At 39.4% G+C, this 72,089-nt stretch overlaps 3 protein-coding genes across 6 annotated transcripts; all 3 read left to right on the top strand.

Moving 5' to 3' along the window:
• The first annotated feature begins 9,275 nt into the window (after positions 1-9,275).
• Positions 9,276-23,451, top strand: LOC121298314 (potassium voltage-gated channel subfamily G member 1-like). Of its 2 annotated transcripts, XM_041225371.1 has the most exons (4): positions 9,276-9,363; positions 20,614-21,422; positions 22,286-22,783; positions 22,906-23,059. In XM_041225371.1, the coding sequence occupies exons 2-4, from the start codon at positions 20,667-20,669 to the stop codon at positions 22,969-22,971; spliced, it is 1,320 nt and encodes a 439-aa protein (XP_041081305.1). In that variant the 5' UTR covers positions 9,276-9,363; positions 20,614-20,666; the 3' UTR covers positions 22,972-23,059. The 2 variants fall into 2 exon arrangements, with proteins under 2 accessions (XP_041081305.1, XP_041081304.1); XM_041225370.1 differs by having other exon boundaries at positions 22,286-23,451.
• Positions 23,452-28,552: 5,101 nt separating this feature from the next.
• On the top strand, positions 28,553-36,240 carry dpm1 (dolichyl-phosphate mannosyltransferase subunit 1, catalytic). Its single transcript, XM_041225614.1, has 9 exons — positions 28,553-28,716; positions 29,043-29,142; positions 29,471-29,504; positions 30,231-30,307; positions 30,413-30,438; positions 33,479-33,574; positions 33,670-33,738; positions 34,759-34,873; positions 35,936-36,240. Exons 1-9 carry the CDS (start codon positions 28,586-28,588, stop codon positions 36,038-36,040), a joined length of 753 nt encoding a protein of 250 aa, XP_041081548.1. The 5' UTR covers positions 28,553-28,585; the 3' UTR covers positions 36,041-36,240.
• A 5,391-nt stretch (positions 36,241-41,631) lies between these two features.
• On the top strand, positions 41,632-59,379 carry LOC121298036 (activity-dependent neuroprotector homeobox protein-like). 3 transcript variants are annotated; one of them, XM_041224771.1, is made up of 4 exons: positions 41,632-42,224; positions 53,959-54,075; positions 54,734-54,826; positions 54,959-59,379. In XM_041224771.1, exons 2-4 carry the CDS (start codon positions 53,968-53,970, stop codon positions 58,346-58,348), a joined length of 3,591 nt encoding a protein of 1,196 aa, XP_041080705.1. In that variant the 5' UTR covers positions 41,632-42,224; positions 53,959-53,967; the 3' UTR covers positions 58,349-59,379. The 3 variants fall into 3 exon arrangements, with proteins under 3 accessions (XP_041080705.1, XP_041080704.1, XP_041080707.1); XM_041224770.1 differs by having other exon boundaries at positions 41,632-42,228; XM_041224773.1 differs by lacking the exon at positions 41,632-42,224 and adding an exon at positions 42,235-42,465.
• Positions 59,380-72,089: the final 12,710 nt, after the last annotated feature.

Genomic DNA, 72,089 nt, shown 5'->3' with positions numbered 1-72,089 from the left:
TCACATCTTTCAGGTCATAAAAACCCCAGGTTTCTTTTAGTGCTCCTGTGCAGAAGCAAGCCTCTTTAGTTCTATATTTGACAGGCATCATGGTGCCTCATCCTGCACACTCTGAAGCTATAACCTTGAGAACAAAACAAAAAGGTACGGTAGGTATTGATTAGTGTGAGCCCTGCCAATTACTGTGAATGTCAAACCTTCCTGAGCTCTAATGCTGTTTCTATATTCTTCCAAGCAGCTTCTCATACAGAGCCAATCTACAGTAAGTTGAGGATGAAAGTCACTGCTTGAAATGCTCTGCAATATGTGTTTGACTCTTCAGTTCACAGTTTCAAGGATCACTTGGTTGTTCAGTCCTGGCTCAGAGAGAGCAATTGTAAACCTTACCCAAAACTGCATAAAGCCTGAAAGTACATTAGCCTCACACACACATATTTTATTTTTTATAAGTTCAAAAGCGATTTTTCTTGACATTTTATTTTAACTAATCTAGAATGCCTAATTGCTTCCTATGTATTGGATAATAATACAAAAATAGAGAGTTTTCATTGATTTAAAAAATGGTTGGTCTTCTGATTGATTTTACAGTATATTTTTATACTGTTTGAATTATTATAGACTGTTCTTTGCAGTCATAGAACCAGATTGTATTGTATGATGTGGTTGCTAGGAGTGGTACAAAGGTAGTCTCACAGCCATTGTCTTGAAGAGGTGGTGATTGACATATCTTCAATGGTATGCACTCACTCTTGATGGCCTTTTATTTCAATCAATCAGCACATTGTTTGCCAGACATGTCTCCCCTGTCATTGCCATTGTTGACCACCACACAATGGTACACCCCTATTTGTAAAGAGTCTGATTGCCCTCTTTTAGCCTTTTTCTAGCAAGACAACCACACCTCTTGTCTCAAATATATATGACACCAGCTCAGACATACCATCTCTGTGCCATGGCAGCTCAGAAAACTGCATCTACACTGACGCCAGCTCAGAAACGAGCTCGCTGATGCCATGAGGGTATAGACATACCATCTTTTGATGTAACAAAACTGACTTGATACTAAAGATAACATTTAGAACAATGTTTAGCATCATGTTTTACATCCAGAACCACAGTGATATCATCTGTAAATGAACAGCTTCAGATTTCAGTCTGGGTTCTTGCTTGTGTCAAGTATACCATTTAGAGAAGGCCAGACTAATGTAGTGGATGTGTTTTCATGCTGTTGTTCTATTTGTGTGTCATGATAATAGAAACAAGGACCTTTCTGGTTTTTTGTCTTGCACAATGCACTCAGCAGCTGATGAAATGTGAGGGCCTTGTAGTCCATTTCCACAACATGTTTTGGGCAACAAATTGAAAAATTCCCGCAGACAGCCTCATTTGATACAGGTTCAAACTGGGTGAAACTTTGTTTTAATTGTTTTTATTAAGTTAACAAATGTTGGTCAGATGTTGTTTTTTTTGTTTGTTTTACTGTTAATTGTTCATATATACAGCTATGGCCAAAAGCTTTGCATCCCTAGAATTTTAGGATTGAGATCATTTTAAAAAAACAACTACATTTAGATCTTTTATTTAACATCGCAAATGTCTACCTGAAGCCATAATCGTAGTACAGTATTTCATGTTAGAGCTGGAAATGTCACATTTTTTTAAATTTTTGTCAGTTTTTCATTAAGTATATGGAAACCTACACAGCAGCATGTAATTCAATATCTTAACATTATTCAGCAGATTTCATTCGACTTTATGAAGCAAAATTAGTTAATTATATAGGGTGATGCAAAACTTTTGGATGACATCACTGGCAAGCTGCTGTAACCAGGAAGAGATTCAGACAGGTTGCAGGTTTAAACGCATTGTTGTGCTTTTTAATAATAAATAATAAAACATTAAACAAAACACAGGAACAAACAGCTGCACGGTTATATAAAAACAAACCTATATATATATATATATATATATATATATATATATATATATATATATATATATATATATATATATATATATATATACACGCGGTTTTAGGCCAAGATGCCAGTTTCACATACACAATACACTCCCTACACCCCAATGATAATTCTCTATATACATAGTATTTACACAGCACCTAAAAACACTAACTTTCACCACGAACACCAACATAAATTCTCACAACGAAATCTAAATTACCACCAGTGAACACCGATTTTATACACCCGTGGCTAGATCCTTAATTAATCATTTAAACATTTATTCAATTGAGGGCCCCTGCCACATTCTCAATTTTGTTTTTACTCCCTCCCTGCCACCCAATATTCGCCAGACAACACACACCCTGACATGCGGCCACAAACCTGCACTATTAATACACACAATACACCCAAACAATAACAATAATAACACCAACAATACAAAAATAATACAAATAAACACAGGAACCAGAGTACTCCGTCACAGACTCCTTCTGAATTATGTAAGACCAGACTCCTAAAATTGGTCACGTACCCATAATTATAAGGGTGCGGTTCAGCCTTCTACACTAATCCTACAAAGAACACCACTGTTGTTATGCAGTATTTCTTACTCACGTCTACTGGAGCCACAATTGTATGTTGCTGGCGTCATATGAGGTACCTTGGCACTAGAATCTAGCGCTATAGTGCCACATTTGCACTCCTGGGTTAGCAGTTAACTGGAGTACTGTATCTGATGTTTTTATAAGTCACATACGAATGTGTTGTATGACACACAACAAAAAAATAAATAAAACATGTATTTTTGATACGAACCATTCACACTGCCTGCGATGTGACGGGCGACACTGAAACGGCACTGAAGCAATGCAAACAAAATAGGATTGGTGTCTCTTTTTGAGATTTTGTCATATTGTTTGTGGTGAATAAAGCAAATAAGAATAATAACATTTTATAATAAGGTGCCGCTTATTAATGTTTTATAAATATATAATAGATGCTTAATAATTATGTTATAGAGTACAATAAGTTGCTAAAAACTGCCCCCTTTATCAAAACATAATTCTGTTTATGGTTATTGAATGGTTATAGACCATCTATAATGCTTTATTGACTAAGCTATAACTTAGTTATTAAGCATTTATTAAATATTTATAAAACATTTATAAAACATTAATAAGCAGTACCTTAATAAAAAGTGTTACCAGAATAATTTTGTAATTAATCCATACTCCATAAGCTAGCAAGAATGTACTGTATTTATTGGAAGTACTCATGACTACAAGGTTGTATTTTACTCACCCAAAATACATTTTACTCACAGAATTGGAGAGTAAATTATTCAATGGCCCAAAACCTTCTCTGCAGTGTTGTCCATATATTTCAGTAGTTTGAAGTTTTGAAGTATGGATGAATTACAAACCCTAATCTCTGTTATTTACATTGCCCAGGATTCAGTTGTCTAACAGTGCTGACACAATGACAAACACACAATTGTAACTGTTAGGAGCTGAAACTTGAACACACTAATGGTACAGTGATTGCTCGGATTAAGAAATGCAATATAGCTTAATGTCATTTGGTGAATGTAGTTTTCTGGTACAGCTGATGAGATCTATTCTTCATTTCCAGGCCCTGAAGAGGATGCCTGACAAATAAAACCAATTGTGAAAGGGAGTATCCGTCATCACAGATAGAAATGGCAATAGAAATCACTCAGACACATCAATGATTGGATCATTTAGTCACATCGGGCTATACAAATTACACAGATTTATTGGCTGCCAAGCAAAATAGTGTACACTGCTCTGTTATTACTCTCTTCAGTAATGTGCCATCTTTACTATAAAGTGATGAATATAAAATCCATCTCCTTTGATTTTTCAGTCATTTGTAATGTACAATGGTCAGACAGGATCCAGCACATAAGCATTGATTCATATACACAAGCTGTTGTTTTAGTTCATAATAGATATTGTTAACTCTTTCAGTACTAAGGGGTTGATTTGATTAACCCTATACCAAGTCAGGACAATATTCCAAGTACTGCTTGACGTGATAATAAATAGAGGCTATATTTTGGTTGCGTATTCTGGTATATGAAATTAAGAATAATCATGCTCAAATACACACATACTAACTTTCTTTTAGGGAAGGAAAATGGTTTATGCACTTGAAAATAACATCACAACAGCCTCAAATTATGATATATTGAAGGTCATGCAAGTGGCTCCAGTCTCACATGTCCTATTGCTCTGACTGTCATTTCCATCATAGTCTATCTTCCTCTCTCTGTCATTTAACACCCTATAATTGAAAGGACTGCTGCAATGCTTTGCTGAAATATAAATATCAAATACATAAAGCAAGACTATGCAAAGACCGAGAATCTATTGTGCATAATAGTTTTGAAAGCTGTTCTTGTATGTACTCTTGGCTGACAATGAATTCTTCTAACATCTGCTACCTTAGGCTTGCAGACGTACTTCATTTTCTTACTACAGATGTACCACAGAGTCCCTCTCCTTCAGTAGGAACACAGTCTCCTGGTATACCTAAAGCACATTCATAACTGATTACTGCACCAAGTGCCATCTCTTTGTAGAGGTGTAATATGGTAGCAGTTTAACAAGGTTATTTCATTCAATGTCATTGTCTACAGCTAGTTATGAGATCATTCACTTAGCCTCATGTATGGGATAGCAAGTGCTCAATGATGTTTTTGATGAATAAAAAATTAAGCTTGTGAACTGACAAAAAGAAAAGAAGAAAGTATATGAGATGCAATTTAAATGAATTTATTAAATGCAATGGATAATCAGATAGTGACAATGTGTGCTTTCCCTCATTGCGCAGTCTCCACGCCTAAAGCCAACCTGAAAGGGGAACATCATTTTTCTTAGGAAAGGAAGGAGCACCTTAGACTCCATGACTCAAGTCTGCCCTGGACTGGAGGGATCACCTTTCTCTTAGTGGTGTAAGGGAGCAGTTCAGTCTCCATGCCTCAGTCCTGCCCTGGACTGGAGGGAGCACCTTTCTCTTAGTGGGGTAAGGGAGTGGTTCAGTCTCCATGCCTCATTCCTGCCCTGGATTGGAGGGGTTACCCTTTCTCTGAGCAGGGTAAGGGAGTCGTTCAGTCTCTATGCCTTAATTCTGCCGTGGATTGGAGGGGATCACCCTTTCTATGAGGGGCATGAGGGAGGGAGCAGTTTAGTCTCCATGCCTTAACCTGTCCTGGTTTTGAGGGGCCAATCCATTAGCAGCTCATCCAATTGCAGCTGCTCTTGAGCTACTCATCACTCTGCTTTATTTCCTGTATTTCGTTTTGTTGAAGGTCTCCTGCTTTCTTACATGACCTTGGATTCGTTCAAGGTGAAGACACAAAGTGGGGATTTAGACAAAGATTCTTCAGGTATTTAATCAAAAGCCATTGAAAGATGTATCATCACTTCTTGCTCACACTGACTGGAGGAGTCACAGGTCATTGTGACCTACGTGCTGCTCATCAATATACTCTTCCTGAAAAAAGCAGGGCAACTGTGAATTACCTCCTAATACAATAATCAGTAAAGGAAAACGGATTGGACAAAAACATAGAAGCACCTGCTGCAATACTGTCACCATGGACAGAAAGATACCAGGAAGCAGCAGGGTTTGTCTCATATCTATAGTGTTGCATGTGTAATGTTCATATTGAGTGCAGTGCACTCACATAAGTTACAATAATGAAACACCTGTATTTTCACACTGTCTGCATCAATGTCTACTTAAAGACTGGCACTGAAATGGGAAATATTAAACATTTTACTTTATACTACAATTTGATCAGAACTAATTCAATTACATTTAAGTCTTCTTATTTGCATAAGAACATTATATCACAAATTCACTAGCATCATGCTAGCTCAAGTCTCTTGTCATGACCTCAATTTAAGCTATAATTAAAATTGTATATGAATTAACCCTAATTTCCTCTATTAGAGTGGTTGTATCTAAAATAATAACTTCATAAATCTTACTCCCAGTCTACCAATATACAGTAGACCTAAAATGCACAGTTTTGAAAGAAACTCGTGTCAAACATGAACATGTCATGCGGTACTACACTAGGTAAACTAGAGTTCAATCTGTCACTGACAAGAAAAAAGAAGTGAAAAGGAGTTATTTTCCAAGTGAAATTATCCAGAAAGTGCAAGACTATCTGAAAACAAGATCTGGTGCAGTACCAGATAGCATGTTTCAAAAGGTAATTGTTACCAATCTATTATGTTGCTGACTATGCTGTGGTCCGTCCAAGGTTCTCCTTGCGTGGGTTTCCTCAGGTTTCTATACTAGTATTATATTGGAGTCCCAGTTGCATTTTACAAACGTTTCTGTATAGGCAGCTCTGTTTATTTTTATGTTGATTTACGGTGGGAATGCTTCCTAACTAAGTTAGTCTTTTGTAACAGAATAATGCTGCATTTGCTTTTATTTCCCATAGGTTCCAGTCAATAGTTTGTGAGTTCCTTTGAGATCTATACAGATTTGTTCTCAACAGCAAAAACACCTGAAATGATGACAAATGATTCAGATTTTTTTTATTTTTTAGACAACCGTGTGACACTGACCGGCTGAAGCATTTATCACACAGAAGCTTTGTCAAAATGTAGAATCATACACTTAATCCCATGGAATCTTTCCAAAGCAAACAAGTTGTCTTACCTGAATTTACCTTGCGAGTGACTACTGCTCTAAAAATATCGTATTGGTGCCCAGGGTTCACTGTGACAAAGGGGATGGATACAAAACTGAAATACTTTCCTCTAGAGAAAACCAATTTATGAATATCAAACAGTTAACAATCAAAAGTAATCGATGCACTGAGAACACTTTATTACTCAAAAGCAAGAAGCAAAAAAATGTGTAGACTTCCAGAAAGCCTTCAAATACAACTTAAAACATGCATGTGCATTTAATTACAACTGGTATTGAACAGGTGAGGCAACACTCACAAAGGTACTGTGGACTGAATGTGGGAATGAGCCACCTTTTGTAATTAAATATTGTTATAGAATGTTCATTAATATATAAGAATAACAATCAATAGCAGGTGAAAAACAAGCTTATCTCAAGAGAAACTAACAAAAAATAAGAGAAAGAAGAAGAAAGGGGAAAAGAGAAGGCAGGAAAGATGAGCGATGAAGAGAGAGAGAGACAGAGAGAGAGAGAGAGAGAGAGAGAGAGAGAGAGAGAGAGAGAGACATGCTTTTCAATGCCAAGAGACTGTAAGATAATGGGATTGGAGTCAGTTGCTCAACACACAGCAGAAAAGGTTGCCATGCCTTGAATCATTTTTCCTTGGATCCCCTCAGTGGATTAGATTTTTTCCAATTTTAGGAAATATAAAAGATCCCTAACCCAATGTACTTGAGATGGTGGGGCAGCTTGCTTCCAGACCATCAAAATCAGGCATCTTACCAACATGGTGGCAAAGGCCAGGGTGACAGATTGCAACTTTGTTAAAAAAGTATCACTGGGCACAACACCAAAGAGAGCGGTAAGTGGGGAAGGATTGATGGGTATCAGAGAATGTCTCGAAAACATGACCAGAACAGAGCCGGCCTGGGACAGGTCCAGTACATGAGTATGAGGCAGGTTACTGTTTGCACCTGTCACAGGTTGATTGACAGTTTGAGCTGGGGGTGTGGTTTAGTCAAGCTATAGCCCAGGATCTCACTTTCCCCACTCATTTGAGGTGAGAGACGGACACTGTCAGGGGTCAACCAAGCCTGGCTGCTGGAAGGGAGATGCTGCTGCAAAGAGCAGGATGGGAGAAGGAACTGCAAGACATTAAGGGAGCAGGCAGGCACTGTATTTAACAGCGGTTTAACTGATGATGGCAGCGATACAATGTCTCGTTGAGGCCATTGAAAAAAAAAAATACATTCTGTGTTATGTGGAGATCACATAATAAGATGATTTATCCCAGGATATGGTAAAATCAAGATCCTGAGATAATTATCTTGTGATCGCGACATAACAAAGATTTTGTTTTTCGATGGCTTCAACTTTGTTATTAAAAAGAAAATAGAAATATTGAACTCTTAAACTAAACCTTCAGCAACTGAAAACATGCATAGTAATAAAACATGCGAGGCTCCAAACAGACACCAGGCTGATTAAATGAGCAATGAATGTTTAATTGAGCCTTGTAAAATAAGTCATAGCAATCAATAATCGATTAATTGTTCCATCTCTCCTTCCCCCTCATTACTGACGCATGATTGTCTGTACTATAAGATCTGAAAAAAGCCTGCAATTAAGTTTCTGCTTACATCTGAAGAAGACACTGCTGGGGTCTTGAAAGCTAGTGTTTGTGTATTACAGTCCAGCAATAATATACCCTCTGCAAATCAGTTATCACAATTGTAATCGCTGATCAGTACTCTGGAAGCCGTAATGAATATAATAAAAATGTCATATGTAATATATAAAAGATGCATCTCCCTGATGGGAGTTTCAGTCACAAAGAGACAGCTAGACAACAGATCTGACAGACTTTGACAGAGGACTGATCTTAGGTGATTGGTTGGCAGGTTCTTCCTTATACAAACTGCTGAAGTCTCAAAATGTTTTCTTTCTATTTATGGTATATTTTAATTGCTAATCAAAATTCGTTTTCTTAATAAACATCTGTTTGATTTTGCTTTGGACAGACCTTACTCATGTTGTACCCCATTGAACATGGTATCATACATAGCCTAATGCATCTTGCTAGATCTCTTTTGCAAAATATGTCTTTAGTAGAAACGTGTACATGACCACATACAACTATGACCAGACGTTATGAATCACCTAGAATTTCAGGATTGAGATTTTTTTTTTTTTTTAAAAAAAGGGTTAATTCGACTTTATGAATCATAATGAGTTAATGATATAGGGTGATGCAAAACTGCTGGTCATAGCTGCACTATGTCTGATGAAAATCATTCACATCCATTTCTGCAAAAGCGTTCATAAACCTGAGCGAGTTAGCCAGCAGCGGCCCAGTTGAATGTGCTTTGAAACTTGAGATAAACATAACCCAGTGTGATTCATGAGTGTCAGCTCTGACTGATTATTACCATTTTAGCGGGAATTCTCAGTTTGCCCGCCTCGGGTTGCTATGGATTTATCGCAAACGCATTTAGAGTAATAGCACATACCGGTGATGTCAGAACGCGAAGTCTGCTTGATTATCCGGTAGCCTGTTGCCTGTGATCATCAACTTCACACTTGCATCTTAGAAACCTTTGCTCAGCTGCACAGCAAACCTGAGTGGAAGTACATACAGTGCTTCAGGCAGGAGCTCTGCCAGTGCTGCCGGTAATTCCAGCTCAGAAACATCTCCGGATACATGGAAGTGCAGTTTTGTTTAGTAAGTGGATGTGTTTATTTTAATTGTTGAACATTTCTTACATATTTTGCATAATTATAACAATTGATATATAGTTCACATTTTAGTTTGGTTATTTTTCAGATAGCACTGTTTTGTTTTACTTCACTGGCATGCATTATATATTTGTGTTACACAATACAATAAACGCGGTGTTCTTACGATATGTCATGGTTTTCAATCAATGTACAGTTTAGATTAAAATTGCTTTAAATTGTTAGTAAACATATAGTCATGTTAATATTACTAGATAAATATTATATTTTACATTTTAAAGGTCTCTACTACTCTAGGCGAGGTGAATTTCTAAATATTGTTCAAGCAAGAGCAACAGTTTTTATAAACTCGGCAGAGAAAATTGAAGTGTGTGTGTGTGTGTGTGTGTGTGTGTGTGTGTGTGTATACACACGCCAATGTTGTGTTTTAATTTATTTCTAACCTTTAAAATGATAAGTCCTCCTTCGTACAACACTGAGGCTGTAACCTTGTTGTGAAATTGCTGTACTTTATTTGTGTGGTCTATGTTTCACTCACGAAGATGCGAGTCATGAGTTTGAAATGATAACTAATCTAAAGAACCGGCAGATGTAAATCAGTGTTGCGTATCGTGTATGTGTTATATTTTTAATGTAACGATCACCAGTTATACAGTATAAAAAATATAGATACAGAGACACGCGTAGACCTAAGTGTTAAAATAAATCACATTCCTAGAACAAGTTGCAGGTGAGAATTTAATTGTACAGCTTGGCAATTACTATTGCACTGCAATATTTGACTTGTTAAAATATAACTACATTTAAATGATATATTATAGTGTTTATATTTTATAATCTCATTGGACATTACAAGCTCGTTCTATAGGTGTGCAATGTAAAATAATGTCAACAAAAACAATTTAAAAATAAATAAATGTATAAAACAGGTGAATCTTTTTTCATGTGATTAACATTCTTAAATACAGCTAGGGCCAAAAGTTTTGAATCACCTTATATTTTATGATTGAGATATAATTAAAAAAAAAAAAAAAGAAATGAACATAATTTAGATATTTTATTTAACACCATGTAATCAAAGAAGCTACTGAGTTATATTGCAAAAGTCTACCAAACACCATAATAGTAGACCAGTATTTCATGTTAGATTTTGAAATGTTAAATTTTTCCATTTTTGTCAGCTTTTTGTTAAGTACAAGGAAATCTACAATGCGGTTAGTTCATTCTTGATGAGGACCTGGACCTGTATTCGGTTGGGTCACTGTTTGCCCTGATCACAGCCTTGACACAATGTGGCGCAGACTCCACAAGGTGCTTGAGGGAATCCTTCTGATGCAATTGGTGCTGAGCGGTAGGCAGAGGATCGTGAGGAGGAAAGTTAGTCAACCTCATCCCAAGCATGCTCAGTTGGATTGAGATCTGGGGAGTGGTCTGACGTCTCTCTCATGCTCAGCTGGATTGAGATCTGGGGAGTGGTCTGACGTCTCTCTCATGCTCAGCTGGATTGAGATCTGGGGAGTGGTCTGACGTCTCTCTCATGCTCAGCTGGATTGAGATCTGGGGAGTGGTCTGACGTCTCTCTCATGCTCAGTTGGATTGAGATCTGGGGAGTGGTCTGACGTCTCTCTCATGCTCAGCTGGATTGAGATCTGGGGAGTGGTCTGACGTCTCTCTCATGCTCAGTTGGATTGAGATCTGGGGAGTGGTCTGACGTCTCTCTCATGCTCAGCTGGATTGAGATCTGGGGAGTGGTCTGACGTCTCTCTCATGCTCAGCTGGATTGAGATCTGGGGAGTGGTCTGACGTCTCTCTCATGCTCAGCTGGATTGAGATCTGGGGAGTGGTCTGACGTCTCTCTCATGCTCAGCTGGATTGAGATCTGGGGAGTGGTCTGACGTCTCTCTCATGCTCAGCTGGATTGAGATCTGGGGAGTGGTCTGACGTCTCTCTCATGCTCAGCTGGATTGAGATCTGGGGAGTGGTCTGACGTCTCTCTCATGCTCAGCTGGATTGAGATCTGGGGAATTGTCTGACGTCTCTCATGCTCAGCTGGATTGAGATCTGGGGAGTGGTCTGACGTCTCTCTCATGCTCAGCTGGATTGAGATCTGGGGAGTGGTCTGACGTCTCTCTCATGCTCAGCTGGATTGAGATCTGGGGAGTGGTCTGACGTCTCTCTCATGCTCAGCTGGATTGAGATCTGGGGAGTGGTCTGACGTCTCTCTCATGCTCAGCTGGATTGAGATCTGGGGAGTGGTCTGACGTCTCTCTCATGCTCAGTTGGATTGAGATCTGGGGAGTGGTCTGACGTCTCTCTCATGCTCAGCTGGATTGAGATCTAGGGAATGGTCTGACGTCTCTCTCATGCTCAACTGGATTGAGATCTGGGGAGTGGTCTGACGTCTCTCTCATGCTCAGCTGGATTGAGATCTGGGGAGTGGTCTGACGTCTCTCTCATGCTCTTTAAACCAACACCAGGGTATAGGTGCAGCATTGTTGGATGGACTTGCAGTATTATTAGGCTGTGCTGAGTAGTCAAGGGACCCAGTGTATACCAGGAGAACATGCACCACACAGGGGATATCAGTCAGGTATAGAGGTCCTAATAAAAAACACACGCTGAGTGTGTGAGTAGAGTGACAATAGAAGCGTGCCTGTTTCTTTTACAGTGTGAAGTAGTGACAACCAGCTTCCAGGGGAGCACAAAACTCCTTTCTATTAGGACTACATGTGGGGAATGTAAACAAACTGGACCGTCAGCAATGTATTTCCAGTTAAGCAGTTTGGCCAGTAGAAGACAGGTATGGAAATACAGTGTAAAATGAAACATGTCTGTGGGACACTGCTTGTTGACTTGTTTTTATCATCAAAGTGGTATGCTTTAAATGCTCAAACAGATGTTCTGTGATGCAGAGGAAGTGATGATATTTTCTGATATTTATGTTGTCGGTATTATTGTTTTAGTTTTTTCTCTCTAAACATTGATAGAATGCAAAGATAAGGGTTTCTCTTCTTTAAAAAAAAGTTTCCAATTGTGTAGTGCAGTGTACTCTTTAAGATAAAACGCCAATACAAGTATGTATCAACAATGTTATCTAAACATGTCATTCTGGTATACTAGTTTAAGTTAAATGTTTAGCAAGAATCTTATTAAATTAAAATTACTAGTAGTTTACACAGAAAGTCCTGTATTTAAGTTTGCTGTATACAAACTTGAGTTCTATCTTAACTTAAAGTGGTTAAGACTGCCCAAAACTCTATTACTTGTATAACATATTGCTGTATTAAGATTCAACTAAATTACTAAAATAAGGACTTTTTTAAAGAGTGTTTTTTGAAGGGTGTTTATATACATTCTCTTAGGTGAAACAGCACTTTGGAAAAGATTAATACGCTCCTAACCTTGTCTAAAACAGTTTAAATGTGTTTTACGAGAGGTCAACTTGATTAATTAATCAAATTGGGGCATTTAAAAAACTAGCAAAACCTTCCTTAAAAAAAGCCCTAAAGTTTTGTGAATAGGGCCCATTATAAAATATATTTTTGAGCATTCCTGTAAGGGTTCTGTCTAGAGTCGGAAGTCCTTTTGTGTTTGGGTTCCATAAAGACCTAGGGTTGTTATTTTCTGTTTCATTTCCTAAATCTATAAACTTGAGAATTAAACACGTTTAAATGTTTAAACATTATCATATTGGGAATGTGTGTAACTATTCAGAAAATCCTTCATAAGAAGATCTCCATCACTTAATAAATTACTGCAACATTGTGTACAGTATTGTATATGGAAAATACTGTACAGAAACATTGAATATGAAATACACTGGCTTTCACTGTACACTATTAACACCCCTATACAGAACCATTCTTAAATACTGTATCACAGGCTCGAAATGCATTAGTAGATTCATTAATGGAGCCTCGGCTTTACCTACGCTTGGTTCTAAATGGATCTGAATAGAAGACCCTCATTAATTATCTTTTCTTATTATTTTATTTTAACTACCAATTATAGATAAAGCATTATAGTTTCTGGTTTTAGGTTTTAACTGACCAACACTGATTAAACACCCCGGAAATGATAAAGAATGAAACTGGTGTTCATCCTATAATCGCAGGAAGAGATCCCTGCTTCTTTTGTCTTCATAAAGCACGTTCATGGTGCAGCTTACTGTATTTTGTTGAGGTACAACCCGCACTGTGATTGCCATCTGTGCTGTTATTTGATTTGAGCAGTTCTCACAGCTCCAGAACACAATTGTGTGCAATATCAAAAAGAACCAGTCGATACACTTTTCAGACAAAAGAAAACTGAAACTGAAAATTATTTTAAAAATTAACAGAGGAAAAAGGAAAAAATAAACACTTGTAAACAGAATCCCTAAATATAATAAGTAACCATCGATCCAATATTTACATCCAGGAGTTCAACAGCGGATTTGGCAAGTTGTTAGCCCCCCTGGAGGACAAAGGCTGGCCCTGCGGCTGTCCTCTTGCACTCACTGGCACCTGGCCAGCAGGGCGGCGCTGTAGAGTGGTGTTTTCTGCAATTTAAAGTTTACATTACAGTACAACATCACATATCTGACCCCCTGTGGACTGGAGTATAGGCAGATATGTGAAAAGTCGGATTTGCGAACATGATATTGCCAACAGCCGAAAAGCAGTTCAGTTTGTATATTGCTTCGGCTATTTTAAACAAATGGTCTGTAAGCATTGCATTTATGAAGCTTGCTTTGTTTAATTCAAATGCATTTAAAAGTTACAACAACATGCTGCCAATATCTGCAAGTATGCACTCCATCACATAAACACATTGCACAAAAAAAAAGCTTTCTCGACTGGTGTATTGAAACGCCACTGCTACACACAGCTGACTGACACACGAACAAAGCCCGTCTCTCTTAAAGCGGATTGATTTTTAACTAGTCCTTGCAGACCCCCTTTCTCCTGGGATCCCCGTCTTGTTGCCACCTTTCCTTCACAATCTGGGAATGATGGAAATGAACATTCTGGAAACAGTAGTGGAGGTAGCCGTATATATCTCATACTTTAGACTATATCTAGAGAACCAATTGTGAATAGACTTGGTTAGGACATTCTCTATCCTGAGTTACTGAGAGCATCAGAATATGAGATTATAATAACATGCCTGTCTGTATGTCTTCATGTATGGATTTGATACATGTGTACCTGTCACACTTGTATTTATACATGTACATACTGTGGATGTAGGTCATTGCTATTAATTTTTTCCTGATAGTTTTAATTGTGCATAAAGCAGTGGTGCTTTACTTGTTTATGCAACCCTGCTGCAGTCACTACTACAGTGGCTTTCGAAAGTATTGACCCCCCTTGGCATTTTTCCTTACAACCGGGAATTAAAATTGATTTTTTGGGGGTTTGTATCATTTGATTTACATAATATGCCTACCACTTTGAAGATGCAAAATATTTTTTATTGTGAAACAAACAAGAAATAAGACAAAAAAAACAGAAAACTTGAGTGTGCATAAGTACTCACCCCCCCCCCCCCCCAAAGTCAATACTTTGTAGAGCCACCTTTTGCAGCAATTACAGCTGAAAGTCTCTTGGGGTATGTATCTATAAGCTTGGCACATCTAGCCACTGGGATTTTTGCCCATTCTTCAAGGCAAAACTGCTCCAGCTCCTTCAAGTTGGATGGGTTCCGCTGGTGTACAGCAATCTTTAAGTCATACCACAGATTCTCAATTGGATTGAGGTCTGGGCTTTGACTAGGCCATTCCAAGACATTTAAATGTTTCCCCTTAAACCACTCGAGTGTTGCTTTAGCAGTATGCTTAGGGTCATTGTCCTGCTGGAAGGTGAACCTCCGTCCCAGTCTCAAATCTCTGGAAGACTGAAACAGGTTTCCCTCAAGAATTTCCCTGTATTTAGCGCCATCCATCATTCCTTCAATTCTCACCAGTTTCCCAGTCCCTGCCGATGAAAAACATCCCCACAGCATGATGCTGCCACCACCATGCTTCACTGTAGGGATGGTGTTCTCAGGGTGATGAGAGGTGTTGGGTTTGCGCCAGACATAACGTTTTCCTTGTTGGCCAAAAAGCTCAATTTTAGTCTCATCTGACCAGAGTACCTTCTTCCATATGTTTGGGGAGTCTCCCACGTGCCTTTTGGCGAACACCAAACGTATTTGCTTATTTTTTTCTTTAAGCAATGGCTTTTTTCTGGCCACTCTTCCGTAAAGCCCAGCTCTGTGGAGTGTACGGCTTAAAGTGGTCCTATGGACAGATACTCCAATCTCCGCTGTGGCGCTTTGCAGCTCCTTCAGGGTTATCTTTGGTCTCTTTGTTGCCTCTCTCATTAATGCCCTCCTTGCCTGGTCCATGAGTTTTGGTGGGCGGCCCTCTCTTGCCAGGTTTGTTGTGGTGCCATATTCTTTCCATTTTTTAATAATGGCTTTAATGGTGCTCCGTGGGATGTTCAAAGTTTCGGATATTTTTTTATAACCCAACCCTGATCTGTACTTCTCCACAGCTTTGTCCCTGACCTGTTTGGAGAGCTCCTTGGTCTTCATGGTGTCGCTTGCTTGGTGGTGCCCCTTGCTTAATGGTGTTGCAGACTCTGGGGCCTTTCAGAACAGGTGTATATATACTGAGATCATGTGACAGATCATGTGACACTTAGACTGCACACAGGTGGACTTTATTTAACTAATTATGTGACTTCTGAAGGTAATTGGTTGCACCAGATCTTATTTAGAGGCTTAATAGCAAAAGGGGTGAATACATATACACGCACCACTTTTCCGTTATTTATTTTTTAGAATTCAACTTTTAGAAGTTATTTTTTTCATTTCACTTCACCAATTTGGACTATTTTGTGTATGTCCATTACATGAAATCCAATTAAAAATCCATTTTAATTCCAGGATGTAAGGCAACAAAATAGGAAAAATGCCAAGGGGGGGGTCAATACTTTCGCAAGCCACTGTACAGAACCATTAAAGAAGCTGACTTCATATTTTCAGCGTTGTGGAAAATCAAACTGTTCCTCTACTTTGACCTGTGACTTGGTTGCCGTATTAAGGTGGCTCTGTTTTGACAGACTTAACTCCTCGAGATAGTGGCTTCAGTTTCTTAGTTCCATTCACGTCTCTCCATGTCAACGAGGCAGACCGTGCACTTTACGGTTGTTTACAGCAGTATTCACTTGTTTTCTCAATAGGAGCTCATTTCCATGGCACTGTGTGACACTGTGCTGGCATGGCACTCACACACTTTGCTTAACCTGACACATCGTCCCCACCACATGTTTTACATTCCTTTCTGTGCCATGCCTTGTCAGCACCGTTCCTTCTCGGCATCCTGTCCTATCGGATACTGGCACGCTGTTACCGTGGAGACAGCATCGGTTGGGGACAGGGCTACAATTACTCTCAGAAAGCAATGTTGGCGGATTACAAATAAACAAGTATACAAATATATCTATAATCCCTAGGAAGGATGAGGAAATTAAATCATTAAAGTGAGTATGTGAGGGAAAACAACCTAAAGTAGTGGCTACACCCTAGCAATTAGAAGTATTAAAGGGTTTGAACAAATCTCACAAGAGAAACGCTGGAATAGACAAAAAATTCAGTACAGTGCTGAGAGAAAAACAAAGTGAGACATTCTGAGACAAGAAAGCTGCAGTGAAGCGCTGTCACGCACGTTTAATCACACAGTTCAGTAGACAAACAAAAAAACACATTAATAAAATAAACAGGCACAAGGGCCAAAACAAAAGGTATATACAAAAACTCACAGATATAAACAGGGCAGCAACACACAGCACCATGTACCTTCACCAACACTAACATTAACTCGCTAACGCCCGTGATTCCCCTTCTTATACACCTGTGGCTGGAGCCTCATTACCCACTAATCATTCAGTTATGGCCCCAAACACATTCCCACTTGTTTTCTCCACAGACACGCACACACACACGCACACACACACGCACACACACACACATACACACACGAACATGCACACACACGCATGAACGCACACACGCACACACACTCACATGCACTAACCCGCGCGGGCACACACACAATCCCCTTACAAGACATACAATTACAAATGAATGAATGATTTTACCAAACCAGGCTTTTCAAATATGATAAATAGGCTGAGTCCTGTATTCAAGAAGATGCTGAGAAGGGAAGCTAAGATTTTCTCTGGCTTAAATACTATAAACCTATGCTTTCTAGAATACAAGGCAACTAAGGGATTTAATCAACTTTAACTACTTCAAACTCGGGATACAGAAGGTAAGACTAGGGGTATAAAGCCACTAATACACCCATAACTGACTTTTTTACTCAGGGAAATAAATCTGTTGAATTAAGTGTGAAGGTTGCAGACACTCAAACACAGGGGTCGTCCAAGAAGCAATTAGGATGTACCCTGAGGGACAGCAATGTTAAAAAGATTGAGCTTCTCTGGGGAAAAATAATGTTTTCACATTGCCAGTAATTCTTTTGTTGTATATGATGAACAATTCAGCCCTGGGAAAAGCCGGTAGTGGTGTCTAATTGTTTTTCATTTGATTGCCTAGTTGCACAGCATTGATTACGCAGATTCGACTTCATGCTATGGCCCGAGGGCTCTGTATTTTACAAGTGCAAGCATTCTCAAGGTCACTTTCACAAAGTTTTGGTATTTCATCCTAAAGTAATTGCAGCTAACAAAATAATGTCATCAATCTTACCTGTTTTGCACTTCTGTTAGGTCTCAAATGTGCAGTTTTGAAAGAAGCACATGTTTTAACACACATGTATTTTGATTTTAAAACATGATGTCTGATACTATTTAGTTAAAGAAAGCTATGCCTTTGTAGCAGGGAGAGATCTGTGCTGACTCTGCTGGCGTGTTTGCAGTACTGCAGGAAGGGGGCGGCAGCCTTCCAACAACTGCCTGTGAGTCATGGCAGTGACACGGGGAGGTGGGAAGGTAGGTGTGTGGACTTTCCCCCTCTCTGAGTGGCTGAGAGGCAAGTCTTGGCAGATTGCTAGCCCTATAAAAAAATGCTCTGCTGTTTCCTCAGGTCTGCCCACGTAGACGCGCCGAGAGTGAGGAGGCTCTGATTCAGGACCAGGAGTCAGCCGGGAGAAAAGAAAGAGGTTCACAGCGAGACAGAGAGAGCAGGGAACCCTTGGGCAGACCCCGGCGTATTGTAAAAGAGCAGGCTAGTTAGCCAACAGAGTAGGACGGTGATCCGGGTAGTGCGGGTAGCGGCGACCGGGATAACGCTGCCGAGAGCAGCACCTTTTATTTGTAGTTTTATTACTGTTTTATTTTCCCTTGTTCTTTTCACCTTCTGTTGTCATTATTATTTCTTTGAGCACCTGCAAGGCGCCGGTATTGTGTACCATCGCTTGGTATGCCCGTGGTTCTGTTTACCATCGTTGGTAAATCAGACCACGGACCCACAGCGCCATCTGCGGGACTTAAGAAAAACAGCACCCTGAAATAAAACTGCCAAATTCACCTGTCTGTCTCCTGTGTCAGTGAATTACCCAGCACCCTTCCACAGCCTTATTCTCAGGTTATCTGTTTATCTCAGTGAAAGCATGTTACTGGCAGAAGGCATGTCAGTTAATCGTGGAAGCAGCTGGTTGGTTAATGACAGGAAAGATGCCATTGATGGGTGGGGACAATTTCAGTCACTCGGCCAAATGACCAAACAAGTACAATTGAAAGCAAGGCTTGCAAACAGAGACTTCTTTAGCCAAGTGTAGTACCATATGTCACGTTTTAAAATAAAAGTTTACTATAACTGGACTTTTGAGACCTATGTAATGAAAGAAAGATCACAGCCTGTAAGAGTTGTGGAATTATTTTATTAGCTACAGTCACTTCAGCTTCAAATTATACAACTATAAGAAGTGGACACATGTTTCAGTACTGCAGTGGTTTTCATTTAACAAAACTACAGCTAAGATGTTGATTTGAGCTACCTGTTCCCCACCAGGATAAGCCACCAAGCATTTGTGGTTGTCCCAGGATTACCCCGAAAATAAAGCTGGTGAAGCAATTAAAGGGCTGTAACATTAAAATGAAAATGTAAGACTAAAGAACAACGTGGTCGGCAAGGGTGTCCTCGGCTCACCGTGCACCAGCGACCCCTGTAGTCTGGCCGGGCACTTGCGGACTTGCCTGTTAGCTGCCTGGGAGCTGCGTTGTCCTCCAACACTGTAGCTCCTGGATGGTGAATCCGAAGTGTGTAAAGAAGCGATCAGCTGACAGCACACGCTTCGGAGGACAGTGTTGGTTCGTCTTCGCCGCTCCCGAGTCAGTGCGGGGGTGGTAGCAGTGAGCTGAGTCTAAATAATAATTGGGCATTTCAAATTGGGAGAAAATAACTAAAATAATTGGCAAAGACTACATTTTTAAAAAAGAAAAATAAAGAAAAATAAACAGGAGAAAAAAGAAATGTGTTAACCAGACTGGTACCATTCAGTGAGCGAAAATTGTAAAGGGTACTTTAGCTGAAAACTCCCTACAGAAGGTGTACAGTTTCAAAAAAGGGTTGAAAACCCCTGTCGTAGGGTATTTGTACTGATGTCACCTATTAGATTATACCTAAAAGCCTGGAATCAGCTTGCCTATCTGACATATTGCTTACATGCACTAGGAGTGTTGCAGGGGGACAGGTTAAGGGCTACACTTAAGTGAGAACAGAAAAGTGTCTTTATAGAAGTAAAAGGTATCTAGTTCACAGCTGTGTATTGTCAGCAATGCAAAAAGAAACTTGATCCATTGTAGCTGTGTACTAGATGGTGCTGGCGCTTCTATAAAGATAAGCTGGGTCTAGCCTGTATAACATCAATAACACGATGTGATTGGGTAGTGTTGGCAATGAGACTCAGAGACCAGAATGCTGCAGTTCAAGAGCTTGCACGCATTTCTTTACACAAACTACAAAAACAACAAACACACAAAACCACCGCACCGTTCCTTCACCATAACGATTCTAAACTAACATCCATGATCACCCTTTTTATACACCTGTGGCTAATCATTCAATTCACGGCTCCAGCCACATTCCCACGTGATTTTGCAGGGAGGAATTTAACCCTCTCTCTGCCACCTAATATTCCCCACACACCTGTGCACCGGTAGGGCTTTCACACTGCCACACACGAACACACGCGAAACAAGTTTAACTGAAAGTATGACTCTACATTTCTGCCTTCATTCAACAGGATGCACTCTTTTAGCTGACATCGTCCTCCAGTGATGTGAAAACTGGATCAAGATGACTCTGCTGACAGGAGACGGTTCGGACTATGACTACAACGCTCTCAGCTGTGCCTCGGACACCTCCATCAACCAACGTCCCTTCACGGAGAGCAAGGCCGTCAAGGGAACGTTTTACCAAAGAGCACAGCTGATCTCCCCAGGGAAGGACATCTACAGCACAGTACATCCTGGAGACCGGAAGCATCACGCCATCATAAACGTAGGAGGGATCAAGTATCTTCTGCCATGGACCACCTTAGAAGACTTCCCTCTGACCCGACTTGGACAGCTCAAGTTCTGCACCAACTTTGATGAGATCATGAGCCTGTGCGATGACTACGATGTGACCTGCAACGAGTTCTTCTTCGACCGGAACCCAGGAGCCTTTCGGACCATCATGACCTTCTTGAGGGTAGGAAAGCTGAGGATGCTCCGCGAGGTGTGCGCCCTGTCATTCCAAGAAGAGCTGCTCTACTGGGGGATTGAGGAGGAAAGTATGGACTGGTGCTGCAAGAGGAAGTACCTCCAGAAAATTGAGGAGTTCAACGAGATGTACAAGAAGGAGGAGTTGACAGAGACCGATGAACCATGCGAGGTCCCACCAGCGACCAGACTCGGGCACTGCATGGGGAAACTCCGAGACATGGTGGAGAGGCCACAGTCTGGGCTGCCTGGAAAAATCTTTGCCTGTCTGTCTGTGCTGTTTGTGACAATCACTGCAGTTAACCTGTCCATAAGCACCATGCCAGCTCTGAGAGAAGAAGAAGAGAATGTAAGTTTGCAATGGCAATCTCTTGTCTCGTTTGACAGACCTCGATTGACCTTATCTTGGACTGCCTTGGAGCATGCTAATAGGGGCTGTGATACCAGACATATATCGTCTACATTTTACTAGTATTTTCATTTCACTTATCATGTGTGTTCTGTATGATTCACCAGTGTTGTTTCTGTTATTTACCATGCTTACTAACTATTCCAGCAAAAGGTGCTGTTATTTACCATGCTTACTAACTATTCCAGCAAAAGGTGCTCCTAAAAAGACTGCTCAAGGCTGATGTTCTTAAGTGAGGTAACAAATATACAGAAAATGATCATTGATTTGAACAGTAGAAACAAGAATGGAAAAAAAAAGTCAGTAAGAGAAATGTAAAAAAATAAAAAAACAGACAAAGCTACAAAAAAGTCAAAGATTTTTTCAAAATGTCCGCTCTAGTAAACTGGATTTTGAGATCTGTTCTCTAAATCAAAAAAAAAAAAAAAAAAAAACTGTACCACATCATAGATTGTTATCAGTGTGTTGCATGTTGACAATGTGGGCAATAATCCTTACACTAGCAGTGCACTAGAGCATCCATTTCGAAAAGAGCTTTGAAACAGACTTAAAAGTATAAAAAGTATAAAAAGTTATCAGGATGTTAACAACGAAAAGAAGAATGACAAGTACGTTATTTAAACAGTTGTAGCAACACGTGGGGATGTATAACTCTATATTTGTGGGAACTCCTCTACTTACTCTTGATTCCTTGACAAGACCATTATGCCAACCAGATTACCAGCCAGCACTGATCATGCTAAATCCACACAATGAAAACATGCTTCCAATTTAAAGCAATGTTGTTTTGCCTCTCTTTTCAGGGCGAGTGTTCACAGATGTGCTACAACATTTTCATTGTGGAGAGCGTCTGCGTGGCTTGGTTTTCCTTAGAATTCACTCTGCGCTTCATCCAGGCACGGAGCAAATTTGATTTCCTGAAAACACCCCTAAACCTCATTGACATCTTTGCCATCCTACCCTATTACATCACCTTGTTGGTTGACATCTCCTCAGCAGACGATAAAAAGCCGGGGTCTGGCAATAATTACCTGGACAAGGTCGGCCTAGTGCTGCGTATCCTTCGGGCCTTGAGAATCTTATACGTGATGAGACTTGCTAGACACTCCCTGGGCCTTCAGACGCTAGGACTCACAGCGAGACGTTGTACCAGAGAGTTTGGCCTACTACTGCTCTTCCTGTGTGTGGCTATAACGCTTTATTCCCCTCTGTTATACCTCATTGAAAATGAAATGTCAGGCTCTCAAGACTTCACAAGCATACCTGCCTGTTACTGGTGGGCCGTGATCACCATGACAACGGTAGGCTATGGAGATATGGTTCCAAGGAGCATTCCCGGCCAGGTGGTGGCGCTAAGCAGCATTTTGAGTGGAATTCTACTGATGGCCTTCCCTGTGACTTCCATCTTCCACACTTTCTCCAGGTCCTACATAGAGCTGAAGCAAAAACAGCAGAGGGATATGCGCAGACGAACGAATTTCCTTTTTAAGACCAAGTCCCAGCTCAGCAACATTTCTCTTGAGAGTGACATTCTGTTCCAAAGTGTGTCTTCTGAAATGAGGGATAATGACTAAGAACAAGAACTGTACATTTATTTACTTTATTTATTTATTTTTTTTACATTAAATTACAGTCAAGCCTCTAATATCCTAAATAATGTAAACCAGGCAGTTTCGAGCTATCACTGTGAGCGACTAGGGTGAATTATTGACCACTTTATTAAATGGCCATTTAAAATTCTCAAAACTGAAGAAGCAACTGATAGTTGATCAATGTTTTTATTTTAAAACTTGCTCATAGCACAAAACAATCACTATTGTTTTTTTTTTGTTTGTTTGTTTGTTTTCAGCCAATGAACCTGTATGCGCTAACACCTAGCACTTATAATGGGTCAGCTGCTGACTCTCATTGAATGTGTGATTTGTAAATAATAAAATACCATTTCCCAAAAAAAGGTTTTTGCTCCCGGCATTGATTTTACAGCAGCCCCCCCTTTTACTCACATCTTAAATTGTTTCTTAAACTTAAGTGCAGATTGAGGATTCAGAAATTGCTACATCACAGTTCTGCTTAAACAATATTCATTAATTCTATTTTATACCACTCATGTAGCTACATTTCCATTATAAAAAAAATCAGTGACATACTGCAACACAAGTACATTGTGTTGCTAAGCATGCTGGGTATCACTTAAAACAAACTATTTTACAAAACATTAATATTCATGTTGATATGGGTAAAATCATGGCCTTGTGTTGTTCAGGGGGAGTCGTGCGGTCAGGGAAGCCTGGCTTTGCCTCCTGGCTGTGCGAAGTCACTGGTCTTGAAAAATCTGAAGATTGTGGAGAGTTTCCAAGAAAGCACAGCTTGAAAAACCAAACAGACTGCTGCAATCCAATAAGAAGATAGGCTTTTAAGAGATAAGACCATGTTTATTAATCATGGATGACACTCCCTTAAGGGGTTAAAAATGAGCACTCTAATTATTTTGAAATGTCTTTGAACTGTTATCAAGATGGGGGTTGTGAGAAAGCGAGAATGACAAGGGTATGCTATGTTTTAATTTACAACCTTCCCACTGATGCCCAATAACCACATTAGTATTGCAACAGTGTCCTGGGTTGCAAGGTATATTATCTGGTGCTGCTGTATTGATTTAATTCAAAGGCATGAGGAGAAGTCTCTCGTTACTCGAGAAGGATTTTCCCGGTGGATTCATTAACAAGCAGCGGAAAGAAGTGTTTGAATTTACATACAAGACGGTAAGCGAGTCAGATTATCAAAAGTTCTGTGATCCAAATAAACAGGGTGTGTTTTGACACTGATAATATACCAGAACATCATTATGAAAGTAACACACATACCCTCCTGGAAAGTATAAATAACATCTTTTGAATCAACTTTCCTCTTAACGATATTGCATGTCCTGTACATGCAGAGTTGTGACCAGGGTGGACTGTATTCAGTTAGTGCAGCCTTATTCTTTCCTATACATCAATCTAGTAAATCAGTTATACTCAAAGTAATGTCTCAAGACTGCAGTGTCGGGTGTTAATCTTTGATGTACATTACTACTGCTCATTAAAATGTATAGAAACTGTTCTACTAATAAAATTAACATTAGTGGAATTTTTCAGCCATTCATTTTTATTAGGAGACCTTAATAAAAGACCATTAGTCATATAATGTATATAACTAACCAGATAAAACAGTCACTCTCACTCATAATAGATCCTTGACTCCATCACTGACTGTATACTTTTATAACCTACCTGATGCACCCTTTACATATATACCTCCATCTGCCACCTCCAGATCTATTACTGATAGCTAAAGGTAATCTGCAGTAAGCTAGGCTGAAAGCATGCCAAATTTTATAAAGCTGATGAAAAATAATGGTGAATACATGGTGTTGGAAAACATGGATTGCGAATTGATTAGGGGTTTGCTACGCATGTGGACTAGCAGAGCTATACTGGTGTTCTTTTCTGAAAAGAGACTAATATTGCAGATAGCAGACTGTTTGGTTCAAATTGCATGTACTGCTAACCACTGATAGAGACGATGCGTCTACAAACTGCCCAACAATGACTGCAAGCTAACGAGATAATAATGCTGTGGACTAGAAGGGAACAGGCGCTAGACTTCAGAGAAATCAAAAGAGATAATCCCACTGGCATCAAAGGGGGTCGCAAGGAGATAACAAAAGGCAGATGTATGGACCTTTTGTCTCCAGGAGTGTGAAGAATGCACTGAGTTCAGAGGTTGTCACACTAGACCACACACACAGACACACACACATTAACACTCACACAATAAATTAAATTACCTTGACCATTGGTTAATGTCAGAGAAAGGGGAGGTGGACCATCTATACAGAAGGGTATTTAATGTCACGCAAGCATTGTAATTTTGAGTTCTGTATGTCCTGTACCTGGGACCAGACTCCCTGCATATTTCAATAAACCTGGCAACTGATTGAAGAAAAGGACTCTGTGCATTTTCTTGAATCTACTTACTCACCATCTATTTTTTAAGTACTTCACATGGTAAAACACAGGCAAGCATCTTAAACAGTCTGACACTAAAGGGTTGAGTTGATCAGTAGGAGGCTGTGTGGTCCAGTGGTTAAAGAACAGGGTTTGTAACCAAAAGGTCCCCGCTTCAAATATCGACTCAGCCACTGTGTGACACTGAGTATGTCACTTGAGCTCCGTCTTTCAGGTGAGACTTTGTTGTGAGTGACTCTGCAGCTGATGCATTGTTCACACACTCTAGTCTCTGTAAGTCACCTTGGATAAAGGCATCTGCCAAATAAATAATAGTAATAATCAATCTATATCCAGACTAGATAAGTCACAGCTCATTTCATAGAACATTTTACAACACCAGGGTACACACATGGATTGCAACAGCACTTTTCTGGGGTTATTCCCGGGATAACCACAGGTGGCTGATGCAGTTCAGGGTGATTCCCCTGTGCTGTAAAATGCTCTAATAAAATCCAGCTGTGGTACAGGCTGATCAAATCAATTCTTTGTCCGGCTTAATGTTCTACTCAAGCAGACTATGTCAGAGTATCAGAAGTATTTAGTTATTACATAGATAACTAACTAATTTAAAAGTTTTCTATACACACAAAAACAGGAAGTGCTCTTTTGAAGTATCTGTGCCAGCAGGAATGAAATAGAATCTGATACAGATTTAGCATCAAAGTATGTGTCTCAGAAGTTTTTGTTTTAGTACTCCCTATGAAATGAAACTGCCTTTAGGGTACGGAAACAGTGGGTTGCCTGGTTTCCAATGAATGGTAAACTATGGAGGCAGGTAGACAAGGTCTTAAATTCTCAACTGAAGTATAACAAGGTTTTTTTTTCATGGGAGCATATGAACGTGTGTATAAAATACACTCGCTTTTGAGACCGCATGGGATCTCTTCTTCATGTGAGAATTGAAAACTAAGTTAAACAAAGGCACTGACATCTAAGAAGAACTTTCTTTACCACATCTGATGAAGAGACTTTTTATGATCTCGATTGCTGTACATTTTGTATGTGGGACTAGCATGGGTATTGTACACACAAACTGAAATGTAAGCACAGCACTGTATCTGGAGCCTTGTATGTAGCAAACCCTCACCGAGGTGAGGAATCCTATTTCACCATTCAATGTGACACAGCACCTTCAATACAAAACCCTACAAGTTTCTCAAGCACCATCACAGCTCTACTCTGAAGCTTTATTGTCACAGTTCTTGGCTCAGACGCTGGAAAGATATTCTAAAATTGGTCTCCTCGCTGTTTAATTAACAGAATGTGAAGGTGCCAGCTAAGCATACACTACCGCAGTGTCACTGTGGAGACTTCACAGTTTAAATTGTGAGATATTTAAGCAGTGCACTAAGACATTAGCCTTCAGCTTTAGTTTACTGTTTCACTGTTTGACCAAAGAATTAATTGCTTCCTAAGTTATAGATGATGTACTGCAAACACACTGCTTTATTAGGACCTGTTGGATTTGGCATCTTCCTGAATTAGCAATTCAAATTAGATTGATCATGTGATGTGACATGTGATCCCTGCAGCACTATAAGGCTGCAGGAGCAGCACAATTGCAAACAGTCTACTAGCCGAAGACCTAACAGCATTCGAAAGATACATCCTAGTGGGTGCATGTGGAGCTGGTGCCATAGTAGAAAAGGCAGTCATGTAGGTAAGCTTGATAAGTCTGAATTCATTGATGACTGAATGGAATAGCATCCCTCAAGACACCTTCCAGCACCTTGTGGAGTCGATGCCATGCTGTGTCAAGGCTGTCAAACGGTTGCCCAACCCAGTGCTAGGTACAGGTCCCAGTAAGGTGGCCAAGCACTGTATATATGCATGTAGTTTTTTATTTAGTGTTTTTTATTTTATTTAAGTGAGGGACGGGCGCTGGCGCAGATAGACACCATTTACCTCTCTGCAAGCACACCACAATCCAGACCTGAACCCCTTTGGCCATTCAGTTCCTGGCCTCTTAAGTTTGACATAGTGGACAATGCTACTGCTTCTGTGTGCTGTCTGTATGAGTTCCACAAGGGTGACTTCCCATAACACTGTCGACAGGGTGAAAGTCTATGGGCAACCAGGAGGGAACTGATTTCAACATGAGTCTTAAATTACACCTGACCATTCCTCAGTCATTACTGCCTTTACTTTCTTCAAGGCGGATGTGGGTCCCTGTGCACGTTGAGGGTCCTGTGCAGGGACAGGTGCAACATTTTTATAAATCATCTTAGACTAGATCAGTGGCGCCCTCGGTTGGAAACCTTTTTGGGTATTTATCAAAAGTTTTAACAATAACTTCAAACTTATATATTAAATATTCCATATATTATTATATATATATCTATATATAGATATATATTATATATATCTATATATAATATATAATATATTATATAGTAGTTGAGTTGTTGAAGGACAACAAAGTCTCTCGATATTTAAGGTCTATTGCCAAAATTAGCCTCATTAGCTTCAACATTAACATCTCTGAAAATACAGCACTATAAAACTCAAGCATAGTCGGGCTGCAGACAGCAGCGCTGGTCTAACATTTCCATCAGTCTCACTTGTGCATAATACAAAAACAGTCACCAAAAAAACTTTTTAACAAATACATTGTGCTTTGCTCAGTAAAACATTCTTATAAATAGTCACAAGGAGACTGCCTAACTGTTCTGTACTTGTAAAGGAGTTTTTATATTTCTATCATACACAGGTCAAAATGGAAACACACCGGTGATTCATCAAAACCATTAATAAAAGACAGGACGTTTTATAAGTGGCTTTTGAAAGATTTTATTTAAAAATAAATAAATAAAATAAAGTATTACATTTCTGAACGTTTCATGGCGTACAACAGCGATATTTCAAAATGATACCATCGGTTTTTTTTTTCTTAAGATAAACAGCGTAATAGGAATTGCATGCTACTAAACAGACACCCTTAAGTGCTTTGGCATCATAATAAGGGTAGTGTCACACTGAAGACTGCATGGTTCGCTAGGAACGACGACAGTATTTGTTGTAGCACCAGCTTCCGGTTTCTGTACTTCCAACATGGCTAGTCGAAAAAGCCCGGAGAAGTGCAAAGAAGGAGCCGACAAATACTCTGTTTTGTTACCCACCTATAACGAGAGAGAGAACCTACCTTTAATCGTGTGGCTGCTGGTCAAGTACTTTGGTGAAACGTAAGTGTCCACATATTGGTCTGGTAGATAGCTTGGTTAACTCTGTTGTTAGTGTCAGCATTGTGTAGTGCAGTGTGTTATTAAAAATGTGAAATTAAAAGTACGGATGTGCTACCTACTACTTACTTTGGCAGCTGTTAGCATGCTAAGCATTACAAGGCTGTGTTTAGTGATGTAAGAATTATGAATTTAATCTAACAAAGACATTGACACAGATTATTATTAGAAGCCGTACTAGTAGTGGTATGTCTAATGATGAATACAAATATGTTTTTTTGTTGTTTTGGTTTGGTTTGTTTTTTTTTTTTTTTTTTTTTTTTTTGCAGTGAGTACAACTACGAGGTGATTGTAATTGATGATGGAAGCCCAGACGGGACTTTGGAGATTGCCGAACAGTTGCAAAAGATCTATGGTTCAGATAAAATTGTAAGAAGGCACACGACCAAATTAACACCGCCTTAATCCTTAAAATACAGCGATACCTGCTATACGTGTTTAGCACTGCTAGAACAGCGTTAGCAGTACATTGTGTGTAAAGAAGACCCGATATTAAGAGGTTGTTTACACTATAAAAAGTGAGTTGGGAGTTTGTTTTTGCTTGGACAGCACGTTGCTCATTTTTGATAGAAGTGCGAGTTATGCAGAGATACAAGAATGTCTGTTGAAAACAAATGGGAACGCACAACATCACTTGTGGCTTGAACACACAACATAATAACTTGTGGCTTTTGTGATTTTATTTTCTGGTTGACAGGTTTTGAGACCCAGACCAAAGAAACTGGGATTAGGTAAGGGGGAACTCTATTTCCAAATATACAGGAGGGCATGGTTTGTGATGAAAGACTCTTTGGACATTGCTTAGCACAGCTGCGCTCTGGCATTATTTGTAATTAAAATCTAAAGTACATAAAGCTAACAATAAATCCTCTATGTATTGTCCTGAATGTATTGTCATTAATATGTCTCTCATTTTCTCATGCAAGAGAGACATTACAGTACAGGGGCATGCAATTTTAAAAAAAAAAACTTTTTGACAAAATGCAAGAAAAACCTTTTTGCCCTCTCCCTGTCACACACACAAAAAAGTATAATATAATTAAAATATAGGATTTTGGTTTTATTTAACAGTGAACACAATCAATCAATTGGCGATTAACAGGGGTGGATCAAACCTTGCACCTTGATGGGTTCACAATTCTTCAAGAGACGCAAAAGGTTCCCTGTGACCCCACCTCACCTCAACAAATTTATAACATACTGTGGCGAACGTCGTTTCTCGCAGTACAAAAGAGTAACTTGCATTACAAATAGCTAGACCGGTCTTTCCAATTGCTCTAAACAGTGATCTAAATACTGCCATTGTAGTAGGACAAACCAGGCATTGTACTTGCGTTGAGAGACCACCATACACTGTTATATATTTTCACAAAGTCCCCTTCTTTCTTTGAAGGATTTAAACCGTGGTGTTATTTATTCACATGTAAGCTAAATCTTATTTCATATTCTCTCCATAGGAACAGCCTACATACATGGGATGCAGCACGCTACTGGAAACTACATTATAATCATGGATGCTGACCTTTCCCACCATGTAAGTTCACCTGTGTATTATAACTGAACTTCTGATTCATGTTGTGCTGAATACACTGCTCAGGAGAATAATACTTGTTCCTTATTTTTTTTGTCTCCCTATCAGCCCAAATTTATTCCCGAATTTATCAGGTGAGTGTTTTTAACAAAATAAAATGTTAGTCTTTTATTTATTTAAGAGGAATTTGGATATTATCTATTTTGAGGTATTAAATGATAATTGTGAAGTGTGATCTGAGAAAGGCAAGCTCTTCATGTATCCAAGTAAGGGTATTGTCATTAGTATTTTACTTCTATCTTCAGAAATTCTTATGAAACTTGAAACTTCACCACACGGCACTGAATGTATGCAGTGAATGATTTATTTCGATTTCACTCTCCATAGGTCAAGGTTGTTGGTACTGATTGGGTTAATTTGCCATTCCAGTGAAATGCATCACACCCTCGCTGTAACACCCTTCATTATAACGAACCTGGCACCTGGACCCCAAATAAAAAAAACAAAAAAGATAATATAAACACACACTGCCAACATCCTGGTCTGTTCGCACGGGATGCCACCTTTGCAGTGAAGTCAACTCTTTTGTCTTAATAAAAAGCACGCGCTGTGTAACTATGCCTCTGAAGCGAAAATCATTTTATGTTTTAATAAAGCCGGAAACTATATTGATCATTTGAAAAAAGGAGTAACGCAGGCATATTTTTTGTCGTGAATGTAAGTTTTTGGCTTGTTCAGCAACCACGAAAAAAACAGGATCTGATGAACTTTTAATGTCAGGCTGATTTTCTAATAAAAGCTCAGTTTGGGATTCTTTAATTGAATAAAGAAAAGGCAGAATGCTGCATACATGAGACAAACAGGTACATGTCATTCTACTTGTATTCACAATCTCATCTCGTTACTCCAACAGTTTATCGTTCATTTTGATTTCCTTCCACTATAACAAACAAAAGGCTTGGACCCCAGCAGATTTGTTAAGTCGATAGTGTACTGGAAGTGAAGAAACAGTCGCTTGGATTGCTGTGCTCCACAGAGTAAGAAAAACAAGTCCTCACAAACTAAAGCAGATGTTTCTTCACTTTTCACATTGCGTGGTATATTAGCCCTGTCAACACTAATGAGCCTCCCCTGATTTCTGTGAAGCGCTCAGTTAGAACAAGCGGTCTGTGCAGCACTAATTGAAAGTATCAAAGTCAAGGGTGATGTTGTCGAGGAAATTGTACCTCCATCCATACGGTGATCAATGTTATCTTAATGCTGATAGCTCTATGTAAACATGGCGGGCAGGGTGCTTGCCAAGGCATTTATTAATGTTGATAACAAAGCCAACAGCCGCATTAAAATCAGGAAATAAAAATTAATGGACATGAGGATGAAATTGTGGCCTACTGTATAATTCATTATAGCAGGAGTTCACATAACTGTTACGCATGTAAACCAATAGAGAAGTGCAGACTGCTATATTATTCTTTAAGACGCAAAAGCATGCCGTCAGTACATTTAACAGGAAAGCCTTTTTCATAAAGGCAGTGAGGGTGCTCGCACTTGCAAGGTGAGCCATACCTGCATAATTTTTCCCGGAGCTCTGTCAGTGATCTCCTCGAGGGTTCCAATTTAACTACAGTCACTCCCTGCTAGCGCTATCATTGGCTGCTTCAGGTTGACTTCAAAATGGCGAGTGATAGGTGGAACCACTTTTAATGGACACTTGAAACAACCAATAATAGCAGAGATCTACTGAGCGGTCCATTCAGAGGAGAGGGGTGCAGTTATGGGGAGTGGCATTAAGGAAGCCTGCTGACGCTTTGCTTCCCAATCTGAGCAGGGGTGAGAGGAGGTGGTGATGTTTGAAAGCCGTTACATTTAAATGTGAGCTTTAAATACATTTACTTAAAATCAATTTTTTTCTCCCTTAGTTATAGCCCTATATAAATACTGTTGTGCCGTTAAGCTAGCGTGTTCAACCCACAAAGTGCGTGGGTTTTTTATTTTGAATCCCCAGGGTTGGAATTTGGTGGTAGGCTGTTGAAATAAGAATGTGTGATGATTTGTTACACATTGTAATAACCAGCAATCCGGACTCCTACTTAAACATTTAGAAACTATTGTTGTGGTCTGTGACGCTGCCATTCCTGACACTGTTGGAGGAGAAGATTGAACTAGGCAGTGACTTGGATGATTGCTACTAATTTTGGTGCTTACTGTTGGAAAACATGGATCGAGAGTTGATAGCAGTTTGTTACGCATGTGAACTGGCAGAGCTATACTGGTGTTCTTTTCTGAAAAGAGACTAATATTGCAGATAGCAGACTATTTGGTTCAAATTGTGTGTACTGCTAACAATTGATAGAGCCCTTGCGTCTACAAGCTTCTTGCCCAACAATGACTTTAAGCTAACAAGATAACAATGCTGTGGACCAGAAGGGGCCAGGCTGTAAGACTTTTGGAATGCAAAGCATAAGGGGGCTAAAAGGCTCCCAGGGACTGCCGTTTGACCCAAAGGTTCTCAAGGAGAATAAGAGATAATGCCACTGGACTCAAAGGGTGTCAAGCAATACGGAGAAATAGGAACAAGGAAGATGACAAAAACCAGATGTATGGACCTTTTGGGGCACCAAGGGTCTGAAGAGGAATGCACTGAGTTCAGAGGTCGTCACACTAGACTACACACACACACATACACACTAAATTAAATATATGGTAACAGAATAATGTGTTGTACCTTTGCTATTTGTTAAGTGTCAGAGAGAGATAGGAGGTGGATCATCTATACAGAGAGGTATTTAATGTCATGCAAAAATTGTAAGGACGAGTAATCTGTTTGTCCTATACCTGGGACCAGACTCCCTGCATATTTCAATAAACCTAACAACTGATTGAAGAAAAAGACTGCATTTTCTTGAATCTACTTACTCACCATCCTTTTTTAAGTGACATCACATACCAAACCATTTCTGCTGGATCTCATGTGAGACCCTAATATTGAAAGTTATGTGAACCCCAGATTAAGTCGTGTCCCCATTGGAACCTGTTAAGTAGCAACTACATTTCTGATTTCTCTGAGAGTGTAGGTCTGCCACTTAGAATGTCAGTGACAGTCCATTCTAATAGTTTAAACCACACCTGTGTAAACAGATTAAGTATGTTCATATCATGTTTGTGTTTTTGTAGACGACAGAAAGACGGTAATTATGACATTGTGTCCGGGACTCGATACAGTGGAGATGGAGGTGTGTATGGCTGGGATCTAAAAAGAAAAATTATCAGGTAAACAGCGATACTTTCTGAAATTATCCATTTTTAATTAAAAAGCGACTCCAAGCTTTTTATTAATTTAAACTCTTTGAATTTTTCCTCTGCAGCCGAGGAGCAAACTTCATTACACAGATACTGCTGAGACCAGGTGCGTCCGATTTGACTGGCAGTTTCAGGTAAGCATGTTAATCTCTACCAAATAAACCTGAAAGCTATAGAACTGGGGTGTCTGCTCCTGGTCTTTGTTGCAACCCTGGTCTGAATGGTTGTAACAAACCCTGCTGTGGTTCATTATCTCATTGTACCTGTTAAACCTGGAGTGGAATAGCCCTCCAGGACCGGGATTGGACACCCCTGCTTCAGAAGTAACCTGGATATTCTTTAACTAGGTTGTAACACCCAGTAATGATCTCAGGTGCCAGTGCATTGATCGCCATGAAAGTGATTTTTTTTTTTAATCAAATCTGGGCAAGCAGTTTAGAAAACAAAGCCTGCTTGTAAGTTGACTGTGGGGGGTGGGGGGTGGGGGGAACATACGAACCAATCAGCAGTCACTGCATTACCAACAAATACAGCATCTGTTACAGTACTCAATTCGGCCAGTAGATGGTGGTGTTGGATTGCATTATTTTAAAACAAAATTCAAACTTATTTTTAAAGGATTATTCTTTTAATGAATAGCTTATTCACTGTACTGGAGTTCATAAAGTATATCTAAAATATTTAGAATGTAATAGGCCCAGTCTTAAAAATTTTTTACCCCAGTTTTAATTCACTCCTATTTTTTCTGCATTCTACGTTCATGTTACAAAGTAAAAGCAACAAATAAGACTTCTTATTAAGATGTTACAATAGTAATTAAAGACTTAAATTTAACAGCGTAAAAATAGAAGCACACAGCACTTCTTACCTAAGAGCAGTAACTAGAGTATGCATTGAATGTGTGTGTAGACAACAATCTCCTTTTACCTGTATAAAAACCTGTGATCAGCCTTTGATTTCATCCAATCAGTAGGCTGTTAATATAGTGTTAGTTTTCAGCAGCACACCTGGTATCACAGGTCCTACGAAAGTACAATCGTTTCTGCAGGTGCAATTAAGCTTATGCTGTCTAATGAACTGTTGCTGGTCCGGTTATATTCGATCTAGCTGGTTCGATCCTGAGAAACTCTTAACTCAAATTTCACGTTTCTCAGGCTCTACAGAAAAGAAGTGCTTCAAAAACTGGTGGAAAAATGCGTCTCCAAAGGATATGTGTTTCAGATGGAGATGATTGTTCGAGCAAGACAGCTGGGATACAGCATTGGAGAGGTACTGCTTTGTCATACAACATGAAAGCCAGGAGTCATAGCATCAATTAGCACTGCTCCTTTTAAGGCTATTGGAATTATCTGTCAGCTCAAATATTAAAGCTGTTTTTCAGTGCTGTATGCTAACTTTAAATAAATACAGTTTAGCAAAAATCAGTATTAAGGAGGCTACTCACCAGATGTGATGGGGCAAGCAAAACTGTGCAGCGATGCGACAAAATGAATAGAACCTGTACTTCTTATAAGAATATTTCACACCACAGAAGACGCAGGGGCGGCACTGGAGTGACATGAAATAAATAGGATTTAATTCTATTTTTTGTGATTTGACGCGTGTCAACTAGGGCATTGAGCAATCCGAGAACAGCAATATCTAAAATGATGGAGGAAACGGTAATATTTGCCTTTGAAAAAATGCCCAGAGCTTTATGACAATGGTCATCACAATTATAAAGATACAGATTTCAAAGACACTATATGAGAATCGAAGACACTGGATAAGCCTGGTATGTAGGATTTATTTAAATACCGTCATAGAAGACACGCGTAATTACTACATCATGTTGATGAGTCTGTACCAGTCTTGATCATAGTTTTGTCAATAGAAGTTTAACAGTTGTGTAGCTCTGGCAGTTTTCAAAACTGTCGCATCGCCTCTGTGTCACTTCTGGTGTGTGTGGTCATGTCCCTGCGAAAGTGTCTCGTCGCCAATTAAAAAATGTGTGTGGCAGCCTTTACAGCAACAACGTATCAGACATTTATTTTGTTCATTTTATTTTAATTTTATTTTTTTTTTACATATCACTTGTGGAGTTAATACTTTTGCATCAACAAAAAAAAAATTAATTATATAAATTCTTTGTTTTCAGATACTCTCTGCTGAAACATTCTTTTTTTTTTGTTCATGATTTTTAAATCTAGAAAAAACAAGCTGTGGCTAATCCCAGTGGGTTGTAGGTTGATGAAAACGACCACTTTGCAGTATTTACAGTAGACCTTCTTATTTACAAGGCTGACATATTTATCAACCGTCTTGGTTAATTTATTGTGTTTTATTTTCCAGGTTCCAATTTCGTTTGTTGATCGTGTTTATGGAGAATCCAAACTAGGAGGGAATGAAATTGTCTCCTTTGTTAAAGGTCTGCTAACACTGTTCGCCACGACATAGATCTGTGCTGACTGGCCCTGGATAAAGCACTGTCATTGTTTTGTTTGTTTTTACTTGGAACATTTTGAGTAAGCAAATCATTTTGAAAGTGACTACAGCAAACAAAAGCACATGGTTAGAATTTTTTACTTTCTTAAAATGTATCGAATAACCAATAATGCTAAATAACCATGTATTCCAATAAAATACCATTTAATGCACCTGTATTTCTGCACTTCATTTGTAAATGGTGTCTGACAACATTCCCCAAGCAGTTAAGATATACAGAGATGTGTCTATCAAGCAAGTTTATACAACCACTCCTCCATTGCCAGTATGCAGAATTGAAGCCAGGCTTGTATTCTACTCTTTTCACACTTGAATAAAATGAATCCATGAGGTGGATCTGAGACCGGTTAATGTGGCTTTGCTCCCTGTTCTGTTCACACTGGAAACTAATCCCAGATTTGATACGCTTTAGTTTTTCTTCAGTGTAGACGCACTAAAGCTGGAATTGACTCAGCAGTGAAGTTGTTTTGATCTGCGTGTGTGTAAAGCACATATTTACATGCAGGACACGGGCGCAATCTAAAAAGTAAGATGCATTATTTGTTAGTTTGTTTACTCGTGCTAAAGCAGGGTAAAATGACTCTTGTATTTAATGCAGATTCAAAATTACCACTGGAGATTAGTCGGTGGCAAAACAGGTTGCGAGTCTCGCTTCAGCGCGCTGTCAACACCACTCCAAAGAGCAGTGTGATCACCAGGGTTTCCTCAGTGATCACATACCATATTAACATCCAGAGAGTGGACAATAATTTAAAACATTAAAACCTTAGCCAAATAAATGTCAGATCGCAGGCCAAATATAGGCGTTCCCCTTAGTCTACAGTGTAGGCCAGTTTATTTTATATTCAGTAATTCTTCAGTCAGTTCAGTCCTTTTATAAAAGGTGATGGAGGGCTTCTTATAGCCCTCCATCGCTTAGTTTTCCCGAGATTTACGAATATACTGTAAATACAGTATAATCATAAATCTCAAAAAACTACTCACTTCTAACTCTTTTGTAGTCATTTTTGTATTACTTTAGTATAAATACATGTTAATTTGGATTCATATGTTGTTTTTTTCTGACTTTATGTGAACGAAAAGACACACATTTGCCCGTTTTCCCATTGGAAATAGTGATATTTTGAAATATCACTGTCTTGGTCACAAAAGCAAAGTTTGTGGGGAATAATAGCCATTTTCTATACTTCTGAGGCATAAGCAATTAGGAAATAACACTTACTACCCTGGAACAAAAAAATAATAATAATTGTTACACGGTGTAACCAAGCAAAATAATATCAATGTCTGTAGACTTGAAATATAGAGCTAGGTGTGGCTTTGATTATAATAGTGTTCATTATTTTAAAATCAATTATAATTTTAAAACAATCGTGTGCTATTGTATAACCCAGTGTAATCATGAGAAACTGCTATGATTGTGCTGCTTGTATATATTTCAGAACATTTTAATCCTGTACAGCAATTTGCTTACCTATAAATGTTTAATCTAATCTTAACGTGGATACAGTCTCCACCATTTACCAAAAAAGCTGGGGACCTGATTGGATTGGGGAAGGGGATGGGAGTACTCTGTAAATAATGTGTGTTTGTAAAATATGTTATTCTTGTTCAGATCTGTTAGAGTGCTCTGTGTGTTTAGGTGCTTGTGTGACTTGGAGCTACACTGTCACATGCATTAATACCCTGTATCTTTCTAAACAAGGGATTTAGGGGAGCTCCCTAATAAAAGCTGAATCTCAAAACAATAATAATATAGTACAGTAATTGTTACAGCTGGTATTTAAAACAGGATTCATTTATCCACCTTTTTACATATCCACCCTTACTCTGGTCCGATCGCAGGGGGATACGGGACAGATTACTGTACTTTTTATTACAGTCATAGGTTTTAATACATCTTTTTTATTAGGGCAATGAGTGTCTTAATGAAGATTGTTAACCGCATACATGCTTGTTTGTTTTGATTACTGTATTGGTGATTGGGGGACAGTTTGATTGTCAGGTTATTGTGTGAGAGTTTATACCGTCCATCGCTTCCTGTGGGTGAATCACGTTAACACAAACGCGCCCGTTCTAAGCGGCGGCGACTGTATTAAGTGGGGTGGAAATTTTATGACTGATCAATGTGTGTTAAACCGGAGTGTGATAATAACCAGTTATATTATCAGGAGCTTGTTCCCGTTGCCTCCCGTTCTATTCTGTCCGGTAGATATTAGTGTGGTGGCATTAATAAGAGTGACATTAAGCAGGTTTGACTATATCTTAGTGTGTGAACTGGTAGCCTGGCTCTACAGGGTGTTGAAACACGAATAGTATGATAAAAATCACTGGAGCATGCAAGCAGCGTTCTCGCTTTTTGAGTAGTCGAACACTCATTTTATTGGAATATTTGTACGCTTGGGGGGGGTTGAACTGAACTGTGAAGAGAGCTGGTTCTGTACTAGATAGCTGTATAAATTGTACTTTCCAACCAGCTGTGGTTGATGATTCGGATTAGTCTCTCCATAGTGCAGCTCTTCAGGGACTTTCACGCCCGGTGTAGGGATTGAAGCAGTCTGCTTCCTGACAGTCAGGAAATATAATAGGGGGAAGGGGGGTACGACAAACCTAAATATAGTGCAGTATTTTGCTAAACACTCAACCAAAGATGTTTTTATTTGGAACTTGCTTTTTTTTTTTTCAAAAAGTTTAAAAAATCATTTAAGACTCGCTAGTTTGTATTGGATGGAAATGATGTCCCATTCAAATGAGCTGTGCGTCCTGGTTCTTGCTTAACAATATATTATAAAACATATAGTACAAGGTGCTATGTAAGTGGAGTAGATGTCAGCTTGTATCATCACCCAATCCAATATTCTACATATAGAAACTTATACATTGTAAACCACTGAATAGTGTATATGAAATACATGTATACGGTAGATAAAAATAGTAGATAATTGTTTACGCAAAGGATTTAAACAATTAATCTGTTTAACATAAATGTACAGTTTTACTAACACAAGAATACAGACATGAAATCACCTCATTTCGATTGATAAATGAACACATATTTCCTGATCAGTATAATTCCTGTTATGGATCATTGCTGCTTTGCAACTGCTACAGATAGTAGTTTTGCTGCAGATTGCTTTGTAAATAAAAAAAGTATGTGCTAAGTTTAGTAAATATTGCATAATGTTTTTCTAATGTTTTAAAAAAAAAAAAAATAGAACTTGGGATATCCTTTTGTTTTCTTATGTATGTCCATTTAAAGTATTTTATGTTTGGGTTATTTGCACATTATTGTCACTTCAGTCTGAAACCAAGTGCGCTACCAGTTAAAAAAAAAAATGTTATTTCTTGTTACTATGTTAATTAATTGCAAAATATTATCAGAAGTTAGTGCTGAAACTGATTTTCATATTCTTCAATTAAACAGGAATTTAGCTTTTATAGGGTTTTTTTTTTTTTTTTTAGCTTGTACAAATCCGATCATTTATCTAATAAAATTTATAATTTTAAAAACAAAACAAAAAAAATTGATTTTCTCTTGAATGTATAAATGAATATAGACATGAATTATACAATTATATATATATATATATATATATATATATATATATATATATATATATATATATATAATTTAAAAAAAAAACATTCTGGCCAAATGAAACTTCTTTTTCAAACTATACAGTAGTCGTAAGAACAAAAGTGTTTGAATGCCAGTCTGGTTCTGAGTACCAGAACTTTGTCTAGTCTGCTCTTGCAGGATCCCAATGTTTTCAGCATCATCAGCTTGGCTTGGCAGCCGATTCCATACCCTCACCACTCTCTGTGTAAAAAGATGCCTCCTACACTGTTTCTTTAGTCTGTCCACCAAGTTTCCAGCTGTGTCCTCTGATCCTGGTTGCTGCAAGTGGCTTTAAATGTTAGCTGAGGTTAACTTTGTCACCACCTTTAAGGGCAAACTTCAGTCAAGTCTCACTAAATCAAGTCTTTATGTTAATTAAGTTAAGGGAAAACACATTTATCTTCATGCTTTTTAGCCTGGGGATTAATCTGCTTGTTTTTTGTTGGACTCTGTTCAAAGCTGTCATGTTTGTAATGTGTAGAGCAGAACTGGACACAGTTTACCCACAAGGCTTGTAATCTTGTAATCTTCAGCAATAACTCCCCTGCAAAGAACAAACCTCATAATTGTGCAGAAAATGTGTGTTATTTTTTTTTGTTTAGTTTGTTTTTTTCACACAAACAGTCATATGGTCACACATGTGGAAATATATAATAGTAGTACTGAACCTTGAATTTTGCTTAGTACACTACTGGAGTTCATATTGTGGGAATATTCAGATATCTGTCATTAATATTTTAGGGGGCTTTTTGATATCCAACTTTTTCCTACATAAGGGTTAATTTTATCAGCCAATACCCAGTCAGGATAAGCCACAACTGGGTTTCTTAGTGCCTTTCACAGTACCAGGGAATCCACCTGACTTGCATCAAGCAGTTATTCCTGGAGGTGATCCCTGAATATCCACAGATATTCATTGATTACATCCACGGTGGTTCCCTAGTGCTGTAAAATCCAGCTGTAGCTGATCTACCAAATTTTCAGGTTGCATGTATTAGTTTTGGGGTTTAAATTGGATTAAGACATTAAAAACATGGTTATTCAGGTTTTATTTCTAACACATGTACCCTCAGGTGAAATACATGTTAATAAATAGCATAAATGTTTGTTGTTTTTTTTTATTATTTTGCTGCTTAATGCAGAAAGCAGTTCAACATGAAATATGAAAATGAATAAATTAATCTAATTTCACGAAAACCCATGCAGATCATAGTTCAGCTGGCTCTTGCTGTGCTGCAGGTACGCTAAAGCTCATTGAATACAAAGCTACTTTGTCGTTTGGAACTTAGTTTCAGTCTTTGCATGGCATACCAGGGGTTTGACACAGCAAAGTTGCCTCAAACTAAGTGTCCTGGAACCAGGTTTCAAGCCACTGTACCCGTCAACAAAGTGAATACTTACACAGGACAACAACAAAACAAAACAAATAAATAGAGACATGAAGTACTAAGCAACCAGCAGAGCAAAACACCATTCTTTGTAATGGGCCACAAGCCACTTGCTGGCGTAGTACTGCTCCATGATAACTTTTCAGCCACTAAATGAATGAAGAACAGTGAAATGTAACCTTGCCTTCACCAATCCCAATGACAAGCACATGGCAAGGTGTTGGGAGCTTTTAATAGGGCACATCACGTGGCAGGGACAAGTGGTTCTGGTACACCCAGCTTACTGATAGCACAACGCCACCTTACCCCCAGTGCTGGAACGTTATTAGGCACAGTGCACAGCCCATCATCGTCCAGAGGAAGGCGCCAGCTGCAATCTCAACGCATGCGTTCTGGTTTAATCACAATCTACCGCACGACGCCCCCTATTGGAAATGCGATAGCGTTTCATTTCTTTACTACCCCCCACTCCTTCAAGTATCGCGAGTGTATATTCTGGGTTTATATAATAACCTGTCATCTTGTATGTCTTGAGTGAGAGCTGTATTTCATTGTGTTTGGGTGAGTATGTGTTACTGCAAAATACAGGTAACTAACGGGACTGGGTTTGGGCATCCAAGTTGTACTCTGTTGGACAATGAAGCGCCCTTATGCTAATCAAATACATATGTCACTTCCGCTCTTTCTCGGACGCCATTTTGGCCAGTGCAGGTTTAAGCTGGGGTGTATTGTCTGAGTAAAAAAAAAAAAAAAATAAGAAACATTTCTTTACTTTCCTTCCGAATCCAGTGGTTATCTAGATGTGTTACTGTAGCACAGCAGCCGCAGCAGCGAAAGTGAGAGCGAGAAGCAGAGCCAGCGAGAGCTCTCGTCTGGTGTCTGAGCAGAGGCTTTTCTGCGCTGCCTTACTGAACTCCGGAGAGCTCCCTCTTTCGGTTCGGTGTGTTTCCCTGGCACGGAAAAGCGGTTATTCGGGCTTTCGGTGAGGAGGAGGAGGAGGAGGGGGAAGAAGAAGAAGAAGAAGAAGAAGAAAAAGAGGGAGCGAAAGAAAGAGAAAGGGAGGAGAGAGTGAGCGGCCGCCCTTTGTCTCCACTGCAGCTCGGTTACAATTGCCTCCACAGCGTCCTGAGTAGGTAAATTCCCAGCCGTAACGCAAACTACAATTGCAGGGTTGACGGATATCGGTTGCAGTCTTGTATGCTTTATTTTCATTTATTTATCACGCTCTGGAGTGTCGAGTCGAACTCAGACGTAAAAAAAAACAATAAAAAATAGGAACCACGTCGCATATATTCTGGCCGGGGTGCTGGCAAGCTTTGGGTTCTTCTCCCACAGCGTATGACCAGATTCCCACTATAGCCCCTAGCTTGGTGAGTTGTGTTTTGTCTTATTTTCTGAAAAAGCAAAGTTCTTTTGTTGTGCCCAGGGCAGTGCAACGGACATCTGACAAGCCGGTCGGTGGGAGGGATTGCTAGCTAGGTACAGGGTTTATTGATTGAGTTGTGTTTATTGTTTTTGTTTGTTTGTTTTACTGAACTCGGTGCAGTTTAACTTTGCATTATCAAACGGGCACCCTTTTTGTTATAACTGTTGATTTAAGTGCATATACTGTTGCGTTTATAGTTGGACTTCCCTTAGTAGTTGGGTGATATTCTGTGCATTTGTATTTATCGGAAGCTTTGGGTTTATATGCAGATGTGTTTCAGTCGACATAAGCTTTTCCCTGCGTGAGTTGCACAAACCCATTCATTTGTCATAATTGAGTCATGTACTGCTACTGACGGTATCTGTGTCATTACTGTTATGGCTGTTAAACTTGCAAACCCTGTCCATATTAAAGTATACCTCTTATTAGTTACATCTTTATTACCTATATTCGATTATGTGACAGTCCCAAGATTGAGATAATCAGTTAATTAACCACTTTTTTTATGATGATGACGTTGTTAATAAAATGGCGGGGTTGAAGTTTAATATATAGATACCATCCCTTACATACCCCTTTTCATTTAGGAGACCCATATGCTCTTGCACAGTTTAGCGTCCGCAATGATCACAGCCTTGCCGCCGCTTTGCCTCCCCGTCAATGTGACAGCCAACTCGTTCAATTACTCCTGTGCACAATTCCTGTTTACAAAGTTTTCACGTTTGTCATCAACGAGGCAAACTAACAGTGGGCTCTTCAATGAATCTAGAATTATTGGGGTTCCAGTACTTTCTGTATATGCCGTGCTTGGCTGTTTTATAGCTTGGTGCCTGCAGAACCCCAGCCCCCACCCAGAATTGACTGCAATTTTAGACCATAAAATCAGGTTTTATGCTCGACTCAGTAGGAGGCGCCATTTCTGTAGCGAGGGGAGGGAGAGGCTGCAATGGCAATCTGTGGAGGCTTACATAATAACTGCAGCTCGCCAGCGCCCTCTAGAATAAGTACTGGAGGAACCCAGACCTACTATGCAATTTGGCACACACACACTTGTAGTGTAAGCTACAGCAAATGCATGCCCAGGTTCAGCTACTATCAAGACATCCAGGTAATGCAGAAACCTTATGATGTGACAGACAGGTGGATATCACAGAGCACTTTCTGAAATGCAGGGACGTGTGACAAAAAGTTTAGCAGATCATTCTTGCACTACTACAGTACTATTAAGCCTAGATTGCTTTTATAGTATAGGATAAGATGCCTATGTATTTTTGGCATTCACTAAACGTCATTAGTGGTTAAGCTCTACCATGTGAAAGCCACTCAAAGTTTTAGCTACAGTGATCTGAGAAAGCTCTTCCAATTGTGAAGTTAAACTTGGTATGGACATTCCTGAGGGTGATTTGAAGATATTCCACATGGCCTTTCGGCAAGGGCTTGGATTCTGGGAACCACTTGTCTGAATTTACATGGTCTTCTTAGGAAAAGTTTTTAAACATGCTGTCAAAGGCATGAGGCTATTCTACACGGAGCTGACACTGTGTTCCTGGCATACTTTTCTTCTTATACTGGTAGTGCTCCAGCCCTTTGTAGTAAGTGTGGAGTTTAGCAATAGCGTTCATTAGGAGGCAGTGTGGTCCAGTGGTTAAAGTCCAGGGCTTGTAACCAGAAGGTGTCTGGTTCAAGTCCCTCCTTTGCCACTGACTGACTGTGTGACCCTGAGCAAGTCACTTAACCTCCTTGTGCTCCATCCTGCAGATGAGATGTTAAATCAGTGTCCTATTGTAAGTGACACTGCATATAACGCACAGTATCACAGCCTACCTCTGTAAAGCGCTTTGAATTGTGGTCCACTATGAAAATAGACATATATGTTATATTAACCCATTTATTCCTCATTTTGATGCGCATGGATGGGCATTTAATATTAGGCTATAAGGTGTTCCATTCTCTGAAGGTAGGATAGGTCATTGGCGACTGACGTTTTTCATGGACCCGCCAAATAGGCACTGTAGCTTTAAGTTTACTAAGCAAACCTGACAAGACTCCCCCACACTGCATAAAAGATGAGCTTGCATTTTACAATACTTATTAAAAATGAATTGCTGTACTAGTGGTTTTAAGCGGTACTGCGTCTGGCAGATCTTGATTAAGCAAGTCAACCGTTAATAACACAGAATGTGTCTTAATGGCATGTTTTTATTTATTTTATTCAGTAATAGTTTTAAATTAAAGTTTGGTATTTAGAAAACTGGGAACTAGACTGATGAGCGAAAATTCTCATCCACAGAAGTTGTGGAATTAAATAGGACCGATCGTTTGAAACAAAGCTGTGCTTTTTCCTCTCCAGTACTGCAATAGCAATAGACATGTGACAGAGTTTCAGTGTTGGATGATATGGAATCACAAGACATGACAATGCTGTATAATTCAACTGGCCAGCAAGTGTTTCAACTATAGAGTCATTTAAGTTAAAACGTTAAAGCCTGTGCTGTCTGTAGTTCCTTATTTGGACCAATTATGAACCTTAGCAGATGGCATGCTGTTTGTTTTTGTACATTTGGATGCTTTTGGGAATTATTTTTGTTTTATCATTTGCCCAAAGCACTCCCTAGCAGCACTATGACTATCCACACCCACCTGCAGTAAAACGTTCAGTGCTATGAGTGCCTGGGGGCCGTTGTGACTCAGCTGTACAGAGCACAGTGGGCCAGGCTTGATGGGTCACGCCTGTAGGGTTGTGTCAATTCACGATTCGTTGTGTGCCGATGAATCGTTAAACTTCCTTCCCAATCTATATCATAATAGAGGTATGTAATGATCGACTTACCTAATTTATGCATCATATAAGTAGCCCGTGTGAGGTAGTTTCAACTGAGCCCCAGGTGAATAAATATGAGACTGTGTCAAGGTGTGGTAATATTAGTGAGGAGAGGTGGTGTGCTACACACAACCAGTCCCCAAGTTAATAACAATTTAGCATGAAGTAGTTTTTCAGCATACCTTAAGTCAATTTTGTTGACACAGGGCGTGATTTGTGTTGGCATTAATGTAGTGCCACTCAACAGTAGAATCTGTAACTTGAGAGTAAAATGCTGCAAAAAAAAAAAAAAAAAAAGGACCAGTGAACGAAATACACGGTTTACATTTTTTCAACACGATCTAGCAATTTGACAATTACTCTACCAGTGTTTTTAAAAAAATTAAAACACGCAAACAAGCATAGATAAATCTCAAATCAAAATGCTGGTAAAGTATCTGGATATAAGGTACAAGTGGTTTTTTTTAGTATTATTTAAAAATGATATGCAGTTATTTGAAAGTACTAGTCTGCGATATAGTCTCAAAGGAGGCCTACAGGTCGGGTGTCGGTTTGATTCAGTGGAGGTTTTTATTCAGTACTTAGCCGAACGTTGGGATTATCGGCGGATATGCCCGTTCTGAACTGATTTGATATATTGTAGGGTATGCTGACTTGGAAACCCTACACAGTTAATGCAAGGAGACGGGCGTACTACTCTACTGACCTGTATATTGCATCAACAGTAAAATGGCAGGTACATTTAGAGGTGGAAAAACACTATACCTTACCTGACGGGACTTTTAATATTTAATGCAGGATACATTTTAATACAGTGTGCACCAGTCACTGTTTTACTTTGAGATTTGCACAAAAAAATTGAATATTGGGGGTACAGAATCCGTGCCACACTGTCAGTCATTGCACTAATAACAGGTACAGGGTTTGAGGGGTATGGCAATTAAAGGCCTTGGCACCAGAAGTCGGGGACATATTTGCTGGGCAATTTACATAGATATTATAATAAGGTTCAAGTTATGCAGAGATTTATAAACTAAATAAGGTTGTATTACTGGCAACAAGTGTAAGGCCATTTCTATTCAGTAACTAGAGTATTACATTCTTAAACAGAATTAAGCCAGGTAAATGGGGAGCAGGTAATGGGAGTACACCTGTGGAAGTGATTTCAGAGCCGGCTTTTCCTCTGAATCGCGTTGTTCTGGTCACTGAGATTGCATCTCCTAATGTATCCAGGCAGGGCTCCAGTGATGCGAGTTCCGTCAATCCCTTGCTCACGAGTGTGCCAGGACAACCTACTGGTTGTAGAGATGCCTGGGTGCCTTCCTTGTTAAACCTGCATAGTTTACTTGGTTTGTCGAAGATGAGAGCTCCACAGACATGAATGGCTGTAACTCCCATCCCATTTTGTATTATTTACTGCATCTTGTAAAGCGCTTTGTGGTGGTGTTCCACTATGAAAGGCGCTATATAAAATAAAGCTTGATTGATTGATCTTGAGCTGGGCTCCTGCTTTATTCAGGAGTACGGAATGCATGCTGACAAGTAATCACACCAAGAGACAGTCAAGGGACTTTACACTTGTCACAGTTTTAAATGTGTTTGCAGATGTTACTGTTCATCATGTTAGTTCATTTATACGGTACTTGTAATAATTTTCCCTATGAAAACTTCAATACAAAAATACTAACATACCTCACCCCTGTTTTTATCCATCACACAGTCATTGCCCATTGCTTGAAATCTCTGATAGCTGCTCTGTATGTCCATTGCTCAGCCTTGACCTCTCCTTCATGCTTTTTTTAAGTCACCTAGTCCCCATTCACCTTCTGGCTTTCATCTAATTTCTCTCTGTAGAGGTGGTCCAGTGGGTAAAGAAAATAGCTTGATACCAGGAGGTTCTTGGTTCAAATCCTAGCTCAGCCACTGACTCACTCTTTGTGAACCTGAGCAAGTCACTTAACCTCCTTGTGCTCCATCCTTTGGATGAGACTTAAAACCGAGGGTCTGTTGCAAGTGACTCTTCAGCAGCAGTTGCTGATGCATAGTTTCTCCCAACTCTCCAAGTCGCTTTGGATTAGCACACAGCATAAGGTTAAAATCAGAATAATTTGCAGCCTCTCCTTCAGAATCCAAAACATATTAATTTGCTGAAAACTATTTAATAAAGTGCTCCATTTTTATTTAGTATTTCTATTTGTATTTCAGGTTCAAGAACCTTCTCCATTAAAGTGTGTGTATAAAATAATTTTTGGCAGATAAAATCTTCCTTAAATTAAGAAGTATTAACAACCATATACTGTATTTCTTTGAACTAAGATGCACTTTTTGAACTGTTTTTTGCATCTCAAATAGCCTACATCTTCAAGTACAGCAGTGATGTGTGTATTAAAATCGCCAACAAAAGACGTGACTACCTGTGTACACAAACAAAAACATTACTGCCCCATCTCAAATCATCCATGACATGAAGGCAGCCATTTTCAAAGAAGTATTGTTATTTTCCTGAGGAATTCAAAGAGAAGCTTTTACAATTTCAGCGTTGCTAACAAACCGTACCAGCTTGGACAGATCAGAAATGCTGATCAGACCCCCATATTTTTCGACATGCCACGCAGTACCACAGTTCACAAACTGGGAGTAATCGCGACTGGAAATAAGTGGCAGCACATAACTGTAATACTCTGTGTGATAGCAGACAGCTGCAAACTGCCTCCATATGCATAACTGAGATAGTGTCTTTTTAAATGCATATTTATTTGAGGTTTTATTATTTCCTCAAATTGAGGGTGGGAAGTTTGGGCAGTGTCTTAAATTCGAAGGAATATGGTACGTTTCATAAGAATTGCAGTCCAATGCATGTCTTCCGGATTCCATAGTGTACTTAATATCACAAATCAACTAAAAAAATTTGGGCCAAGGCAATTATGAAGCAATAAGTAAAATAATAATTAAACCGACAAAGAGAAATCAGTCCGTACATAAAATAAAAAATAAAGCAAATGCAAAAATTACTTGAGATACTGGTCTGGTGTATAAAGTCCCGGTTGTTGTATTTTAAGCAGTTGAATGTGGTAGCAATCACTTTGCTCCTAAAGTGGCACCTAATAATTCGATTTGGCTTATAAGCCCTTGGCTCCCAAAGCAAACCGTTTGTCTGGAGCCCTGTGCTTGTGCCGTTCTGATCACGTGCATTTTGAAACCACAAAGGCAAGGCATCCACAGTTTGCTGTTCATGGCTGTATTATGGATTTGTAATGTTAGCCAGAATCAAGTAAAGTAAAGTAGTGCTGGTTGGGACAATACTAGTTAGCTGCTTGATTGATGCACATCTCTGAAGGGCATGTTAACCCTGGCCTATAATGATTGCATGCTAATGAACCATACATTCAAAAGATTAAAAAAAAAACTCGAAGCTGAATAGTGTACACTCTTTGTAAAAACAACTCGCCCATTACTACTTGTGAATTTTTTTTTAGTTTTATGGCTTTACAGTATTTTACGTGTTTTTTCTAATGATGCCCGATTTAATTTGTGTGACTTATTTAATTATAAACACACACTTAGCTGTCAGAACTGTGTTTGTGGCCCTACAGAATGCTGTATGAATCTATCTGACATAGGGGTCTATTCAGTAAGCTTGAACTTGTGAGTTGAAGAAAGAATGTTTTTTTGAAAGCCGGTGTTCAGGAATAAAATAAAGTTTGACATTCCTTATACTGCCCACACTATTGGTGGTTTCATTAACAATAGGTAGGACAGTTTTGTAAATGTCCATGTACAATACCATTATGTACAATACCATTGTGCACAGCTGTAACAGTTATCTATTCACACTATTTTATTGTTTTGAGATTCAGCTTTTATTCGGGAGCTCCTCTAAATCCCTTGTTTAGAAAGATACAGGGTATTAATGCATGTGACAGGGTAGCCGTGTGAATGTGTGCATTCGCTGCTGAGTGGCAGGCAGGAGATCGAGACGGAGGTTGAAGTCGCCCCGCAGACTAACATAATTTATTAGCAACACACTGAACAGCTCACGCGACACTACCAGCAACGGCAGCGCACAGAGCACATACAACACTGTGTACGAAAACTCTGGTAGGATCTACAATATCTGAACTAATCTTCTCTGTTCAATAATAAACGAACGTTGCTGAAGAGCTTGATCTTGGCGGATAAGCGGTTAGGGTGGAAATGTGAAGGGCGGTGATGAATTATTGTATTTAACAAAAATAAAGTATTTTTTTATTAATCTGTACACATGAGTTAGCTTTATGAATACAGGTGATGTTTTTGTAATGTACATAGTTAATAACATGTTTTGTCGTGGGATTTTAACCAATGAAATGGCCAGGAAGGAGAACGGTCACAAAAGCCCAATGCAGACTGCACCCATTCCACCTGTCGGAAAACAGCAGAAAAGGGTTTAATTTTCTGATGGGAACAATGTTCAGGATAAGAGTCGGGCTAAAACAGACGGAGACAGCGAGTTTCGGACTATCGGAAGGCACCTTTGATATTCGGGGCCAATGTGCGCCGATGGATTTGGTCGGGAGCCGAAGATTATGCTTCCTTTAAACGAGACCACCGGTGCAATTTCAGCAATCAACAAGTTAAATGCTCAGTCATCTAAAGTGCAAGCACCCATCTGCTACTTTGGAAGAAAACGCAGCATATGTCAAAAAAACAAACAAGCATTGCATCTTTTACTGTGAGCGATGTGAAACAACTTTTAATTTGGATTTTGACTGTAATGTTAAGCCTTTGTGGTTTTGAGTTCTGCTGTTAGTCTCCTACTGATCAGCTTGATTTTTGGAATCTGATTTTTTTTTAAATATAGTATGTAAAGTTTAGATTAAAATGTTACAAAAAGTGAAATGCATCTCTGCAGCCCTGGCACACTTCCGCTAGCAGAAGCTGAGCCACGTAATTCATAAATTGTAACCAATAGCAATTTTTTTTTTTTTAAAAAGAGAGAGATAGAATTGTTTCCATGTGAATAGGCCATAATGTTAGTGTAGTTTTCAAACCTTGGTGTTTTTTTTTCCATTTGGACAATGTTGTTTTTTTATTTATGTTTTTCTAAATTTACCGTTATGTTTATGCTGGAAATTTGTCAGATTTTACACAAAACAAGGCAAAGGCTAGTGACGGCAGGAATATGAAAATTGGAGAGTGCTATATTTAAATGCCAATGTGTTTATCAAACGTGTCTTAAAACATCAGGATTTGTTTGAATGACTATTTTATACCCTGCTCTATAAAAAGGAATTATTGTTCTTTTAAACTGTTACTGTGAGGGAAGCTTGTTTTTTAGTTTTTTTGTTTTTTTGTTTTTTTTTTAGAATTGCAACCTGATAATGATCAATAATCGTCGTTAGAATTTGCACAATAGTTAGTGTCCGGGTTCGATTTACTACACAGTCCACACTTTTTTTTTCTGATATGTATTTTTAATAAAATGGGATCTCTAAACAATGACAAGGGTGGGCCACGTTTGGAAGTATGTTGAGGAACGAGAGACTGTGGTATCTAAATTATGCCAAACAAAATTGTACCACAAAAACACAGGTTCAATGCTTCATCATTTGAAATGAAAACATTACTGTGGATGAAGTTACTGATAGCAGTAAAAAGCAACTAAACAGAACGCTGTAGACTGCGGCTGACTTGTATTTCGCCCTTATGTCCCTGTGAATATGTATTTAAAAGCAAGGTGTTTTTTTTTCAGTATTAATTCAGAGAATGCATAAGTGTAAATAAATTATGTATAGGCTTACATTTACCAGTACACTTTTCGTAAATCATTTGTATTTATGAAATATATTTATTTCCTGTTTGTGTCACTGATCCCTGAACAGTAGAGTTAATATAACAATGTATTATATTGTTATAACAATAGAACATAACAATGTAACATGTAATAAAAAAAGGTTTATGCGATTCACTTTGTGCCCACAGGGCCAGCACAGGTACATCTCAGTAGTGTGGTACAAATACAAAGATAAAATTTAGTAAGAGAAAAATACAAATGGTTTTTAAAAAGACCAAATTCCCTTTTCTTTTTTTTTTTTCTTTTAGTATTATATGCAGGACAGCCGCTATACCTTACCTTTATTGCATGCACGGATGCCTTGCAATTAATCAACTAATATCTATAAATTAACCAATCAAAAATCTGAAACGTGTGATAGCCCTAATTTCATTATATACTTTGTTGTGCGCGTGCTTTTTTTGTTTTGTTTTTTTATAGTTAAGTCTTTGCGATGTTAAAATGTTCTTTGCTTATTTAGAGTTTCTTTGCTTAAATACTAACCAGGGCTATCGATATACATTTACATATTTTACTTTATTCCAAAGAAAGAAAGAAAGAAAGAAACGTTTCTTTTAAAACAGCACTGTGTCTAAGATATGCTTTTCACAACCCACAGTAATACTCACACAGGCTTTCTCCACCCCCACCCCCCCAGAAGGTTTGCAGCCTGTGCCCCCCGAAGGTTTTGGCCATTCTGATATCCTGCTAACCGCCTGCCTACCCTAATGAGATATTTGTTTGGTAAAGGTTAGGATTTTTTTCCAGTGCTTGAGAACACGGAATGTATTAATCACCGTGTTTTTTCACACTTGGCGTGTAGGAAGAGATGTACAGTAGATGATTTACAGGTATGCTGCTACTAATGCATATTAATGTTTCCTGACGTACAAGATATAATATTATTATAATGATGAAAAACTTTACCGTTTATGGCTGTATAACTTATAAACTTTAGTCGGTACAAGTTTGTGTGTGGTTATATATATATATATATATATATATATATATATATATATATATATATATATATATATATATATATATATATATATATACAAAGGGGTCTCAAACTACATCCTTCTAGTTACATATGAAGTATTTTGGTAATTAAGCTCCTGAATCAATTTTTTCAGTAGTTCTATATGCTACTTCTGCGCTGAGTCTCTCGGAATCAGCCTTTCAGAAGTGGGACCCTTTGTGATGTTCATCTGTCCAAATTGTACCAGGTTGCGTTATCGCACAACAACAGGGTTTGAAATGAAAGTTAATTGCAGTTTCCACCTGTCCTGTAGTTTCGGATTACTATGCATTTAATAAAATTCTCATGCAAAAGGTTTATTTAAAAAAATATGTATATACAGTGCTTCCTCACTATAGAGCTCTCGATGAGAATGCACCTCGGATATAACACTTCTACAGCATGTTCCCTATACTAGTGATTCATGCAGTATTTCTGCAGTAAATACAGTACTGGCATTCAAACTGTAAAAACTTCTCAGTCTAACTTCTGTTTCTGTCTCCCTTTTGATACAGTATCTGAGCTGAAGAAAAGCTGCACTGGTACTATATAACACAGACGTCTTATTCAGCATTAATTTTATAACTAAAGAAATATTAGGCCTATTACATAGTTATCTTTCCTAATGTATTAAATTTTTTTGCTGCGGCTTTCTCTGGGGGACGAGATGCTTCAGCCCCGCTCCAGTAGCTGAACCTGGGGCGAGCCCATTCCCTCTTCCCCTCGCCCGACCCGCTCTCCTTCTCGCTCTTGTTTTGTTTGTCTGTCGCTTCGAACTGAACTCCCAGCCTCAGTTTAGCCAGGATATTTATAGTTTAAAAACTGCTCATTTTAAATGATCCATGAGTGGGAATGTTGCCTTTTTTTTTTGTTTGTTTTTTTGTAAAAATATAGCGTTGATTACATGGTGCTTTATGCATGGTTAATTCACAGAAGGTTACATTTTTGCTTCACTGTGCATTATAGAGAGGGAGGTATTGTATTGTGTTTTAGTCAGATGTGTGTTGTGTCCTGTGGCACCCCCTCCCCCATTTATAATGCTCATATTGTGTGTCCCCCAAGACCCATGTTATAGTGAGGGAGCACTGTATAATAATTCATAATGAATGATTATGTAGTTTTGAGTCTGGGACTTTCTGTAATTTAAACCATTCATCTTTACCAAACATAGGTGCTTTTTGGCATATTAATATTTTTGTGTTGGATAGCCTATAGATTTATTTATTTTTCATTTACTGACGTTCAGTTACAGGGATGACCAGTTCCTACTCTGTTACAGGGCACTGTACGTTAAATGTGTTTTGCTGTACAGTGTGTTACATGTAAACTTAAAATATGCATGTATGTGTATGCATCTCCCCAGCGATGTTCATTCATGTCTCTCACACACACACACACACACACACACACACACACGTGTACCTTGAAATTTGTATTAATGAGAGTTGACATATGGGAAGAAATTTTATATTGGAGAAAATATATCCTTGTAATCTTCATGTACATGCAAAAAATATCTTCTTGTAATATAAATTATATTATCTCCACCTCCTATCTCTGTACGACAAGTACAGTACAACAGAGAAGAAACAATAAATTCAACATGAAAACATTTATCCAAACAGTGAACGTTTAAACACATCCGTACAGTACTGAACTACCAATTTACCCTTGTAGACTGTCTGGTTTGTACCTTGGGAGTGACACCCAATCCGTGGCTGTTGTCTGTTTTGTGGTAGTTTTCATCATCGGGTAATCCATTGTATTTCACTTTGTTTTTCAGGCAGAGAAGATGTTTCAGCTTCCTGTCAACAATGTTGGCAGTTTAAGGAAGGCCCGGAAAACCGTGAAAAAAGTTCTGAGTGATATCGGCTTGGAATACTGTAAAGATCATCTAGAGGTAAGCTGTATCAAAGCTGCACATCTGTCTACTGGAGAGAGTAAAATCTGGACCATCAGCCTGTACCTCATCCCAACGGGATCCAGATATGTATTTTGCCTTGGTAATCACACAGGAGAACTGCATGTAGGGCTTTTTTATAACTGAGAATTTGATACCTGCATATCTGACTTTTTTTTTTGCTTTTAATTAAATTGATGGCTATTAAGCCATTTTATTGATTTTTTAAATTCACAGCTATAATTATGTGGGCCTGGGGGTTTTAATAAGCATTTAGGGCATGAGGAGAAAGCGGTTTGTGAAAAGCAGAGAAGAATCCAGAACAGCAGTATAAGCAGTAGACCTGTTTTCTTCACTGCTGTGCATTGCGGAATCAGATTTGTATCCTATTACAAGTACGTAATTAAAGACATTTTGCAATTAGTCTCATGTGACTCCAAATGTGTGCTACATAGAAAGGTAATAAAGAAAGGAGATTTTATTTATCTGTTGGGATTGATTAGAAATAATACATAGAAGTTTGTTTGTGTTTTTGGTGCAATTAAGTAGAGCCATCATTTATTTTAAACACCAGACATGAGAGAGAAAACACATGGGATCTATAGCAATTCTAATTAATCTAATAACCCCAAAATGACTTTATTTTCTTTCTTTACAGGACTTCAAAGAATTTGAGCCGAATGATTTTTATGTGAAGAATACCTCATGGGAGGATGTTGGATATTGGGATCCTTCTTTAACAAAATCCCAGGTTGGTTTTTTGTGGCTTTTGCTGTCCAGGTGGCTCAGCGGGTTGGCAATGGCATAGGAAGTGTGATCCCCAGTTTTGGGCACTTCTTGTAAGATATTCCACTGTACTAAGTCATGTTTTTGTTTGTTTCAGGAGTACCGATCAAAACCATTCTGCTGCACTGGCTGCCCCTTTTCATCCAAGTTCTTCTCTGCCTACAAGAGCCATTTCCGCAACGTCCACAGTGAAAGCTTTGAAAGCCGGATCTTGCTGAACTGCCCTTACTGCACCTATAATGGAAATAAAAAGACATTGGAAACGCACATTAAACTGTTTCACGTTCCGCAAACAAACAACCTGCTTAGAGGTCCTAATGCATTGAAAGATGGAGCAAAACTTGACAGTACCCTTAAATCTAAGCAGACTGATAGTGTAGAACAGGCTGTGTACTATTGTAAGAAGTGCACATACCGAGACCCTCTGTACAATGTCGTCCGAAAGCACATTTATAGAGAGCACTTTCAGCATGTGGCCTCACCTTACGTTGTCAAGACAGGTGAAAAATCCTTGAACGGCGCTGTTTCTCATGGTGCCAGTGCACGTGAGGATGGAAACCTACATTGTAAAAGATGCTTGTTCATGCCAAAGTCTTATGAGGCTTTAGTACAGCATGTTATTGAAGACCATGAACGCATAGGCTACCAGGTAACTGCCATGATAGGGCACACCAATGTAGTAGTCCCAAGGTCAAAGCCTTTGATGTTGCTGGCTCCAAAACCCCAAGATAAGAATCTTTTAGGTATGCCTCAGAAAACTGTAATTCCAGGTAATGTTAGATCCCTTTCACAGCAAATGATGAGTCGGCTAGCTATACCAAAACCTGGACTAAATTCTGCAGGAATGATGTCCACTGTTCATATAAAGCAGAACGCCTATGGAATAAAAAACATGACACAAGGTTATTCTATTGGGCAGCAAATGAGAATCCCAATGCCGGGCAATGCACAGGTGTCTATTCCACAGCAGTCTCATACTGTAAAGCAGCAGCTTCCAGGAGGAAACGTTCGGAATTCCAGTGCAGGAATGTCAGAGTCCCGGAGTCAGACTCCATCAAGATTCAGTTTCCAGTCTGGAAATGCATCCAGTGCTAACGTAGGATCTTCATCAATGAAGTCGACGCAGTTACAGTCAAGAGTTCAATCCGCAAACACAGTGGCATCCGCCACAAAGGTTGTAAACTCTACAAACGCTGGTACGTCGTATACTCAAAAGTGGAAGATCTGTACTATTTGCAATGAGCTGTTTCCAGAGAATGTTTACAGTGCGCATTTTGAAAAGGAACACAAAGCTGAGAAGGTACCAGCAGTGGCAAACTACATAATGAAAATCCATAATTTCACAAGCAAGTGTCTTTACTGCAATCGCTACTTGCCCAGCGACACGCTACTCAATCACATGTTGATTCATGGGCTGTCCTGCCCGCATTGTCGCGCCTCTTTCAACGATGTTGAGAAGATGGTTGCGCACATGCGAATGGTTCATCCCAACGAAGTCATGGGACCCCGAACAGATTCACCTCTGACCTTTGACCTGACGCTGCAACAGGGTAATCCCAAAAACATCCAGCTAATTGTGACCACTTACAACATGCGCGACGCCCCAGAGGAATCGGTTGCTTTCCATGCACAGAGTAGTAATGTATCCATTCCGCCAAAAGCTACACCAAAAGTGACAGAGAGCACTGAACCTCAGACAGTGAAAAGTGCACCTCAGACAGCAGTACCGTACAAAAAAGATGTGGGTAAAACCCTTTGCCCTTTGTGCTTCTCCATTTTGAAAGGGCCAATATCTGATGCTCTAGCTCATCACTTGAGGGAGAGACACCAGGTCATTCAGACAGTCCATCCGGTGGAAAAAAAGCTTACTTACAAATGCATCCACTGCCTGGGTGTGTATACAAGCAACATGACCGCATCCACTATAACTTTGCACCTTGTTCACTGCAGAGGTGTAGGGAAGACGCAGAATGGTCAAGAAAAAAGTAGTGCACCACCAAGAGCAAACCAGTCACAGGGAACAGGCTCTCTGAAAAGAGAACTGGAGTATTTAGACCCAGGGCTGTCGAAAAGAAGAAGAATGGATGGGGATCGTTTTCCCTCTACTTTTATAGAGAAACCCGAAGAGCCGGTAGTCCTAGCATTGGATCCCCAGGGTCACGAAGATGATTCGTACGAGGCTAGAAAGACATTTCTTACGTCGTACTTCAACAAAAAACCTTACCCCTCCAGGAGGGAAATTGAAAAGCTGGCAGCTAGCTTGTGGTTATGGAAGTCTGATATTTCAACGCATTTTAGCGCAAAGAGAAAGAAATGCATCCGAGATTGTGAGAGGTACAAACCCTCCGCACTCCTAGGGTTCAATATGAGGGAAGTTCATAAACTTAAACATGACATGGATTTTGAGCCGGAATGGTTTTTCGAATGCAAGGATGATGATGAAAGCAGGACATCTAAAACCAATACCGCAAGGTCTGCCGATTCAATCAACCGACGTCTGGAGGAGAGTGCTGCTTTGAAGCAGGCCTCTAAACCCTCAATAGACTCTGAAAGACAGATTTCCACGAAAACCAGTTTTGGAGAAGGTGTGGTGAAGATTGAGGAGGAAACCAACTCAAACAGCATTTCCAAGGAAGAGGAAAACAACTCGAAGAAAAGAGATGCTAGCTCTGAATCTATGGACGAGGGATCAGATAGTGGAACAGAGGAGGAACGTTCTCTGGTGAAAGAACAATCGGAAATGAAAGATGGATGTAAATTGGAGAAGACAGAAATGCGAGACATTTTAGAAGTGGAAAAGACCAAGCTGAAAGGAGGAGGCTGTGACTTGGAGGAGGGTGGAGAAACAGGAATGAAAGATGAGCCAGTCGAGGAGCAAGAACAATCAGAAATTAAATATGGAGGTGAATTGGGGGAGGAGGAAGACGGTTGTGAAGTGGACGGAGAGGAATCGGATGTTAAAGATGTTTGTGCAATAGAGGAATCAGAGATGAAGGACAGCTGTGTTTCTGAGGAGGAGCTACCAGTCATGAAAGGTGCTTGTCGATTGGAGGGGGGTGGAGCCTCCAATTCAGACAGTGGACCTGGATCTCAGAACACTTCAGACTTGGAGGATGGTGCCATGGAGGAGAGAAAGGTTGAGCTGTGGAATGAAGACACATCCCAAAGCGAGGACAGTAAACTGTCAGCCGAGGAAACAATTGCTTCCCTAAAGAGTGACTTCCGAGAGGGGGAGAGCAAGAGTGATTCTGAGGAGAAATACTGGACCAAAGAACATTCATCGGTACCGGAATGGAAAATCGCCTCCCCGAAAAACGAAGAAAGCTTATCCGATCCTGCTCCTGAGTGGCAAAACAGTACAGCAGACAGCGACGGAGATGAGAGACTAGAGAGAATGCTGGAACAGTCTGACAGCATGTCCGAGAACTCCTCAGAACCAGTACACAGCTTATTATCTGGTGTTGGACTGAGCAGTCAGCAAGCATAATGTAAATAACAGTATGAAATACAGCAGCATCAAACTAGTTGTGAAGTCCACAGGTCCGCCCTAGCTTGCTAAGTGGGGTACCACTTTTTACCACAAGCTAATTTAAAAGGCCAATTTAGCGCCATCATATTCTAGTGAGTTTTGTATCCACATTGGCAGTATATATAGTAAAAAAAAAAAAAAGGTTGAGAGATGAAGTAACTTGAAGAAAAAAAGCTGGTGGTCCACAGCAACCATATACAAAAAGAGAAATATTTACAAAGTTTAATAATAATTTTGCCTTGTAAATCTTGTGTATTCCACTATTTACTTTATCGAAATGTTATTTGCATTCAATAGTTAGGACAATGGTTTAAGTGGCTGGTTAAATGAGTAAATATTGGATTTTGCACAAAAAAAACAGTATAAAAAATATATATATATATCCTTCAACTTTTTGTTTTTCATATATTCATTCAAAAAATAGTAACAATGTATATTTGTACAGTCTTTTAGAACTATACCGAGGAAGCTTATCATATTGCTACTGTGTACTCCTTTTATATTTGCTTTATTTTTCTTGTGCACATGCTGTGTAATAAAATTCTACATTTAGTTCTCTTGCCATATGGCTAGAAAGTGCTGTAGTGAGAGTCGAGATTTTGAAAAGCATTTTGCAGGCACTTAATTTAAGGAACATGTATGCTCCCTGACCATTTAAAAATGCAGGACCTGGTTTCATGTTCTGAATCAGCCATTACTATTGACTGTAAAGTTATAAGGACTATGTTTTCTCAAATCATCTTTCTAGCTCAAATCACACAGTTTTACTAAGTTTAATATTCCATAGAGCTGTACTTTGTAGTATACCGTGTTGAATGGAGCAGCCACATGGTGTTTCCTTTAATAGTTTTACTTTTAGAAGATAACACTTTATGGTGGTGTGAACATCATATCATCTAATATATGACTCGCTGTATGTGTGTTTAATTTGTGGTCTTTATTTCCCTTTTGTATTTTTCAGTTCTGAACAATAAAAGTGCTGTATCGTGCTTTGTTGTGATCAGTTTACTTGATTCTTTTCAAACACGGGTAATAAATGAAAAAGCAAGCATGGTTGTCCTTCCTTCTGTTTTACCAAAAGTATGCGAGGAACTGATTTGAACTTGATTGTAAAGCACAACGAATACCCATCATGTTGCTGACTGTCCTAGTTTGTGCAGTGGATCACAATACAATATGGAAACTAGGGCACAATAAAATGGAAACATCATTGTTTGTTTTCTGAAAACAAAACACAGCTCTTTTTTACCATTGGAAATGAGGCACTGAAATAACAGCAGCTCTTTGAATGAGATTTATTACTAGACCCAGTATTCATATCCTTTCTTAGAACCACATATGTGAATAACTGCTATAGGGAAAGGGGTTATATTCAATACTAAACCATTGGAGACTTCAAATTTCGGCAAACCTGATTCAACCTACCTCATCGCCGTTAAGAACATGCAATATAGGCTCATTTGCCTAGCAGAATATGCACATTTTAGGGACTGGTGTGCATTTTCATTGTAGCTGTTGCTCTAAATTGTGTACATCCCTCCTTCAGCAAGTAGCAATACATTTGAATAAAATGATACATTATTTAAATCACTTCAAATGCAACAAACATCTCTGACATACTTCTGCCTCACAAAGACTGACAAGAATGAGATTGCATTGATCAACCCAGGCTGTACGTTAAACACCAACTGTAACAGTAGTCTTGGTGCAGAGATCAAAATGCATTGCAGAGGTATATTTGAGTATATCCACCAATATATTTTAAATATCTTAACATGATTTTGAGATATTGTTTAAGCATCTAAATGGTTTCTCAGGTATCTAAACTAATCTGGGAAGGGTCTAAGTGACAATTTGGCTTGCCATACCTATAGGCGGGCAGGAAAGCAGACTCAGCATGAAGAGTCTGTGGTTCAGAAGGCATCTGAAGCCACTCCCCAATGACCTGTCTTTAATTACTTTTGGCCACACATTAGACATCAGTTTGTAAACAGTGCCCCCTAACAAATAACATTTGAGTTGAACAGTAGATACAAAAAAAGTTGAATAGGTAGACTTAGCCACTATAAAAACCTGAATAAATCATGTAGCTGGTAATGTGTGAGGGTAGTGTTTCATAACACTGCGCTGTACATCATATTACACATTGTAGTTGTTAATGTTCTGCAGTGTAATTTATATGTTTAAAGGGTTGCAAATGCAGCAACTGCACGCTTCACTATTACATCACAATCATGTTCTGAGGTCAAGTGTCACTTTACTACTGGGCTAGTTAACTGGTGAGCGAGTCCACATTACAGAGTATCTGTTCAGTCATTTGAACGGTAGCCTGGTTGCACTTGCAAGTGATTTCTCTGCCGCGTATCTGTTTCTGTCTGTGTTTATTTGTTCCTGTGGGTTTGTGTACAGCGGTGCTGAAACAGCAGTTGCAGGTAAAATATCTTGGCAGTTTGTGATTTCCCAGGAGAGAGTGTGAGCCTGTTTGAAACAGCTGGTTATAATTTCAATAGGAGCTACCTGAAAAGACCTTTTGAGTCCTATATACTGCAGTCGTTTTAAATCGGCACCCACAGTATGCCAACTGGAAATTAAGAGCAGCTCCTAAACTCAGCAAAACAGTGTATGAGTAAATTCAATAAGAAACCATCATGATTGAAAATGTAAGACTACACCCTAAGTGTGCCTTTGTAGTTTTTTGTTCTGTATGTAAGATTCTGCAAGTTAAGTGCAAGGCTGTAAAGACTATTACTGTCTACAGAAAACAGTAATAGAGGTGATATTTTCACCATTCTGTTTCATCATCATTCTCAAAACCCCAGGAATCACTTGTACTGCTGGTTATAGGCTATAGTAATAGTATGAGATCTTCCCTTTTTGCATAATTCAGGATGATTAACACCATGTGAAAAGAATATGCTGAAGAGCATGTCCTGGCACAATAACTTATGTCTTTGTCAAAGCTAAATGAAAATGCAGCAGTCCTTACAATGTGGAAAAGGTCATCATTTAATAAGTGTAGCATTAGTGTTCACATTTTGCTCATGCATCTGCAGATATAAAATTTACATCTATAGTCTTTATTTCTTTGTATTATTACCAGCAATCTGTCTGCAAGGTGCCCTAAATGGAAACAATGGTAAAGCAGTAGTATTCCTACAATCACATTTCATTTTACATAAACAAATATTGACTATATATTCTGTGCACAATTTTATCTGAACTGTGTTGACAGACCAGTTTGTTTACTACCCCGAAGGGACGTAAGCTTCTTCCATTCCTGCTTGCCACCAGTCAAACAGGCATGGCGGCACAGCCACTACTTGCAGCACTGAGAGGGTATAAACAATGTTATAAAAGTCACAACAGCTCATAAAGCAAAACAGAAATCAAAAATGTGTTTTTTGGTTCAATGTTATATTTTAGCACATATACTAACCCTGACTGTAAAGTGTGAACCCTGTTTCAAAAAGCAAATTAGTTTAGCCTCACACTCTTGGCCCAAAGTGGGAAGAATTCCCCCTAGCTGCCTCTCTAAAGTAAACGTTAATACAGCACTATGTTAAACAGAAAGCAGAGGAGTCAGCTATTCGGTTTCTTCATCTCTATACTGCCAGGCTCTGCCGTGAAGAACTGTTCTGTTCGGATCAGCACCGACAGCCCGTAGGACTTCTGCGTTGCCGAGTCGTGTTTCTGCAACAGAGACGGAGAATTCAAATGGTGACAGGGAGCCAGAATTGTAGGTCTTGCACTTGTTACAGTGAAACATTTTTCTAAAACCAAGGTCATTCAAAAGCAAACTTGACGACTGTTATTAATCTGTTATACTTGTACTTCCTAGGTCACGTAACCTCAGAAAGGTCTCTTCTGGGTCACTGGGGAAGTAGCTTTCTTTAACCTAGTGAAGAACCACATACCATTTTTTGACAATACATATTTGTTTTCAATGAAAATGGATTTTCACAGTCCGCCACATGTATACGCATCAGTACAGACCAAAGCCTCTTATCTCAATGCCTTGTTTTGTACACAAGTATTTTTCCTCTGTGTAACACTTCCATGTCTTCTCAGTCCAGCTCCTCTCACTCACCAGTTACAGTGTGTTGAGTTGGCTGGCGCTGCATCCTGTACAAAATGGCTGTGCTTTCTTTACTGGCTTTCATTCAATATGTGCATTAGAGCCCAAGTGTAACCCAGTATTAGGCTGCAGTACACAGCCTGGCTCTACTGTGGAAAGTAACAGTTATTTTGTAATTAACCTTTTCATCATGAGTTGAGCTGTGTTAATTAAAGCTGCTCTGCACTAATGTTCATTTTGATGCTAAAATAGAATTCCTTGGTGACTGTTCACTGAATTCTTCCTGTACTTCAGTATTAGGAATCGGACTGTGATAGAGGGCTGACTGTTGGTGCTTGGTTGGTAAGTGCTTATCCAAGCCTGCACAATGTAGTTTAAATCATATATATATATATATATATATATATATATATATATATATATATATATATATATATATATATATATCAGATCTGGATATTGATGTAACACAGCCGTCTGAAATGTATTTGTATCAGATGGAACTGATGTCACACTGTTTTATGTAAGTTTTTATTCAGATTTTCATTTGAAACCGACCTCTTTCATAGGTAAAACGGTGATTATATATATATGTATGTATCAAACAGCATTGGTTTTTGACCGTGCTGGAATAATAGCTTATGTCTGTTTATTATTAAAACTGTCATTTTAATTTTTTTTTTTTTTTTTTAAAGTCTTTCAAATGCTTTTCTTCCCCAAAATGACAATTAACTTTGAAATTTTATAAGCAGTATAAATCACTTTGGGCCATGCGGTGCCTTAAAATATATGCATGCCTGGCGGTTTAAAGGGCCTTTGGTTCACCTCGGGATAATTGTGTATTTCATGGAAACTGCATGGACCATCGTTGTTTATACTAGTGATGGGCATCAATATCAATATTTTGACTATTGATATCGATTTCCATATCACGATATCGTGGGATTTAAAAGAAGATTCTCTTACGAAAAGCTCGCAGACACACTTTTTATTGTTTTTAATGTCCGTGTTATGTTAATGTTTATAATTGAATGTACATGTTTGATATTGCAATTGTGTGATGATATTAATCGATATCAAAATACACGCAAGATATCGATTTACAATTTTCATATCGTTGCCCACCACTAGTTTAAAGAACATAAGAAAGTTTATAAACGAGAGGAGGCCATTCGGCCCATCTTGCTCGTTTGGTTGTTAGTAGCTTATTGATCCCAGAATCTCATCAAGCAGCTTCTTGAAGGATCCCAGGGTGTCAGCTTCAACAACATTACTGGGGAGTTGGTTCCAGACCCTCACCCTCTGTGTAAAAAAGCACCTCCTATTTTCTGTTCTGAATGCCCCTTTGTCTAATCTCCGTTTGTGACCCCTGGTCCTTGTTTCTTTTTTCAGGTTGAAAAAGTCCCTTGGGTCGACATTGTCCCAATACCTTTTAGAATTTTGAACGCTTGAATCAGGTCGCCATGTAGTCTTCTTTGTTCAAGACTGAATAGATTCAATTCTTTTAGCCTGGCTGAACATGATATGACTTTTAAACCCAAAATAATTCTGGTTGCTCTTTTTTGCACTCTTTCTAGAGCAACACTATCCTTTTTGTAGTGAGGTGACCAGAATTGAACACAATATTCAAGATGATGTCTTACTAATGCATTGTACAGTTTTAACATTACTTCCCTTGATTTAAATGCAACACTTTTCACAATATATTGGCATACGCTGCTGTGCAAACGACTTAGACATTTATACATGTTTCTACTCTTTGCATTTTTTGCATCTCAATCGCGCATTGTTTATCAAAGCCTGCTAAATGACAAGCTGGCCTCCCCTCCACCCAAACCAAACAGCATCAATAACAGTCAAAGCAGCACAACAGCAGAAAACACCAGTGGAGGTAAATCACTGATTCTCACATCATCAATATACATTGTAACTCCTGAATGTGTCTAAGACTTTTGCACAGCAGTGTAAATGGTACTACATATTACCTGTCTAATAAGACCAACATGCTGTAACCCTTCGGAACCCAGATAACACGTTTGATTTAGATTAAAATCAAATAAAAACAACAATTAGAAAACATCTCAGTAAAATTCTTGACAAATTCCTGGCCTATGTCCCTTCAGTAGTGAGACCCCTCCCCCATTAAGGACACACTTTGTTGGCCCCTTGACTGTCATTAACAGGAGGTGTAACATATACTGGGACACAGGGTGGGAGGGTAGTGTCCTAAATCTGCTGCGCATGTAAAATAGGCCCTGCTGTCTCATGCATGAGGCACATAGCTGATTATTCTTTAGCTCCAACAGACAGTGATGCCCACTTCGTGCATCTGTTTGTTCAGAGGCTTGAGAAATCTATTATATTTCTGTGGGCGACAGCCACTAACGGACCACAATAAAGCCTCTCAGCCATACACTGTAGCCTACAGGCCTCTCTCAGCGTTGCACTCCAACCCCCTGCCCAGGCCTGACTGTTCTGCATTGTGAATGTAAAGATCCCCTGTGCTGCATCAGCACTTATGCTCCTACAATAAACCCCCACGCCGCTGTGTTTCTGCTGGCTGTGCTGGATGCAGTAAGCCTGTGAAGTGCTCTAGCTCACCACTGGGGGAGTGAGTCAGGCAGGGTGAGGAATGCTGTGCAGCGTGGGGGAGGGGAGGAGCGAAACGGTTTTGAACCAAGCAGGGGCCCTGCTCCTTCAAGCTGCAGCTTGGGTGGCTTATGTAATGCAAGAACAGCAAATACAAAATACCAAGCCAGTTACAGGACTGCCAAAAACCGTGTGCATTTCCAATGTTATCAGAGCACACGTATGGACTAGGAGCAGCACTGTTATACTGCATAGGGTCCTTAGTCGACAGAGGCCACAGTGTGAGTTCCTCAAATCTGACTGGCTTTGAAAAGAGACTGTGGCTGTAGGTCACACACTGTTACCACCTCTATGTTTAAAAATATATTGATGACGAGTCCTCTTATTATTGACAGAGTAGGAGACCAAAGAAGACTAGATATCCCATCAAAGGCGCTGAAAAGGGTAGCTTGTAAGCTGTGAGAGGTAGGCGAGTGGATACAAGCCCAGAGACAGACTGCAGTTCAAACAAATTATACTTTTATTATAAATAAGCACAAAATAAAAGGGCACAAGGGCTAAAACAAAGGGATTTATACACAAAAACACAAAACACCAAGCAAAACTTACAGAAAAGGTTTCCAGGCTGGACAATGCCTTCACTGGATCAGAAAAACATAAAACACAAAACAGCATACCAAAAAACACCAAACACACAAACACACAAACACACAAACTTGCTTCCTGAGCTCCCTCCTCTCTCTAATGGGAAGCTGAGGCCTCCTTTTATGTCAGGTGGCTGGGTGGTGATTGATCGTTAATTACTCCAATCAACCCCAGCCACCTGAACACAATAAAGCCAGGTGGGTAGGGGAATTTAGCCCATCCCTACCAGTCTATACAGGGCAGAGCTACCACACAAGCCATTAAAAAAGTAGTGCTTTTTGAATTCAGTAAAAATAATTCTGTTACCACAGTAATCCTGTTTTAAATACCATTATAGACAGCTGTAACCATTACTATATTCACACCATTATTGTTTTGAGATTCAGCTCTCCTGAATCCCTTGTTTCGAAAGATACCGGGTATTAATGCTTGTGACAGAGTAGCCGTCTGCCGTGTGGGCGGCTGCAGTCGTGCTGAGTGACAGGCAGGATCGAGACACGTCCCCTGTAGACTAACAGGATTTATTTACATATCAATACACTGAACTACCAGCAAAGGCAGCACACGGATCACACTGTAACGATCTACAATCTCTGAACAAATCTTCTGTGTTCAATAATAAACTAAAGTTGCTGAAGAGCTTGATCGTGGGGGACAAGCAGCTAGGCTGGCTATGTGACGGGTTACTGTATAACAATTGTACAGCTTGAATGTCGGCTTCTCTCTGGAATTCCCTGCCTATAATCCCTAAAAAAGTGCATTTACTGGAGATCTTGCTCTTGATTATTATTTTTCTTGCCCATGGATAGTAACAGAATGAAATCCACGGCCTGGGATAGTTGACAAACATCCCTGGATGAATCACAGATACGATTTTAAGTGCAAGGACTCAAACTGACTGTGTTACAGCGAGGCCTTGACATTACACTCAGGGTACTCCTTCACTAATAGGTGCAGACCTTGCACAGCCAAGATACACAGACTGAATGTTCAGCCCCAGGCTGTCTAGAATACATGACATTGCTTCTATAACTTGGCACAAGGGCAGCCCCTGGATTTAACATTGGGTCTATGGGGGGGGGGGGACGGGACTTAAAAACTTAAGCCCTGCAGGAGGACAGGGAAAAGCTACATTGCTTTATCAAAATGTGGAAACCCTTCATCAATTATTTAAATAAACAGTCACATATTCAACTGTTGTAACAACATCATTAGGGTATATAGTATATAATACATATGAACACACAGCCTACAGTGAAGGGGTGAATCATGATTTGTGAATATGTACCTCTATACTACACACTATTAATGAATATGTATATCTATATGTATTGAACTGGGGAAAAACTCAATTCATTTATTTATGTACATATTCATATCTGTTACTCTACCTATTTGAATGGAAAATGGGAATTAAAAATGTGAAACTAACACACTTCAAATCTCAGCTCACAGTTCTGCTGTTTTTCCCCATACTTAAGGCCAGGTTGCCTGGTCAGGTTTCACACTACAATTGGTATAATTAATAATACATTTTCAGGATGGGGATATTGTCCATGACCAATTGAGAAGCACATGTTTCAAGTCAGAAAAAGACTTCCCAGTAGAACACTGCTCCCTGTCCGAGTCGAGACACAGGGCTGACAGACACTGCTGCTTGCTCGGCAGTGAGAGTGGCTAGCTGTAAGCGGTTGCTCTGCCCTGCAGCAGGGTGATGCTCACGAAAGACAGCAGGAGAAACTGTAGCTGCTGTTATGGCAACGAGATCTTCAGCAAACACACAGACAACACACAAAAAACACATTGTAGCTGAGCAGTGCACTTGCTGTGTTACACACAAAGGGTATTTCAGACAGATTCCATTATCTGTCAGTTGAGCAATCCTCACCTGACCCTGATACAATGTTATTTAAACTTCCTTTGGGTTTGTAAGGCTTTAAATGTTCCTGATTGGCAGTGCGGTTCTTTCAGTAGTTTTTCTAGCAATGTGAACATGTATGTGGATCGACTATTCAAAACTAACCACATTGCTACAAATACCCCATTCCTCTGGTAACTTGATGTTGTACTATAACAAATAAAAATGACCCTAAAACCTCAAACTCAGGCAAAATGTAGCAATCACAAGATACAGAAGCATTATATAATCCTGTCTATTTCAAACCACCCACACACTAAACACAGTGAACCATCACTACTAAGACAGCCAGTGGACAAAATGTGGGCTTTAATAGGGCTGTGATCGTCATTGGGGGGGCGACCTTATTAGGGAGTAGCTGTACCACTGTAAATACACAGGCGAAGGATTTTTTTCTTTTTCTAATTTACTGTTTTAGATTCTATTAATCAAGTCATGCTGCATTCAAGTTTTCAGAGGGTTGGGTAGCTTTACAGCATGTTGGTTTTGTGAGAGAGGCAATTTAACTGTGTCTTGATACAAGTGGTCTAATATTGAAGGTGGCTTATACTGCTGTTAATACGAGTCTATCTGGACAGAATATATGGTACTGTAAATTCCAATGCCAAAGATATTTTACAGTTGTATTCCAGGAAAAAATTTCAACCTATTTTAGACCCATTTGCTGAAAGGCTCACCGGTATTCAATAAACTGAATACAGTGTATCCCTCATGTGAGAGATACATTGGCAGCTGTAATTGAAACTCACAGTCAGCCTCAGCAGTTATTATTAAAATAGGCACAATAAGGGAATATTGTGATTATGTGATTAGACCCCTATTTCAAAATGGCGTATTTCTCAGCATCTGAATTGGCTCTTGGAAGGAAATGCCGTGTGCCTCCTCTCCACTGCCCCCACTGCTGAGGTAATATCAGGGGCTGTGGGCAGAGCTCTCGAACAAAGGAAAGAAGGTGGGGATAGTTCCACTGCTGGCCAGCAGGGGCGCCAGTCAGCCTCCTGCTGTTCAACAAGCTGTAGGGGGATGGGAGGCTTCTGTCTGGTAAACAGTGCTCATATGGGGCTGCGGCACTGCTTGCGCCCCCTGGAGACTGAGAAGGGAACATGTTCACACGTGTCACTGCTGGACAATCTCTGCAGACAGGAAGCACAGCTCAGACTCCACTTGCAGGCAAAGAGCCCCAGCAGGGGTGGGAGTTTGAGCTTAACCCTTTATCACTGCTCTTGGGCAGCAAAACCAATAAATGTATATAAAAATGATTTGATTTTAGACTGAATCACATTTCTCATTGCTCAATATACAGTGATTACAACTGATTGCAATTACAGCAGACTTACTTTCTCTAACCATTGAGATGGCTTGGATTTTAGTCTGATTTTACCTATAATCTGAACCATGCCGGTAGAATGAAATGCAGGAGGCAGTAGCTGTAGACAGCAAGCTAAAGAGCACAATTGTGGGATAAATCTGTAAAATGTTTACAGTTCTGATGAATCCTGAAACACAAGAATCAAAAACATCAAACTAAGACCCAAGACATTTTTAATACGGTACAGATTACAATCAGTACTACAGATAAATCACTGGAGAGGGTTAACAAGATGCTGCTGTAGCTGGGACATGGTCTCTCCTAGTTCTGCCCTGTACTTCATTAATGACCAACACAGTGGTTGTTACCTGCTGGATAACTGGCTGCAGCGAGAACACGAATCGAGGTCAATAAATATCTACAGCCAATGACCGTTCAGAAAATATTATTGCCATTATAATACGAGCAAATGCTTTTATGTGTGAAGTCATTTTTTAAATGTATTCTTGGGTTATATTTGGGGCTGACTGGCTGCTTGAGATGTTGCTGTTTGAAACGAGTTTCAGGATGCAAAAGTCTGCTAGCTTTTAGAGGGTCTCAATTGTGTTTATTTGGCAACAGTGTTTTATCAGTGCTTATCGGTAAAACCTAAAAACTATAAAAATCTCTCTTAAATAAACATACCAGGTCGTCATACCAGTTTCTGGCCTGTTGTGTTGTCTTGTTGCCAAGCGATCACTACTCAATTGCGTCCCCTGCTGGAAGCAGAGGTGGAGCAGCTCCAGTCTCACAGATCTGTCCTGTTAATGTATCAGCTTCAAGCTCAGAGGCTTGCACTGACTTAACCCTGTCAATACTGCACACCTCCAGGGAGGCTTACTTTTGAACTCCAATCAAAGAGTTTGCACTAGAGAAACAATCTGAAACTGCTGCTCTCATCCTGTACTGCACCTTTCACAAAGTGTTGTATTAATCCTCTCTACTGCACTGTAGAGTATGTGCCACCTGGGTCTACTGTAGACCTTTTAATCACTATCAACACAACAAATGCACACAGATTTATTGTACATGGTAAATGTCCAAGAAGGTATAAAAGATAATTATAAAGCCCAGAAGCATGCTTTTGCCTCATGGCTAAATGCATTTACAATTGTTTAGCATGAGGGGGTCATGTTTTTCTTTTTTTTTTTTAATATGCATTGTCATACATCTCTCTGCTTTACCATATTTTTCAATGTACTTCACAACGCCATGTATTTCCCATGGTACACGCGGAGAGTATTATAACTCCATCCTAGGCTACCTCCACACTGTGCTCACCTGTAAGCCGGCCGGCGCTCTGAATGTCTGCAGTATTTTGCAGACGGTCTTAGGGAGCCCCCAGTGCTCCTCCTCTGCTTGAAGAAGCTGCTCTTCCAGGAACACTGCGTTGATCCCCACCATCTGCACGAACGCCTGCAGAGAGAGGAGCTCCTGTTTGTATACAAGCACTGCCCGCTGGACGGGTACAGCACGGCTCAGCTTCTGAGCAAATCCAACACAAAACCAGGTGAGAACCTGCTGAAGCAACTGTATAACAAAGCAGTTCCACAGCAATCCTCTGCCATGCACTTTCATTCATTATATAGGATTCAAATGTGCAGTTTTGAAAGAAACACATGCTACAGCAAACAGTTATTTACATTTCAAAACTTGATACCGGGTACAACGCTAGGTTAAAGACAAATGCCTTGTACTTGAGGGGCCACTTCACCTTGTCGGTAAAATTGTCCCCACCCCTTCCTTGGCATCTTCCCGTCATTAACCAATCAGCTGCTTCCCTGATTGACTGACATGCTTTCAGCCAGTAGCATTCTCGGACCCAGAACATACTGCCGATGTGAAAAGACCCAGAGAGTGCAAACCGCTAACCCAAGAACAAGGCACAGAAAGCGAGAGCTTCCTTTAACCTGAAGGAGTACCTGACATCACGTTTTAAAATGGGAATTCAAGTGTGCTCGAACATGTGTTTATTTAAAACTGCGCATTTCAGACCTGTGTAGCTAATGGAAGTGCAAAATGGGAATCACAGAATTATTTTGTTAGCTACAGTTGCTTTAAGAACTTTTACACAAGAGAATGTCTTATTGTACATGTTATGTACTTAGTGTAAGATATTATAAGCCTTTCTCACATTCAGGGCACTGTATAAAGTTTGTATCTTAATAAGCTAACATAACTGTCTTATTTCAAACACAGTATATTTAGGAAATGTGTTTGACTTGCTCTCCATTTCTTTTCTGCAGATGTTTTGAATTTCTATTCTATGTAAAAGAATAATGAAGGGCAGAGAGTATTAGTTGACTATTATTTGAGTTTGTTTTATGGCAAACTTTCTTAACGATTTTCCTCTAAATTAAGGTTAAAATTAGTTCTGTTGGGACAGTCTGGACAATAACTTTCGGCAGACACAATCTAATGTGCAGTACCGTTTGCATATCCTTAAAAACCCTGCCTACCTCGATCAATTTTGGCATAAACATTCTTCATTTCAGGTGTTTTCACTGTTATATAAGGGATGTACTGGTCCACAATCTCTGAAGAGTCTTTGCGAATCTAAGTCCCAGCAACTGGTCCTTATCCTCAACAGCAGCAGCCGGTTCAACCTCGCCTCCTCCTTCCACCCCTTGCCGTTGCGTCTGCATTGCTCGCCTCAGCCCGGGTTTTACTCGAATAATCCACTGAATGCTCCATCTCGACAATGTAGCAAACACTTGCAGCTGGCAGCTTCAAATTGTAATTGAAACGGTTGCTCTTTTTGCACTTCGCGTCCGTAATAGAACAATGATGTATTATCCTGCAGGTTACAGTGGTCAAACGACTTTCTATACTTTGTACGGTACGTTTGAAAAACTGCACCACCTCCCGCAAAGGGTAAAGTCAGATTACCAGTTAGTATGCACCTTTTAGTAATGTGATTACTTGGTTTATCTTCTTAACTCGTTACTTTCTTTTAATTACTGGTAACTTGGATCCACACATCATGGTTTGTTTTGCAGCGGCGGAGCTTCTTTATATTGACATTTGATAGAGGTATGCCTGTTTTGAGGAATTTTAAATAATAATGTTAATAATAAAGCATTGTTCGGAGCAAAGTTAAGACTGTCAGGGATTTGTTTAATTA

Source organism: Polyodon spathula, chromosome 23, assembly GCF_017654505.1.
Source record: "Polyodon spathula isolate WHYD16114869_AA chromosome 23, ASM1765450v1, whole genome shotgun sequence".
Lineage (NCBI taxonomy): Eukaryota > Metazoa > Chordata > Actinopteri > Acipenseriformes > Polyodontidae > Polyodon > Polyodon spathula.
This window is presented reverse-complemented; position numbering and strand designations above follow the sequence as displayed.

Excerpts from the sequence above, each read along its gene's own strand:
- LOC121298314 (XM_041225370.1), top strand. The coding sequence starts at position 20,667 with ATGACTCTGCTGACAGGAGACGGTTCGGACTATGACTACAACGCTCTC. Across the intron at positions 21,423-22,285 it reads TGAGAGAAGAAGAAGAGAAT|GGCGAGTGTTCACAGATGTG; the intron begins GTAAGTTTGCAA and ends CTCTCTTTTCAG.
- dpm1 (XM_041225614.1), top strand. The coding sequence starts at position 28,586 with ATGGCTAGTCGAAAAAGCCCGGAGAAGTGCAAAGAAGGAGCCGACAAA. Across the intron at positions 28,717-29,042 it reads GTCAAGTACTTTGGTGAAAC|TGAGTACAACTACGAGGTGA; the intron begins GTAAGTGTCCAC and ends TTTTTTTTGCAG. Across the intron at positions 29,143-29,470 it reads TCTATGGTTCAGATAAAATT|GTTTTGAGACCCAGACCAAA; the intron begins GTAAGAAGGCAC and ends TCTGGTTGACAG.
- LOC121298036 (XM_041224771.1), top strand. The coding sequence starts at position 53,968 with ATGTTTCAGCTTCCTGTCAACAATGTTGGCAGTTTAAGGAAGGCCCGG. Across the intron at positions 54,076-54,733 it reads ACTGTAAAGATCATCTAGAG|GACTTCAAAGAATTTGAGCC; the intron begins GTAAGCTGTATC and ends CTTTCTTTACAG. Across the intron at positions 54,827-54,958 it reads CTTCTTTAACAAAATCCCAG|GAGTACCGATCAAAACCATT; the intron begins GTTGGTTTTTTG and ends TGTTTGTTTCAG.